We start from the raw sequence: 55,710 nt of genomic DNA on the forward strand, positions 1-55,710 counted from the left end.
AACTAGGTCAAAGCAGAAGGAAGAGGTGGATGCACACCGGGACCTAAGGGAGGTTCTGGAAAAGGATTGTATCATCGATGCCTGTGTTTGCCGCTGGCATCTTATATGAAAACTGGACCCGACCTTACATGTAAAAATTATGCAAGAACTAAGCAAGAAAATTTTAGGTAATATCTTAGTTATCTGGTTAAGGGAAGTGTCTTGCAAGAACCTGTACCCGCCACCAGAAACCCACACACCTGGAAGAAATGTAAAATCTGACCTGGATTTCCTATTCCCAGGGCCCCGCCCTTCAGAATTGCGCAGACTCAGTGGCTGCCCCTCTAAGTCTTCCTCCTCCCGCCTCCTGCAGCTGTCAAAATCCGGATTCCAGACTTCCTTAGGGCCCGGGACACAGGTCCACGCATGCTCAGTATCAACCCCGGGCGAACACAAACACGTGCTTCCAGCCTGTCGGCGCTTGCGCCGTAGCAACCCCAGTCGGTGCCCTTAGGACGCTTCTGGTGCTCTGACTCCGGCGGTCTGTGTGAGCCCATTTGTGATCCGCGTCCTGCGCATACACCTTGCGAGTGACAGAGCCATGGGTCTGACCTCCCAATCCAGCATACGAGGTGAAGTGGGGCCTGGGAGCGGGTGAGGCTGGCGGCCTGCGCACCGGTTGCGGCGCCCGCAGCTCTTGTGGTTTGTTATCGCTGTCCTACACGCCTGCAGGTCCTTTAACCTTGAGATGCAGAAGGACATGCGCTCCGCCCGGCTGCGGGCTCTGGACTGGACCAGCAAAAGGAGCGAGGTCAGGGTGTGGATGGATGGTCACTAGGCATAAGTAGCGCGGGGCCATGCAGTAGTCTACGCAGCTCTGATACTTGTTTCCCTCAACTAGTCAAACCCTAACACTTACTGATCTCGCTGCTGGCTTTTCTTGTTTTCCCCCAAATTGCTTTTGTGTCCTTAAGTCTCTGGGCCTAGAAAAAGGAAAGGTGAGCGGTAAAACAAACATGTTCTCCTTCTCACGTTGAAATCGACATGGAGCCAGAAAGTTAATTTCCTGCAGTCCTGAAGCCGTGCATGACTAATCACATCTTAATTTTGCAGATTTTTTTAAGGTGAAGAAACCAAATCCAAGGTCTTCTGTTTTCCCAGTTTTTTATTATGCCCCTTGCATCTGGCGTTCGGTGGCTGTAGTCCAAGAGAGAGGATTAAAAACCAAGTTCCTTGATCCTTCCTTCAGCTTCCACAGTCATCCTTCTCTGTACTAGTACCTAACGTTTGGAAACAATACTTTTGCAGAAAGTCCAATTAAAGTTAAGAGAATTATTTATAAAATTTGCCTAGTGTGAAGTTCACTTTATAACAATATTAATACTATATTTGTTAATATAACACCCTCCTCATGCTACATGATATATGTGATCTCTCTGTCCTGGTATAAAATGCAAAGTTTGGCTACCTGTAAATGTATCCAGTAAAGGTAAAGAGCTTGTCCAGAAGTAATTAAAATTGGTACAATTGATTCATTCAATAAATTCTGAGCATTTGTAGTACCAGGTTCTGTAATAAGCCCCTACTAACTTGAACCCTAATTTTGTATTAAAGAGAGATAGTCCATAAGTTGGAGAGTTCTACTTCTGTTGACAAAATTTACTTGGAAGATAGGGGAAAAAATCAGTAACATTTCTAAGTTAATAATAATAAAAAGGTGATTATTTGCAAAAATTATTTGAAAGGATCATCATCTGGAGGCATCTTGTACATTTAAAATATCGAGTTATATATGTGGTTTGTTTTTATAAAAACTTTTGTCAAGAATAAGACTTTGGATAAAATAAAATGCTCATGTGACTTATGCTGCCAATATTTTTAATTTTATAGAAAGACTGCACATGGGCCAAAAGATTCCAAAATGTGTTTTTGTTTAAAATATGGGATCATTTTGTGTAAATAGGCATTGAAATCTATTTAACTCTATTTCAGGGGCTTGTTTGTTGTGGTATTAGGGATTGAATCCAGGGCCTCATGCATGGTAGGCAAGTGATCTACATCCCAAGCCCTTTATCTGTTTTTATTTTGAGATAGGTCTCTCTAAATTGTCCAGGCTAGTCAAACTTTTCATCTTCCTGCCCACGCCTCCTGAATAACCATGACCACAATTGAACTTCATTTAGGTAGCATATTGTGGAATCCCTAGGACTTCTTATCACTATGTACAGGTTAATTTTTCCTGTAAGCAAGACAAGTGTTTTGTTTTTGTTTTTTAAGCCTTTACATAAGGGAGTTCAGGGATGAGTTTTCCATTAGTTTTTCATGGAGTAAAGGATACAAAATCACTTGGTGAAGCTGATTGTTAACTAAAACTTTAAGTACACAACTTCATTATGTGGAGTAACTACTTTTTATTTCACTGATAAGCATAAAGGTTGTTGTGGGGGCCATAGGGAGAGGCCCAGAGGCTTTGTAAATCTCTCTGCCAGTACCTTCCTTCTCAAATATAGTGGCTGGCAAAGTAAAAACAGAAAAGAATTTGGTTTGGAAGAATAAACATCCCTACACCCCATTAAAGTTTGTTTCTTTCTTTCTCTCTCTCTCTCTCTCTCTCTCTCTCTCTCTCTCTCTCTCTCTCTCCCTCTCCCTCTCTCCCTCTCTCCCTCTCTCCCCCTCCCTCCCCTCTCTCTCCCTCTCTCTCCTCTCTCCTCTCTCTCTTTCTCCTCTCTCCTCTCTCTTCTCTCTTTTTTTTTTCGAGGTACTAGGAATCAGAGCCTCAAGTATACCAGCCCTCTACTCAATTTTCAAAACAAACCTATTAGCTTCTATAGATTTGAAGATCAATTTGATCTTTTAATTTAGGGGAAGATGATCATACCTGTTCTCAATTAAGTGAATTCATAATTATAAAAGGCTTAGAACATAGTATGTGACAATGATAACTTATATGTTGAATAAAAAGTAAAAGTTTATGTATATACATTCTGAATTCTTTATATTCAGGGAAAAAGAAAAAGTAATGAGTGGGTTATAAATAAGAGTAAATGGGGATCAGGCCAGGACTGGAAGTAGGCAATGAGAATGAGTGATCGCAATTGAAGTCCTGTCAAAGATCTTTGCCCATGTGATGGGTCTTCTTGTCGATTTGGTTGATGAGACCATTAATTCATTATAGTTTTTAGCACTAAGTGGCATTTCCTGCCTGCTTCCCTAATCTCTTAGGATTCTTCCCTGTGCCTTCTAAATGGACCTTCCAGAACTGACCGGGCTATTTAATATCTCCAGGAGACATTGAATCTATTCTCATCCTTAACCCCTTTGCTTCTGTTGACAAGAAAAATATAATTCTTGAGGCCATTCTCTTCCCATATCCTCCAGATGCCTTAATTCTTGCCTCCTCACTGATACTTGTCGCTTTTAAATCTTTAGCCCCTCATAATGGTTTTCTTCTCTTCAGCCTAATTTGCCTTCATCTTTAGAAAGAAAAAACAAAAGCAAAAAACAATTGAACTAAGTATTTTAAAAGGGCTTCTTTAACCAGCCTTTCCTTTAAACCATTTATACTCACAAGTGGCTTTACCCCCAAGTTACAAAATAGAGATTTATCTGTTCACCTTCCCCTTCATTATCCATCCCAAACCCTAATCATTAGAATGCATATAACCCAAACCTTATGTAAATCTTGTCTGACTTTTGTATCCTTATATATTTTATTGAAACTAATTCATAATTTCCCACCTCATTTAACTTCACCAAATTGATTAAATTCATTGAAAGTAATGCTTTAAGGAATTCTTTTTTTCTGAGAAAGGATATGTAAATCATACTGAGGATAAAGGTGTAGCTCCGATGGGTTATAAACAACAAATAAATAATGAGAGGGTGGGATTTGGAGCTATGGGCAAAACAAGATTGGTCATCTGTTGATAATTATTGGAACTTGATGAGAGTAAATGAATTTTTCTTTATCCTGCATGGTCTCTATGTGTGTCTGAAATATTCCGTACTAAAGGGTTTCTTGTTTGTTGGGGTTTTTTTTTGTTTTTGTTTTTGTTTTTGAATTTTCAATATTTATTTTCTAGTTCTCGGCGGACACAACATTCTTGTTGGTATGTGGTGCTGAGGATCGAACCTGGGCCGCATGCATGCCAGGCGAGCGCGCTACCGCTTGAGCCACATCCCCAGCCCCTGTTGGGGGGTTTTTTTATTTTATTTTTTTGGTTTTTATCTGAAGAAGTAAATTCCACACTTTACTACAGTAGGTTAAGAGAAAGGCAAAGATAAGTCATTTGGTATAAGGGTAAGACATTTGGTATAGGAGTGATAAGACAGTTAAGGCCTGACAGATGAAATTGCAAATTCAAATTAGTCCTTTACTTCTACTCAACTCACATTGAACTCCACCAGTACACCAAGCCTTGAGAAGAAAACATTACCAGGCACCACCTCCAGTCTGTGCAAAATCTCAGGGAAGACTGGGTTTCAACAGAGCTCCCTTCCCCCTCTCCTGATAGAAAAGAATGTTCTGATTCTGTGGCAGTTGACAGTAGGTAGGAGAAGGCAGTTTGAGGCAGAAAAGGGGCTGAAAGAAAAGAAGAAGGGTGAGATTTCCAACTTAAAGAAAAAAATAATCCTCATGATAAAGAAAATCTGAGGAATGGGTTGTAAATAAGGGTGTGGGATTCGAATCTGAGGAATGGGTTGTAAATAAGGGTGTGGGATTCGGGGTCAAGTCCGTGTTTTCTCCATCTCTGAATAATTTTGAGAGAAGTCTAGAGATTATCTAATAGTCCAAGGGAAGAAAGGGGGAGTTTAGAAATGTTTATGTTCTTTAATGGAAGATAATTTATTAAACAGAATTGGGTAGAGTGGGTTCAATCTAACTATAGGAATAACTGCACCATGAGAAATATCTACAGAAAAAGCAAAATGAAGATAAGCCAGAAAAAGGGGGGAAAAATGAAATGCTGAAGATTTGGAGCTACCCAGTTCTAACCCAGAGTCTGAAAGATGCCAACTGACAAAATATTTTTAAGTATTGAGTCTTGGTAAAGTCCCTTTTTGCCTCTGAGGTTATTCTTCCCCCACCTCTGCTTATACTAGGACTTGAACCCAGGAACATTCTACCACAGAGCTACATTCCCAGTCCTTTGTATATTTTATTTTGAGGCAGGGTTTCTCTAAATGGCTCAGGCTGACCTTGAACTTGTGATCTTCCTGCTTCCACCTCTGGAGTTGCTGGGTATTATAGGCAGCATGACTTTTCTTAATAGGCATATACCTATCGAGTACTAAATGTCACTGGGTTTTGTTATTTGTTGACTCAAGTTTTCAGTTTTTTCTCTCCCCTAATTGTTGATTTTTAAATCTACCATCATTTTTGTTTATCTCTGTCTAGCTTTTTTTCCACTTCTTTTCCCTAGAGTAGTCAGTGAAATTCACTTTTTTGCCAGAAGAGACTGATTCAGGCCACAGTAATGAAATGATAAAATAGCAACTCTTTTGTTACTTCTGGGAACTCTTACTTTTGTCCCCAAATGAGATTAGAGAATTAGAATTTGGGAAGAGAAAAAAAGGAAATAGAATTTGGGGAGAGAAAAAGGGGAAATTCTTAAGATATTATGTAGCTCCGTGATTCTAAAATACTTATTTGGAGCAAATACAAAGCTATTTTTCTAACACATGGTACTGTGATAATTGTTTACAGCATAAGTGACCCATGATAGGGGTAGCATCAGAGAGTATTTTTTGATTTCCCCATGGAGCAGCCACTCAGCACTCATTTATTTAAATGATACTTGGCAGTATTGCCTCTTTTCTATGCCAGTTATTCTGTCATTTATTTTACCATCACAAAATCCAGGGGAGGTTAAAAAAAAGTTTTTTTTTAAGTCACTAAATGAATTCAGTTAGTAATATGAGAAAAGAATGTTCTAACAGCTAGGAGAGATTCTTTTGACCTGATGTGAGTTTGATGTTGAAGTTCCTATAGGATTTTTTTTTAGTATCATTAAGCTAATAACTAGCCAACTCAGGATTTTTTGCAATATGTAAGCACCATTAAAACAGATATGTCAGAAAGCACTTCCAAATTCATGTAAAACAGTAAAATATAAGATTCACTTTTAGTGAGTTATGTTATTTAGTCTTCTGGAATATTGACCTCAAATTTTAAGTTTGTACTAAAGACAACATTCAGCAAACATTACTGAGCATATCCTGTGCATAGCAATGTTTTAGTCCATTTTTAAATAGATACTTTAGCTATTCAGAGTGTCTTTCCATTAGCTAAGTAGACGTAGCTCCTAACAGAGAATATTTTTTCAAGAAAGTTCCATAGTAAATAATGCATCAAAAAGAAAGATCACAGATCAAGGTAGAAATCACAGCAAAGTTGCAGCCCTGCTTGGAAATACCACAGGATAATACCATGAAACAGCACTAAAATTTCAAGAGAAATCTACAGGAAGAGTGTACTTTAAAACAACTTCTGATGAGGCCAAAGGTTTAACACTGTCAAATGACTAGTTTTCTCAGTCATGCAGCACCTGGGAAGGACAAAGTGTCAGTTAATGTTTATCTTAGGGGGTTATAGCAATGAAAGAATGGAAGTGTTGTGGAAAAGAAAACAATCTAAATTTCTTTAGAAAGAATACTGGGCTAGGGATGTAGCTCAGTAGTAGAGCACTTGCCTAGCATACAAGAGGCTGAAGGTTCGATCCCCAGTATTACAAAAAACAAAAAAATACTGAAGTTGAAAATAAAATCCATAGAACATGGTAATTAGAAACATTGGTTAAAAACAAAATTATTAATTAGAAAAATTTGTTACAGACAAAATTATTAAGTAAACTGGAAGTCCAAGATAAAAGGAATTAAGTATGGGAATGATATATTTCCTTTCCAGTTTAGAGTTAAGATTGAGCTACAATTACACATGAGACAATGTTAGGTATGGTGACTGATCACATTAGTGAAATAGGAAATTTGACCACAGTAATGCAAATAAGCCATATGGTTACTAACTCCTTATGTGTTTTTATTTGGCCTTGGAATGTGTTTTTTGTACTTAATCTCCCTAGGGCTTTATTTGATAGTCTGGGAACTTATTTCAAACACTATGAAGATGTGACTCAGGAAGTGCTGGGAAGCAGTGCACTGTGTTTTTCCTGACCCCTGTTCAATATCATCCTGCAGCCCACTCCATGCTGAGAATAGACAACTCTCATCTGAGGCTGAGACTAACCAGATTATGCAGAACTTTCTTCTCTCCATCACTGCCTGGAGCTGGGGTAGTCATTAAGCATTTGGGTTTCTAAGAATTCCTTGAAGAGCTACGCAAAGAGAATAAGTAAATGGCCTGTTAGTCAAACACATTTATTACTATTATAATTAGAAAGGAGAATAATATCATTAAATTAAAAATGGAGTTTGTGGGGAATTCAGATAATCATCCACTTGTGGTTAATAGAAATTTGAATTTATTAAATGAGACTATAATTATATTAATCACATTTTATGTGAAATTTGTATGTTCTGATTTTTATTTTAATGAGAAAGCACTTTGAAACTTTGAAAAACAGACTTCTGAATGACTTTGAAACTTAGAATTCTGCAAGATATATTCCTTTGAATGTTTAGCTTTAGGAGTGGTTTTGTTTTGTGTTCTTTTCGTGTTTTTTTTATTTGAATACTGATTCTGTGTGTAATTAGAATTAAGTTTTGATAAAATCATTTTAAAATCACTAAGGAACTAGCTATTTAAATGAACACTAATGAGTCATTTTGCTAACATAATCTCCTCCTGTTTTTTTTTTTTTGTTGTTGTTGTTGTTGTTTGTTTGTGATCTAAAATTTTACTTTGCAGGTTTTTGTGTTTTCTTTTAAGCAGTGTATACCTGCAGGCCCAAATTATTTAAAAATCTGTTTATGAACACTTTGAGAAAGATTAAGCCTTGTTTTTGCTTCTCTGTCTTAAAGAAGGGAAAATAACCTTTGTTTCCCTCTTCTATCTTAATTTCACTTTCATCACTCAATAGAAAATATATAACTGCCTTAGACCTTTGTTGGGACTTTCCTCAGCCCTCACTATTACACCAGCATGTTCTGGTCATTTTGGTAACATTGAAAATCTTTGATTGTTGCACTCCTTAATATTCAAAAACTGAATTTCCTAAACATTTGTGAATGATTTTTAGTGTGTATTTTGGTTTGGGTAATTATTCCTCTTTTTCTTCCCTGCCCCAGTTGAATGGATTGCAGCAGTTACCATTGCTGCTGGGACGGCTGCAATTGGTTACTTAGCTTACAAGAGATTCTATGTCAAAGATCATAGCAATAAAGCAATGGTAAATCTTCACATCCAGAAAGACAATCCCAAGATAGTACATGCTTTTGACATGGAGGATTTGGGAGATAAAGCTGTGTTCTGCCGTTGCTGGAGGTCCAAAAAGGTAAGGATAATGGGTCATACAAAGCTGTTATTAATGTAACATTTCTTTTTAATCTACTCTGTCAAACTTGTATTACCAGACTGTGAAGACACCTTTTTTCTTTTTTTTTTTTTATTGCATCCTGTTCTTCTATTTTCCATATATTTACTACTAACATATATATAACTACCATTCAGTCAAATTATACCATACATTCAACTGAGTTCAGGTGAATGCAACCATATTCTTGACCAAATAAAAGAGAAAAATCTCTTTAATTTACTCTTAGGATTTCCTCTCCAAGTGGATCTTAGTTTCCTCTATCCCAGGAAATGGGAGTGTGCAGCTTGAGTACAACAAGAAACAAAAGAAATACTTTTTTTTTTCTTTTTTTTTTTTAAGATTAACAGCTCTGGATACTAGGACAAGTTTTCAGAAATTTCAAAAGAAACTTGAAAATTACCCTATCTTATTGGCATCCTAAACCTTCTATCAGCTGTTAACTCCTTTAATTAAAAATCTAACAATACAAGATTCTTTAAAATCTTATTTATTTTATGAGAATTGTATTTTAGATTTCTTGTGGAAATGTCACCTACGTAGGTACCTTTTCAGGTTTAGATATGATGGCAGCTAGTGAGCCAGACAATAGAATCCTCTCCTGGGTTCATCTTTTTCTTGAATGACTTCAGAATTTCTGAAATACAGTGAAAACATCATATGTGCTACCATTATTAGCATTCAAGTAAAATTTGTTTCACCAAAAATAATAGTAAAAGATTTAAAAAAAAAAAAAACTGATGTTTCTGGGGTGGGAGTATAGCTCAATATTAGAGTTCTTGCCTAGTATGCACAGAGCTATGGGTTTAACCAAGTTCTGAAAAAAAATTAAAATTAATGTACTTTCATTTTTGAAAGTACATTATGTTGGTGATCCTTCCCACAGTGAAGAACCATTTTAATGAATCATATTATCAAAAATGTGGAAGAGGACTGGAATTGTGGCCCAGTGCTAGAGTGCTTGCCTAGGATGTGTGAGGCACTAGGTTCAATTCTCAGCACTGCGTATAAATAAAGTCCATTGACAACTAAAAAAAATTTTTTTAAAATGTGGAAGAAACTGTGAGCTTGGTTCTAAAAAGTATCTTTCTCGAATCTATTTCTCCCAAACTGATCTATGTACAATCCAGTGATACAGAGCTAGATTTTGTTACTGTGTTCAGAAATTGATGAATATATGGAATATGAACCAAAAATTAACAGACCCATTACAACAAATTATACCTTAAGAATAACACTGTATATTTAGAATAGGCTTCCTAGTAAGTACTTGTGGGGTTGCTAGAAAATAATCTCTTAATAGTATTCAATAGACTAAACTTGGTTTGTTTTTAAACAAACCTTGTCTATAGTAGGTCCCATTCTCTTTTTGCTCATTAAAATATGAAAAGTAATGCATTTCAAAATTACAGAATTTCTGTTGGTGTTGCAATAGATCTTCAGTTAATGATCTTAAATATAAGTTCATTTACTGCTTACTATATATATGTACATATATATAGTAAAACAGTAGTTTTCTTGGAAGAGTATAATAAATGCAATACAAATGTTTTAAATAAGAGAAAAGAAAGAGCTTACACCATGGACTAAAATTTTCTGGGAATAATTTATGTTTGGGAATTAAATTGCCCCTGAAAAGATAACTGGTATATGAATATACTGCAAGTATTAGGAACCCATTTTCAAAATCTTCAATAAAAGGCTCATATGAGGAAAGGTGTATAGGGTGAAAACCCTAGTCTGGTCCTTGCACAAGCTCCTCTTTCCCCCAGGGAATAAACCTAAATTGAGGAGAATCCTGAGTGACAGTGTAAGGAATTTGTCCTTCCAGGCATGCAGAAGTGGTAGGGTACATAGTTTTCAGCAGGGATTTCAGACATAAAGTTATGATACGTACACCAGAGTGCTACCTGTGGGGGGAGAAACAAACAGTTAAACATTTTGAGGGAAATATCAGCCAAATTTAGTGACTTGTGTATGGATGATTGGGGGAGCAAAACTAAAGGAACCAAAGGTGGAGATTAGACAGATTGTCATTAGCAAAAATAAGGAATTCAGGAAAAAAAAAACAATTTTCCAGAACAGCAATAACAAGTTCAATTTCAAAGAGTGGATTTGAGGTGACAGTTGAATGGAAATGTACAGCAGATGATCTAAAATGTGGGAGTACAGCTGAGACATCAGGGTTGGAGATAGAAATCAGCAAAACTGATGAGTCAAGTGTAAGAATGTAACTGATCCTTGATACTGATAAAAATCAAAAGCTAAGTATGAAATCTTAGAGAATTTTTTGCATTTTGGAAGGAGGAACAAGAGTCAATTGAGGAGGTGAAATAGGCCAGAGGGATTACAATAAAACTAAAAATATTGTGGCTTTAAAGTGGAAATGGAAAATTCTCAAAGATTATTAGTGAACATCTGCCTATACAAAAACAAAAACAATCAGGTGAATAAACTATTGTAGTAGAACAGTTGGATTAAACAAGTAGGCATTTGACCTTTGGTGGCATTTCAACAGAATGATTAAACACTGTGTCCAAGTAGGTTAAAATGTGAGTTACTAATAAAGAAATGCTACAAGTCTATGTCAAAATTACAGTAAATATAAATAGTGAAGGAAAGAAAAATAAGGTAACTGCTTGAGGGAACTTTAATAAAGCATCGCTTTGAGATAAGGAGAGTTTTCCTTTGATTGGGTTGATTGGGTTTTCCCAGAGGTAAAAGTGTCCAATAAAGTAAATATGGATTTTCTTCAACTAGGATCTCAATTTTTATGACAAGAAGGATCACAAATGGACACAAGCTAGTGGTTTAAATGTTTATTAGACTTTATAATTCAACAAAACATTCCACTATTATTCTTTCATTTTATAGAGTTCCCAGAGGGTTAGAAGAGGGAGTCTATGGGCATTCAGTAATCCCCTTTGCATGTAGGATTTGCCAGTTATGAATTTTCACTTGAGTCTTGGGTACTTGTTATTCCTGCATGACTCAATTAAGGATTCACTTTGAATATATATTCAAGGTAATGAATGTTCTTACTCTTCAGACACCTTTGGAAACTCCCCACATACCTCAGGTTCCAAAGGTTATCACACAGCTGCCAAGTGACACATTTACTGGCTGACTAACATAAGACTTAAAATTAACACCTTTGTTGAAATGGTTGTATTGAATTATATTCATTTTTCCCTCATTCAAACCAGTTGTATTTATAAATAACAAAATCTAAGCTCCTTTTTACCAATCAAAAAATATCGTGTGATACAGATATTCTTAAGATGCAATCACCCATACCTAATTGAATCAGATCTCTTACTGATGCACAGTAATTGCGTTGTTTAACATACTCCATTCCTTCTCTCTTTCCAGACTTGATATGCTGTCTGCTGTTTCAGAAACTGGCCTATTTTGTAGTATTTTACAAAAGGGCTATCCATATTTTAAGTAAAAATGAAATGAGCCAGTACAGAAAAGGTTAAAGTAACTTTAGGGAAAGGTACTATTTGGGATAGTGGTGTCTTGAAAAGGGGCGAAAGGAAAAGAGAGTGAGAGGATACATGTGAAACTCTACCTTATAAAAGAAGAGATGGTCTCACTTTCAAAAAGAAAATGAAAGAGGTTTGTCATGAGAGGGAAGAGTGTGCACCATAGTCTTGCTATAAATTTCTGTCATCCCCCATCCCCCACCCCCCACATCAAGTGGTGTGTAGAATTATTTTCTGTCATTTATAACCTGGGGAGTTTGAGTCCTTAATTTTGTAGGTAGTGGTGATTGTGGTGACAGCAGGCTTCTGTTTTGGTGAAGGTGTATGTGTATGAATGAAAGAGAGAAAGCTTCCATCCTATTAATGGTTTAGTAATAGGTTGTATTATACTGAGTCCATTTTTTCACAGAAGCAATATTCCCAATGTTAGATCTCTTGAAAACCCAATTTTGGATTTATGGTCTTGTAAAATCTTAATTTCTCTGTATGTATTTTCATATTATATCCACTATCTTGTGTTTTATTACATTAAGGACATAAAATGAGTAAAAAAAAATGTCATATTGTTCTCTAAGGTAGTGTCAAAGATCTCATTACTTTTAACTTTTTTTCTCAACCAAAGTAATCATATTTCTCAGTTCAGGTAATGGTAATGAGCCAAAATGACCCCAAGTAACTTCCTGGGAGCATAGCATCAAAACTCCCATTAAAAGTACAAAGTTTAGGACTGGGGTATAGCTTAGTGGTAGAGTTCTTGTATAGTAGGTGCAAGGTCCTAGATTGAATCCCCAGCACCACACACAAAAAAATAATAATAATAAATAAAGTTTGGAAGAGGAAGATAATATGATAGTTTCTTTTTTTTTTTTTTTAAGTGTTTCAGAAGACACAGAGAAGAGCATTTATTTCTATTTTGAAACTTCTTGAAAAAGACACAAGACGTAGGGGTCATTAAAAAAACAAATCTTGCGCCTTGTGTTTTTTATGAAGACCCTGAGAGTGTTACTATCTTTCCAAGGAAAGAGCAAGGATCTTTGATATTTTTGTACTTATTCTTTCATTCTAACCTTTTCTCACACTCTTTTTCCCAGTTTTAAAGATTTATAGTTTTCATATTGGGTTAATAGTAGAGTGTTTATTTTATGTACACCCAGGAAATTGAGGCAATTTGATTAACAAACTTTCTCCGGTTTTGATAATAAAGAAATACTGGCATCTTACAAGAAATTTGGCAGTATGTCAACTGAATTAAAATACCCTTTGAGTTTTTTGTTTAAGTTAAACATAATTTAGAATTTTTAATTTCAGAAGTTTAAATTTTGAACAAATTTCAAAATTTGTTTTTATTCCATTGCTATTTAATACAAAAACTCTTTATGAAGATATGTTTGAAAGCATATATATATTCACTACACATTTTCTTTCTCTTGCATAGAAATATCAAGCAAGGCACTCCCTGAAATACATCAATATTTTTATATAATTTGCCTTTTGAATTTGAATGCCAAGTAACATTCATTCACTTATACTATATTAAGAATTCTGGATTAATTTAAATATATTTTATTACCATGTATATTGTATTAAGAAATTAATGATCCTATTTTGAAATTACCCATTTTAGTTCTCCATTGAAAAAAAGTTTTTAGCCTTTTCATCAACTTAAAATTAGAAATCTGCACTGAATGGGGCATGTTCTGATTTAGTACAGTAAATTTTGGAGTCAAGTGATAAAAGAAAGTACCATTAAAAGGCATCTATAGGGCTGGGGTTGTGGCTCAGTGGCAGGACATTTGCCTAACATGTGTGAGGCACTGGGTTCAATTCTCAGCACCACATAAAAATAAAGCCACAAACAACTAATAAAATATTTTTTAAAAGGCATCTGTAAGGATAACATAAAGAATCAATCAAATATAAATTAATAGAAGAACAAAAGTGAATCTAGTAGGGTAGATGAAGGAGAATGGGAGAGGAAAGGGAGGACAGGAGAGAAAATGGGAGATTATGAACTGAAATCGATTTTCATGCATTTTTGTAGCCAAGTGCAGTGGTGTACTGTGGATGTAGCTCAGTAGTAGAGCACTTGCCTGGCATGTGTGAGGCCCTGGGTTCCATCCCCAACACTGGAAAAAAAAAAAAAAGTGTTGCTGAACAAAATTAATTTTAATACCTAGTTTACATTTCTTTTGGTACTAAGGATTGAACCCAAAGGCACTTTACAACTGTGCTTCGTCCACAGTTTTTTGCTTTTTTGCTTTTTATTTTGAGTCAGGGTTTGCCAAGTTGCTCGGCCCAGCCTCAAACTTGCACTCCTCCTGTCTCATCCTCCTAAGTAGCTGGGATTACAGACATGAGCCACCACTGCCAGGCCCGAGTTTACATTTTAAAGATATAAAAGCATCATATACTATAAACCTATTAAAGTTTATTAACAAGTATCGAGGATTTATTACTCCTTCCCCCCCCCCACCCTTTGGCTAGGATGTTCGAACCCAGGGGTACTTCACCACTGGTACTATACCCCAGTCCTTTTTATTTTCATTTGACAAGGTGTCTCCCTAAATTGACAAGGCTGGCCTTGAACTTTCAATTCTCCTGCCTCAGCCTTCTGAGCTGCTGGGATCACAGGTGTGTGCTATTGCACCCAGCCCTTCTTGCCACTTTTTAAAGAAATGTTTATTTTTTGTTTGAACATGAAGAAACAGGCCAATTTCAGTTTTTAGGCAGAAATAGATTATTAGAAAAAAGAATATTCAAACTTTAAATGTTGACTTTCTTAATATTATAACTTTTTTTTTTGGAGCTGGTGATGCATCTCTGTGCCTAGCAAACATAAGGCCCTGTTTTTGATCTCGGTATCTCAAGAGAAAACAAGATTTTCTTTGTATATTTCTTTATAAATCACTCTTCCTATTCTTGATTCTTGTTTCTGGAGGAAGTAGTATGAGAAAAAAAGTTAGTTTTTGAAGAGATAAAAACAAAAATTAAGTGTGCCATTTCAATAAGTTAGTTGAGGCCTTTTATTTAGAAATGTTTCATTTTCAGAAATATATTTTATAATCCATGTAAATAAAACTGTACTAAAATGCTTTGTGTGTGCTATTTATAAAAATGAAGTCTTTTACAACGTAAACTTTTATTCTTACTATAAAAGTATCTGTTTGTTTATCAAACATGTCACTTTGAAATGCTGACCTCTGATATGGGATACATTTTAGTTTGCTCTTTATAGCCTCTTTCCTCATCTATTCCAAGAAAAAAACTGTTTTTGTTACAAGGACTTATTTTTATTATGAACATATGCTATATCCTAGTGATCTAAAAAAAGAAATATATAGTCTTTTCATACATTACATTTGCACTGCCATCTACACCAAGATAGACTTATGTCTAGAAATTTAAGATATGCTCATATCTTGAATTTTCCTATAATTTTTAATTAATTTATTGCCTGTTTTAATTATGTACCAATAGTTAAATTAAGATGGGATTTCTATAACATCAGTCAAATATTATTTTAATCTTAGAATTGAGGCTTTGGAGTATCATAGTTTGAGATTATGTGCCATCATAGTCAGGTTTCAAGTCTCAGAAATTATACTTTGTTCATTTAAGTAATGAAGTGATTGTTATTTGAAGGGCAAGGCACTGTTACATTACTCTTCTGAATAAACTTGAATGACACAGTATACCTTCTATTAAACCATGAAGCTCCCAGATTCTAGAGTATAGTTCAAAATATCAAGAAAAATAAATGCTAGCTCTCACGGTTTGATGTTAAATAGAAATGAAATGTACAAATATAAAAGGAAACAAAGAATTTACTGATAAGTGGACCTCCTAAGTATAAAATCCTGAGGAGTCACCAGAAATGTTATTGAATTCTTATTTTTATCTTTTAACAATAGAAAGGATATGGTTGCAAAAAACAAATGATATACAGCAAGAATATTCAGATATGAGAATATATCTAACTAGAACTATATTTGGAAATGATATGAAGACATATAAAATAACAACAGAAATAATCTTAGAAGAATGTGCATGGAAACTGAAAATGAAAACTACAAGAGAAATAAGGCAAAAAAATTCTCAAGCTTATCTAGAAGAATAAATAAAACATAATAAAGTTAGCAAAGAAGAATAATGAAGGAAAATTCACCCTATCAAATACTGGAACTTATTTTTATATGATTTTATTTTGATAAAATTATGAATAAAGATATAACAATTTGAAAAGTGACAGCCTCTAGTAATATTGAAGCAACAGGCTCCTAAACAGCATTTTGCAAAATATGCCCTACATAATTCTGTGATGATGGATATCAAAGTTAAAAATGCCCATAATCCAGGCAATTTTGGAAATTCTAGGTTAATAATAATGGTTTTTTACAAAACGACTTCTTCAAAATAAAAAAATATGCTATGGCTCAAGAGCTATATATGTGTTTTAAACAGAAGGAAACTAAATCAGAATAACTTGCAGGATTCAGCTTCTTTGGGATACTCTGGGAAGTACTATTAAAAATTTAGTTTTGGGACTGGGGTTGGCTCAGCGGCAGAGCACTCACCTAGCACATGCAAGGTGCTGGGTTCGATCCTCAGCATCACATAAAAATAAATAAAGGCATTGTGTTCAACTAAACTAAAAAATAAATATTTTTTTTAAAAGATTTCATTTTGTTCCTTTCCTCCCACTAGATACCAAAAAGACCAGTTACAACTAAAATGTAAAATCGTGGACAAAAAAATAGAAACTGGTAATTTATATATAGTCATCACAACTGTAGATGCCTCTATGAACAATGGGAAAAGGGAAATAGTAACATAGTGGTATGAAAGTAAAGAAATTAAAGATTGGGGGAAAGATTACTGCAAAGATGGTCAGTAGAGATAGCATACAAGCTAATTTTAAATAAATAAAATCTTACTAATAGTGCTAGGGGTGTAGCTCACTGGTTGCCTAGCATGCACAAGGCTCTAGGTTTGAACCCAGCACCAAGGATGAAGAAAAAGATTAATCCTTACAAATGGGCAATGAGGGCTGGGGATGTGGCTCAAGTGGTAGCGCGCTCGCCTGGCATGCGTGCTGCCAGGGTTCGATCCTCAGCACCACATACAAACAAAGATGTTGTGTCTGCCAAAAAATAAAAAAAAAACAAGTAGGCAATGAACATAGTTCACTGGAAACATAACTAGTATATAGACTGAAATAGGTTTGCAGCATCTATAATCAAATATTAGTGAAATTCAACTCCTGATGTGTCTTATCCCTAAGGGATTTCTTCCTCCTACTCAGTATGTGTATTTTGCATGTGCTTCTTAAAGTTTCAAAAAAAATCAATTTTAAGTTCTGATGTGTAAATTAAACATCACTCCAGTTCTGCCAAGCACTATATACTGTTTGGGGATTAGATGTTTCACATTCTCTCTTTCTCTTCTAGTTTCCATTCTGTGATGGTTCTCACACAAAACATAACGAAGAGACTGGAGACAACGTGGGACCTCTGATTGTCAAGAAAAAAGAAAGTTAAATGGACAGTTTTGATGCTGCAGACCAACTTGTCATGATGTTACCTGATTATTTAATTAGAATGACTACCACTTCTGTCTAATTTACCTCCCCTGGGTTCTAGATGTGTGGTATATTGCAAACCTCACCTTTCACATTCATGGCATTTGCCTTACTTGTTGAAACATCGTGGTGCACATTTGTTTAAACAAAAAAGGAAAACCAACCTTATGGCCTGTGGGTTATTTTGGTCTTGTAAGGATCCGTTTCTTTAAATTTAAAATAATGGTATTAGACTATAGTTGTATCTTGAGGTTGGTGTATTAAATTATTCTGAAAATCATGTATATGCAGATTGTACTTGGAAGTTTCAAAGAAAATTTTATCACCTTTTCATATTGCTTATTTGACCTAGAAAGTGAACAGGGTGTGATTAAGCTACATTAATTTTGTAGTATAGTCTTAAGAAAAACCTGTTATAACCTTGATTTTCTTCTTGACAGTGGTAATAACACTAAGAAAATACAGCTTCTGTATTTTCAGTCAAAATGAACTATGAATGTCACTCTACTTAATTATAAGTTGACCAGGTCAGTAATAAAGGGGCAGCAACTTCCTTTGTGTTTATCTTTATGGATATTTAATTGATCCATTAAAAGAACAAATAGTAGGAATTTAGATCACAGTGAAAATAGGTTAAAAGTAGTCATGAAGAATGTCTTAAAATGTAATGCTCCTTGGGCTGGGGATGTGGCTCAAGCAGTAGCGCGCTCGCCTGGCATGCGTGCGGCCTGGGTTCGATCCTCAGCACCACATACCAACAAAGATGTTGTGTCTGCCGAACACTAAGAAATAAAATGTTAAAAATTCTCTCTCTCTCTCTCTCTCTCTCTCTCTCTCTCTCTCTGTCTTTCTCTCTCTCTCTCTCTCTCTCTCTCTCTCTCTCTCTCTCTCTCTCTCTCTCTCTCTCTCCTCTCTCACTCTCTCTTAAAAAAAAAAAAAAAATGTAATGCTCCAGAATTCTAGGCCAAGGAGTGGCAAGCACTGGAACTAAAGACATGGAAGAAACTGAAGCACACATTTCAAGTCTCTTAATCACAAAGCCAAACATCTGTGACAGAAATAGTAGTCACAAGACTAGATCAAAGGTGTGGGAAAATTTTTTATTCCTCACTCTGGATAATCAAACACATGGTTTATATTAGTAAAGATACTACTTGGGAAAGAAAAAAGAAATTTATCCTCTTAAATTGTATGATCTTTATTCAAAGATTTGAAGACAAAGTGTTTATGTAATATTCTTCAAGACTCAGATAAGGGCTGGGATTGTAGGTCAGTGGTACAGAGCTTGCACGTGTGAGGCACTAGATTCAATCCTCAGCACCCCATAAAAATAAATAAATAAAAGGTATTGTGTCCATCTGCAACTTAAAAAAATTTTTTTAAAAAAAGACTCAGACCAAAAGTAGTATTTCATTCATTGCCAATTTCATTCACTGTGTATACACACACACACACACTAGAAGCAATGGAAGAATTAAGAAATAGCTTTTTATGTGTGTATTTTTTTTTCCCCTTGGCACTGGGGATTACACCCAGGGGCACCTTGCTGGTAATCACATCCCCAGCCCCTTTTTGTTTGAGATGGTCTCACTAAATTGCCTAGGCTGCCTTCAAATGTGAAATCCTCTTACCTTAGCCTCCCAAGTCACTGGGATTATAGACAGCACCACTACACTTGGACATATATAAAATCTAGGCTGTGTATGTGTGGCTTTGATTTGGGGATCTTATAGGTTAGAAGGGAAAGTCATGACACAATTTGGGGCACACAATTTGAAATGGTCAAACAATCATTTGTACATTTGAATTCGCAGTTAACTATCAATCACAAGTTTCTGTGTGCTAAAATTCAGGTACCTTAGAAGTCACAGGAATCAATGAAACCAGACAGCACTCCTAAGGGTTAGGTTTGGGGTAGGAGGTTGTTTTTGATGATGCTGGGGGTAGAACCCAAGGCTTTGTACATGCGAGGCATGCAAGCATTCTACCACTGAACTAAGTCCCCAGCCTCTGATTACTAACATTTTTAAAATGTATAATTTAACGTACTACAGTACATAAAGGTTGATGTCATAATTATGTGCATTTGCCTCTGTGACTGACCTGGACATGTCTTCAGGACATATCTCCCAAGCAAAATCTAAAATCTACCCTGATTCAGATTCTTTGGGTAAATTTTTTCCATGCTCCTTTTAAAAATAAGTATGAATGGATCAGCAAAAGAGATCATCATGCTTTTAAAAAGGTAATTGTTTTAAAGAAAATTCCATGACACTCAGTTTCTGATAAAGGGACATCCTTTTAATGGAATAAATATATTCTTCATTTTGAATTTAAAACTATTATGCTTTTTTATAGTTGGGGCTAGTAACAGTTTCAGAACTTTAAGTGTATATATGTATGTGATGAAATTGGAGATGACCTACCTTACTATGAAATACAAATATTGAACATTTTGATAATTCAAGATAATTAGGTAAATGAAGTTTCCAAGTCCTGTTAAAATTTTATCACAGGCTTTTGAACTAGTTCATTTAATCTTGTTTTGCAGTGATCTTGATGGACATCTATTCTTGCAACAGACATTTATTAGACTAAGGACCATATAATGGAGAATGAAGCATTTTAGAGAATTAGTAGCTCATAGTTTGGATTATGTAATTTATGACATAGATTATATAATTATAGCAATTCTTATTCAGGGTTATTTTTCTTGATAAATTATGACAAGTACCACTAAGTATACTAAACAGTTCTACTAAATAGGTGGAATTAGCTGATTTGATATTTTTTGGTCTGGGGATATAGCTCAGTTGGTAGAGTGCTTGCCTTACATGCACAAGACCCTGGGTTCAATCCCCAGCACCAAAAAAAAAAAAAAAAAAAAAAAAATTGTTATGAAGGTGTTTGGTGTGGTAAATATTGACTAACTTTATTAATTGACAATATATATAGTGATTGAATTTCAGGGATGGTGTATGCTACTAGTTGTTAGAAGCTATGATTTCTCCAATTAAAAAAAAAAATGACCTCAAGCTATGCCACTCACCCCTCAACCTTTTAAGCAAAATTGGTTAAAGTAAATGGTATTGATTTAGGCTCTTATCCCCAAATTCTAGGCCAAGATTAAAATTTCAGCTATCCATAGAAGGGAAAAACTGCTAAAAGAAAGTTGTCAACTCAAACTTTTAATATGAGATTATCCCCACTTTCATAGTACCTATGTTTCCTTTCTTTAATGAAATGATATTAATGTTACTTGCTTTAAATATCTTCTTGGTGGGGCTAGAGCTATAGCTCAGTTGGTAGAGTGCTTGCCTTGCACACAGGGCCTTGAGTTCAATCCCCAGCACCACCAATACAAAAAGTCTCCTTGGCAAAACGTTAGAAGCTCTGCCTGTATTGGTCCCTACTATTTTTTTTTAACAGCTCCACAAAATGTAAAAGTCTAAGCCAAGTTCTATCAAAGTTCTGAGATGTGTTATTTCATTATTAACAGTTTTGTTGGTTTTGATATGTAGCTTGTGTGAAATTTTTCATGTCTGATTTTTAACACAATGTCTTGAGGCTTCATGAAAAGTTACTGTGGAAAAAAAAAAAAGCAAAATTTATTTCCACTCACTTTATGCCAATTTATCCTGTCCCTTTCACAGCCTGTCTCTTTAAATGATTAAACCATACAACATGGAATTCACAAAGGATGAGTGTTAACTGTGGGAAGGCAGACACCCAACAATAAATCCACATTTTTTTTTTTGCAAATGTTCACAGCACCTTTATTCATAATTACCTCAAGAATGGAAGCAAGCAAGATGTTTTTTAATAAGAGGATAGATGAACAAACCATGATGAATATATCCAGTGGGATATTTATCAATATTAAGGTAAACAAAAAGTTCGCAACCAAGCCATGAACAAATGTAAATACACATATTTTTATGGGTTTAAGAAATCTGAGCTGGAGCCAGACATGGTAGCTCAGGCCTGTAATCCCAGAGACTTGGGAGGCTAAGGCAAAAGGATAGCAAGTTTGAAGCCAGTCTCAGCAATTTAGCAAGGACCTAAGCAACTTAGCAAGACCTTGTCTCAAAACAAAAAGGGTTGGAGATGTGACTCAGTGGTGAAGTGCCCCTTTTTCTACCTAAACAAGAAATCTGGGCTGGTGCAACTTGAAGAACTGAGGCAGGAGGATCACAAATTCAAAGCCAGCCTCAGCAACTTAGATCCTGACTCAAAAAAGGTGGGGTGGGGATGCAGCTCCCTAGTAAAGGGCCCCTAGGTGTAATCCCTAGTACTATAAAAAGTAAAAAAAGAAATCTGGGCTGGGGACATAGCTTAATGATAGAGTGCCTAGCATGTGCAAGGCCCTGGGTTTGATTCCCAGCACCACAAAAAAAAAAAAAAATGTTTCATAAATAAAGGAAATGCATATATTAGCTGAAGTTGCCAGGAAAGGGGAAAGACTAAGCCTCAAACATGGACCAGGAGAATGCCAAGCTTAGAATGTCAGCCAAGCATTTTGTGAGATACTCCTCACTTTTAGTAATACCTGCATCTGAGAATAAAATACTCCTTTCTAGTTCTTCCGAACTATCTCAGGATATCCGTAAGTCAATTTCTATCAAGACCTGAAGCTTAACGTGTGAGATTATGTAAATATTACAGGGTTGTACAGATTCCCAGCTTTGTTAGGTAATACTGCCTACAACATGTTCACTACTGGGTTAGACAGAGGCTCCTCTGTGTTTGACAGACAGGAGAGATGATGTCTCTTCTGGCTCTATCATCCATTAAGCTTAGTTGAATCTGTTAAATTCATTTCAAAACCTCCCAACCATGAAAAGTGAAGTTCACTTATATAATCTGTCCTTGTATAGTAATCCTTCTTCTTTATCCTAACATTTCTTAACACAGGGTTCTTCTCATTCTAGAGAAGGCTGTGTTTTCACCTTAATACTGTGGTTTTAGTTTTTAAATTTCTCAGCCTTCATCTTTCCAATGTAGTAGATTTCACTTTCCACTTCTCATCCCTTAAACAAAGAGTGTGATCATCACTTAATGCAACCTCATTCCTTCCTCCCTGCCCCCACCCTCACCTCCATCCTCTCCCATTTCTGTGGTACTGAGGGTGAAACCCAGGGGCACTCTACCACTGAGCTATATCCCCAGCCCTTTTTATTTTTATTTTGAGACAGGATCTCACTAAGTGCCCAGACTGGCCTTGAACTTGCAATCATCTTGCCTCAGCATCCTGAGTCAATGGGTCAAGGACTTGTGCCACTCCAGGCTTGTGCCACTGTGTCCAGATCCCTTTCTCTCAATATTATTTCTCAGAATCCAGAGGGAAACTGCTTCTAGCATGGAAGCCCATATAATGTTTAAATTGCTTTTTACTGCTTCAGTCGTGACCCGGGGCGCCACCTAGTGTGGAGTCTCTGATAATGAAAATATTAAACCATAAATTACATTTTATATTTTAAATTGTCAGCAGGATATGCACCTGACTTGAGTCTCTGGTCCTGAAGTAACATTGTACCCCTCAAAATTTGATCCCTTAATAACAGTTTACATTTCTATGATTTCCTGATAGTGTTGGCAGCTGGTTTGGGAAATCATTGGTAGTAATGTTCCAGGACTTACTGATGTTTAACTCGTGAGAAAGGAATAATAAGTCAAATTTTGAGCATTAAGGTATTCTCAGTACCTAGAACAGTTACAAGCACATAGAAGATGTTCAATAAAACTTGTTTCAATTAATAGATTTAAATGCAATTTTTAAAAGACACAAATATAACTGCCAAAAAGTATTTCTGTTTATTCTTCCCCAAACCCTGATACTTCTTTTCCATACCATAGAGAAAGTGGTTTCTTTGTATCTAGTATTCTAAAATTTCTAATTTTTTTCCTATTAGAAAAAAAATGTACTGAATAGTTATCATATCCTAACAAGATTGGCTATTATTCAGGTTACCTAATCAACATTCCTGTAGCTAACAAAAACTACTATCCAGGGCTGGGGCTGTAACTCAGTGGTAACACACCTGTCTGGCATGTATGAGGCCCTGGTTGATAGCCACCACCAAAAAAAAAAAAAATAGGAAAACTGCTCTCCAGGTCTCCAGGGTAGCTCATTTTAAGCCAGTATCACATGGTGCATTATATTTAGGGGACATACAGTCCATGGTTCTTTCAAACCCATGGACAGCACTGTAAGAAACAACTGCAAGGGGTCTTCCCTACACTGGGCAGCAACTTCCTTGCCACAGTCCCTCACCGGAGAAGGAACACCTGCTCCCAGGTCATCTCCACCCCCTACTTGGTTCTAAGCACCCTTCAGCTCTATGCAGCCAGGCTGAAATGAACAGACACTGACAGATGACAGCTTCAGAAACTTGGCAGTCTCCCATTCCCCTGACCTCACTTGTCCCTAGCCGCAGCTTTTAAAGCAGCACCTTTTCAAGGGACGTGGACACAGCCATCAGCAGCTGCCTCGCCATCAGCGGTGCCAGGAACCCTCCTCTGTGGCAGTGGCCTTTCTCCTGTGCCATTCTGGGTTGTCCCTCTCAGAGGTTGCTGGGCCCTTCACCTGATGGTGGCCTTTCTCATCTTCTTCAGCATGTGAAGATGTCCTCTCCACTTCCCGGTGTTCTTTCTCATGTCTAGCCTACATGTTCCTTTTCCCAGACCGTCACTGGGTAGTCTGGGGGAAATGGTTGACTAGGTTTTTAATAAAGGGGGGAAAAATACTGTAGTACAAAGAGAAGAAGAAGTGGGGGTCGGGGAGTCTGCTTGCTGCTTGGTAAAAGGCTAAACTTTTTGGAAGGCCTGCTGGGTACTTTTTTTCCCCTCCTTGGGGCAGGGTGGATGGGTGCAACAATCACAGGTTTTTAAATCGGATTTGATTCAAATCCCTGCTCTATTCTTCATGGGGTAAAATCTTGAAGAAGTTATCTTCTATGAGGGTTGATTTTATGTGTCACCACAGGGTGCCCAGATATTGGGGTCAAATATTCTTCTGAGAGTTTATGAGTGTTTGGGGAAGAGCTGAACATTTTAATTGTTAGATTGAATGAAGCAGATGGCTCTCCCTAGATTAGGTGGGCCTGGTGCAGTCCTCTGGAGACCTGAGTAGAACAAAAATCAGACTGTCCTCCAGGAAGAGAGAATTCTTCTTGCCTGATTGCCTGCCTTTGAACTGAATGGTCTCTCCCTGGGTCTCAAGCCTGCTGGCCTTCAGACAAACTATACCATCTGCTCTCCTGGGGCTCCCAGGCTTGCTGACTCACCCTGCAGATCTTGTCAGCCTCTGTAATCTGGTGAGCAGATTCCTCATGAAACATCTATTTTTGCCTCTCTCCCTCTCCCTCTCCCTCTCTCTCTCCCTCTCTCTCTCCCTCTCTGTCTCTCTCCCTCTCCGTCTCTCTCCATCCTATAGGTTCTGTTTCTCTTGAGGATCCTAACCAACATGACCTCTTTCTTTTCTCTCCTTTTTCTCTTTCTTTCAGCATGTGAAAGGGGAATTATACCTACCCTAGGAGGGTTACAGATACTGAATTTATCCATCCATCATGGAATCTCATAATACATACCAGTTTGGCTTCCTTACCCTAAAACATGTCACCTGCTAAAAGCAGCACAGAGACTCAGAGTGGTTTCTTACATAATACAGAGAAATGATTGACCATTGCTAATTTTATTTTGTTAACATTCCCAAGACAATTTTCTACAAATGTCCCCTATTTTCTGTATGAGAAAGAGATTTAAAAATAAAATCAGTTTTTTCAAGTTAGAAGATCTTTCCACAGTGATTTCTACAAATAATTATCAAACACCAACTGTTTGCCAGGTAACAAGACTAAAATTAATCCCTACCCTCAATGAGTTTATCAATTAGTCAACACACAATCCCCCACTCAACTCTTAGTGTGGGGAAAAGTTAGTGTAAAAGACAAGTAATCAGGCCTTAGTAAGATGATTAGAGACATGAAGTGGAAGAGATAAGAACAAAAGCAACAGACTCATCAAGTGAAAGCAGGAAAAAGGACTAAACTGAGGTAGAAGAGGTTGGTCTTCATTGTCTTGGCCAAAACTTGAAAGGACTTGTATTTAACCATTACCCCTTTCCTGGAGAGGATAAAAAAAAAATGAAATCAATGGTGAGTATGTATTGTTGTCTTTGCCTAATTAAGAAATACCTGATGCAGGTGGAAATGTCTGGTGATCTCAGTACAAATAGTGCTAAGGTGTTTAAATTTGTTAATTGATACATAGCGACATTAACTTTGTACACATTAATGGAATAACTTGTGATGTTTCAATACATGTATATATTGTGTGATGTTTAAATCAGGTTAAATATATCTATCTCCAAAACATTTATGATCTCTTATGGTGAGAACATTAAATTGAATAGCTTTTTGAGATATACAGTACATAATTGTTATCTATTGTCACCCTACTGTGCAATAGCACACCAGACCTTCCTAATCTTACCTAACTATAACTTAGAATCCACTGATAAACCTTTCCTCATCCTTCCTCCCTATTCTCCCCAGCCTCAGCTAACCACCATTCCACTCTCAACTTCTATAACTTTTTTAGATTACATATATGAGTGAGATCAAGCAGTACTCACCTTTCTGTGTTTGGCTTATTTTACTTAACATAGTGATCTCTAGTTTTATCCTGTCGTAAATGACAGGATTTCATTCTTTTTTACGGATGAATAGTATTCCATGCATACATGTACCACATTTTCTTTATCCATTCTTCAGTTGATAAACATTTAGATGGTTTTCACTTCTTAGCTAATATGAATAATGCTGCAATAAACATAGAAGTGCAGGTGCCTATTGTAAATGAAGCTATACCACAAAGTAATTATTTAGAAACTATGAAATACTTCATAAATGTCATGCAGGTGCAGGGGTCATGCTAATCTTTCTGTATCATTCCAATTTTAATATATGTGCTGCTGAAGAAGCACATACCACGATGTAATTCTGAAGAAAATTAGTTTATCCGTTTATGTCATAAACGTTCTCAGTATTCACGGCCCATTAATGAGTTCCCTGGGGGGAATCCCAACAAAAAACTGGGGGCTCTTGGTCAGGTAATTTAACTTCTGTAAGCTCTTATAACATAGGGATATGAGGACTATCCCACAGAGCTGTCATGAAAATTAAATGCAGAGGAAGCACTTGTCAAAAGGCAAAATCACAACAAATTAGTTATAGATCTAACTGGCTTTTATCAATGATTCATGAAATGAAGTCAGCCTCCATTCTACAAAGTAAAATGAGGACTCCCACTGGGCAAGAGCAGAAGAGTGGGGGCCTGGGAGTTACAAGGTGATAGTAAGGACACAGAACAGTAAAAATAAAAATAAGATAAAACTGATTGGTTAACATCAGGTATTATATGCCCCTTCCCCTGCTGATGATCAAACCCAGGGCCTCATGCATGCCAGGAAAGCACTCTACCACTCAACTACACTGCTAACTCTAAAGCAGGGGGCACTTTCCAATTATGCTGACTCAGCTAGACTGGAATCTCCTGTTATCAGAAAAACTGGTCCGTTTGGGGGATCTATGTACTTCCTTTAACTTTCCTTTTGATTAGGTGGCAGTTAGCAATGAGTGCTCCATTTTGGCCTCTTCAGTCTTTTGGGCCTAGTGCAGTGGCTCTGTCAAAAACAATGGCCTCCTACAATTTTTTGTTTTGCACACTTTACACAATACACTTTTGTTTTGCACACTTTACACGTTAGCCATTGAGATTCAGGTGTTCAGCAGCTTTCAGAACCATTACTCCTGCAGAGTCATGACTTTCAATTCACAGAAGCCATTTTTTTTTTTAAAGAGAGAGTTTTTTTTTTTTTTTTTTTAAAGAGAGAGAGAGAAGAGAATTTTACTTTTAATATTTATTTTTTAGTTCTCGGCGGACACAACATCTTTGTTGGTATGTGGTGCTGGGGATCGAACCCGGGCCGCACGCATGCCAGGTGAGCGCGCTACCAGTTGAGCCACATCCCCAGCCCTAAAGAGAGAGTTTTTTAATATTTACTTTTTAGTTATAAGCAGACATTACATCTTTGTTTGTATGTGGTGCTGAGGATCGAACCAGGTGAGCGCGCTACCACTTGAGCCACATCCCCAGCCCTGCACAGAGGCCATTTTCTTAATCGGAAACTCATGGTAACTACAGTCAGCCAACTCTAAGTGGTTTGGTAGGGAAGGTTGCCTTATTTGCAATGCCCATTAGTCAACACTGTCTAAAGACCCCAAAGAAGAAAGGGAGAAGTATAAAAGCAATCAACATACCACGCAAGGGACAAGACTGGAAATTTGAACTGAGAGAAGTATCCCAAACATTCCTTCATATTCTAGTGCCCTCCACTGCCCTCCAGCCTGCTGGTTAATATCTGCTCCTTAGGAGCAAAGCCCAGGGGGGAGTGCAAAGTTCTGGAAATCCCCAGGCCCAACAGGGGGAGTGCTGGCCGCAGCTTTCTATGCAAGGTAAGAATACAGTAGGTTCAAGACTTTATTTTGTAAGTTTCTCATTAATATATCATCAAGAGTAGAAGGACTGCAGTACCAGGGATTAACATAACTGTGCCATTTCATTGAAATAAACTGTTTCAACAAGCTAAGTTTTTAATCAATATCCTAAGAAAAGAAAAGAAGAATGCAGTAAACTCTATGGGCAGAATCAAATATTACAGTAAACAGATCAAACAAGTAGATCTTAAAAAAAAAAAAAGTTTTTTAATAAAAATGCAAGCAGATCTCAGACTTTTTTTTTTATCAGTGAGTACAGAAAAATGCACAGCTTGGATAAGAGCTTTAAGCAACTCCACATGTAACATCCAATAAAATTTCTAATCTTGCACTACCTTCAAATATATCTTAAATTGTAGGAAATATATAAAATAACACACTTCCTGTGTGGAACATACTTTTCTAACTTCTAATTTTTCTAACCTCTAATTTCCAAAGGGTAATGACTTTGGCTTTTCCTGCTTGATAAGATTCCATACATTCATAATTTTTGACTAGGGTAAAGCAAAGAGTCAACTTTCCAGATGTTTATCTCTTTCTCTGCATGTATGTACATATGGTATTTATGATGTCTTACAAGATAAATGTCACTTTAGAGGTACAAATCAATGCATGAAGTATTCAATCAGAAAAGAAGTAAAGAGGGCTAGGGACGTAGCTCTAAGGTCCTGGTTTTGATCCCCAACACCAAGAAAGGGAAGGAAAGGAAGAAAGGGAGGAAGGGAGAAAGAGAAGAAGGAAGGAAGGCAGATGTACATGCAAAAAGTCCAGAGAGATCCACAGGAGAGAGCTCTTTGAATTTCAATAGTTGGACAAGGGTACTTGGAGCAAGGTATAGTAGCACACACCTGTAATCCCAGCTCTTAAAGAGGCTGAGGCAGGAGGATCACAAGATTGAGACCAGCCTGGGCAACTTAGTGAGACCCTGTTTTGAAATAAAAAGGGCTATGACTGTACTCAGAGGTAAATCACTGCCTAGCATGTGCAAGACCCTGGAATCAGTCCCCAGTACCACACATACACGCACACACGCATGCATGCACAACCACATGGAGAAAATCAAACATGAGGTAGCTCTTGAAATACCAAGCCCACAGTAAGGAAAGAAGAACCTGTTACAGTTGCATGTTCAGTGAAGCTAGCCCAAATATCCTTACCCTCAATCATGTGTGAACACAGGCCACAGCAATGAAAGAAAAGTTCCATATGAAATGGAAATTTCATGACAGCTTCCTCTTATGCAAAGGCCGTTAAATTTTCTTTATTCTCAGTTATTTGGGCTTTCTGTTTAAATCAGATGATTCATAAGAACCTGACTATAAACACTATCATATTGGTACAGAGTTTTATGGATATCACAAAATAGTTTTCTATATTATATCAGTTGATTGTCACAGCAACCCTGTGAGGTAACAGGTAGTGTTTCTTGGTCTTCGAGTTATAGAGAGCCTGAAAACTTAGGTGCCTTGCCAAGATCACACAACGGGAGAGTGGAAGTCAAAATCAGCTACATGCTGACTTGAAGTCCTGTGTGCTCTCTGCAGCAATAGGTCACCTCTTTTATCATACACAAACATGTAAATATATCTGCAAGTTCTGAATCCACAGATGAAACCAACCACAGATTGAAATTTTTCTGGGAATACACAATGCCCTGGGTTTAATCACTGACATCCAAAAAAGCAGGGGTGGGGAAGTTACATTGGCACTGAACGTGTACGTGTACACTGTTTTCCTTCTCATATTTCCTTTTTAAAATTTATTTTTTATTTTATTTTTATTTATTTATTTATTTATTTATTTATTTTGCAGGACTGGGGATGGAACAGGAAGTGATCTAACACTGAGCCACATCCTCAGCCCCTTTAATTTTTTTTTTTTTGAAACAGAGTTTCTTTAAATTGATGAAACTGGTCTCAAATTTGCAATCTTCTTGCCTCAGCCTCCCTAGTCACTGGGATTATGACCCCTGAAGTCATTATCCCCTAAACAATTCAGTATAGTAACTATTTACCTAGCATTTACATTGAATCAGGCATTATAAGTAATTTAGATTTAAAGTATATGTTAGGATGTTCCCAAGTTATATGTTACTAATATGCTACTATATATAAGGAATTTGAAATTTGGGCATCTAATTTTCTTTCTCTTTCCTTCAATTATTTTTCTATTTTTCTGTCTTCCCCTACCCGCCTCCACCCTCCGGTCAAGGAAAGGAACTTTGAAATGACCACTTCATTTTTTTTTGTTCTTTGTTTCTCTGCTTTTTTCAGCATCTTTGCCTATAAAACTAGCTTCCTCTGCTCGACTCATCAGAACACTTATTATACTTTGTAGAATGAAATGTGGTTCTTCTATTCTAGAATTGAAAATAAAGCCAATTAAGATCTTTAAATTGCTGCAATTTTGTCCTTTGACAGATCCAAGCTGACACGCTCTCTGAACTTGCATTTCTGACACAGATCTCCGTGTCCACAACATCTGAAATAGTCTCTAATTGGATATAAGATTTCAGAGGGTTTATTTTAGGACTTACTTGTCCCAGTGCCACAAAACCTTCATATTCCCCTGTTGCATATGAAAACTGCCCTGGAATATATTATGCTGATTTACCACAGAATGTCTTCCACCTAATCATATTTTCTCTAACAGCAATTTCACTTCTGAAAAATAACATATGTGAGCAGTCTCTGGCTTGCTGCTTAATGCTATTTCCTGCAAAAACTGTTTTTAGATCTCATTACTCCTTCAGATATTTCTTCACACATAAACCACAAGCCTCACAACATACTCCTTCATCACTTTTAAGACATAAAAGTTTGCAAAATGGGATTTTTACATCAACCTTTCACCTCCATAATCCCTGAAAACCAACTGACTTAGAAACTAATCCTAGCAACAGATAATCCTGGCGAGATTTCTGATCAAGTATTTTTTTTCTTCTGAGACTTCCCATCTTCCTTTTTTATATTCCAGTAACATTAGAGGAATAAGCAGGTATCCCAACAATACTTGAGTTCTCTTTGGCCTTTTGTCCTCTTCAGATAACTGCAAAATTTCTCTCCCTGCTTTTTTTTTTTTTTCTGTTTCATCATTTATTTGTTGCAGAAAGAAGATACAGTGCATTTCTTTTGCTTCTTTTTTTCGACTTCTTATTTGAGTAACTATTGACAGACAAAGCTGTCCATCAATGTCGGCCCCACCTTTCTTATATCACCTGTGTGACCCTTTTCAAATTAGTTAACCCTCTGAATCTCCAACACTGTATGTGTAAAATAGGAAAGGTAATAGCTACTTCAAAGGGTTATTGCAAGGAACAAATCAGATAATACACTTAAAACACAAATGTCTGATACATAATCAGTACCAAGAAGTTTTGTTATTATTTTTTATTATAATTCTGGCTCCTCTCAATTTCAGTTCTTCCCAATGCTCACTTTGCTACACAATCTTTTTACTCTCCATCAGTTATTTTTTCAAGGACTCCATCTGTTCTCCCTCAGGAGAGACCACTATCTAGCCTTCTAACAAAGCATCAATCAATAATCAGAGTGCCAATAATGTTGATTAAATATTCACTATACTGTTACCTCTGTTAGACATGATGACCTCAGAGAAGCAAATTGGGTGCAGAGAGAGAGGCTCTAAGCAGGTAGAAGTCTAACGTTTTGAATTCTGGACACTCCACAATAAAATATCCAAAGTAAAATACATTTCCATTGTCCTTTGTTGTTGTTGTTGTTTTGTTTGTTTTAGTACGGTAAATTGAACCCAGGGCCTTGCATACTACCACTAACTACCTCCCCAGTCCCTTTTGTTTTGAGACAGGGTCTTGCTAAATTCCCCAGATTGGCCTTGAACTTGAATCTTACTGCCTCAGCCTCCTTAATAGTTATGATTACAAGTATGTACCACCATGCCTGGCTTCCCTATCTATTTTTTTTTCCCTTGTACTGGGGATTGAGCCCCAGAACACCTTACCACTGAGCCACATCCCAGCCCTTTATTACTATTACTATTATTATTATTATTATTATCATTATTTTTATTTTGAGACAGGTTCTCACTAAATTGCTTAGGGCCTTGCTAAATTGCTGAGGCTGGCTTTGAACTTGCCATCCTCCTTCCTCAGCCTCTAGAGTTGCTGGGATTACAGGCATGTGCCATCATACCTAATCTTTCCTGTCTTTTGATTAACCTATTTTTAAAAAATCTGAAACTCTAGTACATTTATCAACTATGTCCATGTTAATTAATGGACTTAATCTGATCTCCTCACCTGGATACCCAAGGTTCTTCATGCTATACCCCTAACTTAACATTATTGTCTTACCATATACTACCTCCTAATTTCTGCCTTATATTTAATCCCCGTTCATATGTTTTCCCCAGCATACGCATCCACATTTTGGCCTCTGTATCTTTGCTTATGCTATTTCATTTGCATGATACGCTCTCTCACTCTTTGTTTTATTTATTTCTTAAAACATTGGGAATTGAACCCAGGGCTTTGCACATGCTAGTAAACAGAGCTGATATTCCTAGAACAGGCTATTTTCTTTTGACTTGTATTTTCTTAGAATGTCTTTGTTAATCCTTTTGTTTTCAAGTTTTCTTAGTACTTTTAGTTTAGTGCTCTAAAGCTGAGCAACCTGGTGCATACCTTTAATCCCAATGACTCAGGAGATCTGAGGCAGGAGGATCAAGTTTGAGGCAAGACTGGGCAATTTAGCAATACCTGGGCTCAAAATAAAAAATAAAATGGTCCGGGATATATACCTCAGTGGTAGATCATCCTTGGATTTGATCCCCAATACTGGAAAAAAAATAGTGCTCTGTATGAAATGTATACAATGGGACACTCTACCACTGCTGCATTCCTAGCCCTCAGGGTCTTGCTATATTGTTGAAACTGTACTCTAACTTGGGCTCCTCCTGCTTCAGCCTCCCATATTGCTGGGGTTACAAGCATGTGCCACCACATGATTCTTTCTATAATAAGTAGACTTTAGCATATTTAGATTCTTGAATATATCAGATGAGTCATAGTTCAATAGCTTTTTAAATTTCCTGTTCTTAACTTCTTTTTGTTGCTATTATATTGGGAATTGAACCTGAACCCAGAGCCTGTGCATGCTAGGCAAGTACTCTACCACTAAGCTACATCCCCAGTTGTTGTTTTGTTTGTTTGTTTGTTTGGTTGGTTGGTTGGTTGGTTTTGTTTATTTGTTTTGTTTTGTTTGTTTGTTTGTTTTAATTTTGAGACAGGGTTTTGCCAAGTTGCCCTTGCCTCAAGCTTCTGATCCTCCTGTCTCAGCCTCCCAAGTACATGAAATTACAGGTATGATCCACTGTGTTTGGCTTTTAGCTTCATTTTTAAAATAATATTTCACTACATGTTCTATGCTTATTTTGTCTTGATATGTGTGTTTCTTCTATTTGAACAGTTCATATTTTTGTTTTAGTTGTTACTTTTATTATGAGGTAGATTTAATTTTCTGTGTGTCTGGATAAGACACATAATAAGACACATAATAAGAAATTATGACATGAGGGGTTGGCTGTGGGTAAAGCTCAGTGGCAGCAAGTGCTGAGTGTGTATAAGACCCTGGGTTCAATTCCAGCACACCCACCAAAAAAAGAAAGAAAGAAGAAAAGAAAAGAAAAAAGAAATTATGACATGAACCATTTACACTTTCTTCTCCGTCTTCCATCTCTGCCACCAACCTGAATGTATCTGAGGGAAGCAAGTTCCAAGTAGCAGGAATGGCCAGATTGTGCTTAGTGTGCTTATGTGTTTGAGGAAAATCAAGGAGGCTCCTGGGTCTGGAGCTGAGTGATGGAGGGAGTAGGAGAGGATGAGGTCAAAGAGGTCGTTAGGACTGTGTTGGCCAAGGTGAGAACTTCGCTTTTACTCTTGTGTAAGATGAAATGTTACACTGAAGACTGTTGAACAGGACATTGACCTCTGATTTACAAACAACCTAGGCTTCTCTACAGAGACTGAACTGGTAGTGGTGGCACTAAACACAGAAGCAAGGAAACCAATAGGGAAGCTACTATAATAATGCAGATGAGAGAAATGGTGGTGGCTTTGCTCAGGATAGAGTGGGAAAGAATTGGTCAGATTCAGGAAATATTTTGAAGGTAGAATGGAGCAGATTTGCTGAGAGACTGGATGTAGTTTATGTTGAAAGAAAAAGGATTACTGTGAGGCATTTGACCTGAGCATTTACTGGAATATTCTCCAGATCACTGTAGGAAGATAGCAAACCTATTATTAAACCCCAAATTAGCAAGCCAGATAGTTAAGCCTATTATTAAACTACAATAATCATTGAAATAGTGTGATAAATGGAGCATGTATTTTTAAAAACGATGAAAAAGAAACTTAGAAAGGATCTTAATTCAAATGAGAATTTAATGTAAAAATGGCATTTTATTTTGTTATTTTTTTTGTCTTTTTTTTATTAGAGCTTTATGGTTATACACAGTAGTGGGGATCATCCCAACAAATTCATACACACATAGAAGTTGATTTCTTTTCTTTTTTTTTTTTAAATATTTTTTTAGGTATACTTGGACACAATACCTTTATTTTATTTATTTTTATGTGAGCTGAGGATCAAACCCAGGGCCTCACACATGCTAGATGAGCGCTCTGCCGCTGAGCCACAACCCCAGCCCCGAAGTTGATTTCTTCATGATCGCCACTTTTCCCTCCTGTCTTCCCCTCCCCTTCTTAAAAATGACATTTTAAATCATAAAAAAATGATAAACAATTCAAGTATTATGCAGAAACTCTAGATAGACAAATGGGGGGAAATAATGTTAGGTATCTACCATTATCTGATAGCATACAGCAAAATAAATTCCAGATTCGACCCCCTCCCCGCAAAATAGAAAGACTATAAAGTTTGGAAGACAGGACAAAATTTTTTCATACTTTGGAAAATACTTGATAAATATAACAAAAAAAAAAAAAAGCAGAAGCCATAACTTTTGAAAACTTCATTTTAAAAAACAAGCAAATCTTCTGCATAACAAACATCAAATAGACAAGGTCAAAGATAACAAGATAATGGGAGAGGGGAATATATTTACAAGTATTATAATGCTATTTTTCAGTATTCTGTATTAATAACAATTTTATTTATTTATTTATTTTTGGTACCCTGGATTGAACTCACGGGCACTCAACCACTGAGCCACATCCCCAGCCCTTTTTGTATTTTACTTACAGACAGGGTCTCACTGAGTTGCTTAGTACCTGGCTTTTGCTGAGGCTGGCTTTGAACTGTGCTCCTCCTGCCTCAGCCTCCCAAGCCACTGGGATTACAGGCATGCACCACTGCGCCTGGCTAACAATTTTTATTTTTAAAAAATTTCAAAATAAGATTTAAAAAATAGAACCCTACGTATATTCAAGAATTGGTTATAACTTTAAACAGGAGGAAGAGGTAGGGCACTGAAATGAAAAGATGATTTAACATATGATCCTTTGTCAAATCTCTCACATAGGCAGGTGACACCACCCCACTTTACTCCTGAAATAGCACTTAAGGTTTACTGTGGGGAAGCCACAGTAAAGAGAGCTGTGAAGGAGAGCTGGATCCCAGGATCTTGACATGGCAACAGGCTGGATTAAAAATACCTACAGAAGCCAGGCACATACCTATAATTCCAGTGACTTGGGAGGCTGAGGCAGGAGGATCACAAATTGGAGACCAATCTGGGCAACTTAGTGAGACCCTGTCTCAAAATAAAAAACAAAAAAAAGCTGTGGATATAACTCCATGGTAGAACACCCCTGGGTTCAATTCCCAGTACCCACACCCACAAATAAACAAAAGGGCTAAATTAAAATCTGTATATTAAATGATGAGATCTCCAGCCCCGTTTCCTGAACTCCTTCCCATTATCCCATCCCCATGCCAACACAATGGAACAGCCAAGGAAAAAAGTACTAACATTTGTAGCACAAATGGATAACCCTAAAGTGATATCCATCAGTCACTCTTTAAATGTGAACTGAATAGCCAATAATCATAACATCTATAAGGTAAACTTCCAACATAAAAATCAGAAGCAGTTGGGTGCAGTGGTGCATGCCGGTAATCCCAGCAGATCAGGAGGCTGAGGCAGGAAGATCAAGAGTTCAAAGGTAGCCTTAGCAACTTAGCAAGGCCCTAAGCAACTTAGTGAGAACCTGTCTCTAAATAAAATATATAAAAGGGCTCCCTGGATTCAATCCCTAGTATGCCACCTCTAAAAATGAAAATCAGAAGCAAAGAAGCAATAGAGAAACTTATTTTGGAGTTATTAGATGCATTATAAATGCCAAGACGAGGGCTGGAAAGGAAGCCAGTAATAGAGCATCTGCTTAGCATGTCAAAGGCCTGGGTTCAATCCGTAGCACTATAAGAACAGAAAAAAGGCATGTTTGGCTCTTCTGTGAAACTATTTATCTGGTTATATTTATTAAACAAGCTATTTTTCTTCAGAATCTTGTAGTATTACTTGACTATTAAAACTATGTACAGACAGATCCCTAGAAGCTCTATTCAACATGTGGATGTGTGGTTGTAGAGGAATGAAATGAAGAAACCACAAAATTTTAAAAAGAGACAAAAGAATTGCAAAGGATGAATACAATTCCAGATGATCTATTTATCTGTAACTTCAGAATTTCCAGAGTTTTAACCATGACTTTAAAATTATTTTTAACTTTGGAATACACATGGTACCCAAAAGAATATTGGTATGAAAATGTTAGAACCCATTAGAACATGTAAGATAATGCAGGGTAACCAGGCATGGTGGTGCACATCTGTAATCCTGGCTGCTTGGGAGGCTGAGGCAGGAAAATCAAAAGTTCAAGGCTATCCTGGCAATTTCAAGAGAACTTGTCTCAAAAAAAAAAAAAAAAAAAAAAGTGAGGGCGTGAGCAGCTAGGGTTGGCAGCTAGGGATGTAGCTTCGCACTAGAGCACTTGCCAAGCATGTACAAGGCCTGGGTTCTATCCCCAGTATGGAAAAAAAAGTAATAATTAAAAAGAAAAATATCATGCAGGGCTGCCAAATACAAGTTTACGATACTATATCAGTTTTCAACCACTGTGACAAAATACCTAAGATGATGTACTTTGAAAAAGGAAAGGTTTATTTTGCCTTTCATGATTTCAAAGGTTTTAGTCCATGGTTGCTTGGCCCCATTGCTTTGGGCCTGTATCAACACAGTATATCATGGTGGGAATGCATGGTAGAGGAGAACTGTTTGCTTCATGGCTGCTGGGAAGCAAAGAGAAGAGGAAGGGGCCAGGATCTCAATAATATACTCCCAAAAGACTTAACTTCCTCCAACTAGGCCCTAAACTTTGAAGTTTCCCAAACCTCCTAGTAGTGCCACAGGCTGAGGACCAAGCCATCAAGATGTGAACCTTAGAGAGACATTTAATATTTAAACTGTAACAGATACTAAATCAATTAAATTCTTAAAATATAGCAACAAATAATTGCTAAAATAAATTTTTTTTTAAAGAGAGAGAGAGAGAATTTTTAATATTTATTTATTTTTTAGTTCTCGGCGGACACAACATCTTTGTTTGTATGTGGTTCTGAGGATCGAGCCCGGGCTGCACGCATGCCAGGCGAGCGCGCTACCACTTGAGCCACATCCCCAGCCCCTAAAAATAAATTAACTTAACAAAAAATATAAAGACTACATTCTACTGTCATGTATAACTAATTAAAATTCATTTAAATATTAATTTTAAAAATTACCTAAGAACAACAACCAAAAAAAGAAAATAAAGATTTTTTTTTTTTAATATTTATTTTTTAGTTCTCGGCGGACACAACATCTTTGTTGGTATGTGGTGCTGAGGATCGAACCCGGGCCTCACGCATGCCAGGCGAGCGCGCTAACGCTTGAGCCACATCCCCAGCCCGAAAATAAAGATCTTAATGGAGAAAAGTATACAATTTCAGCAAAGAACACATAAGACAACCTAAATAAATGGAAAATAGAGCATATACAAAAATCATAAGAATTGTCATTTTATCAATGACCATTTCTCCCAGATTGAGACAATCACAGTTGAAATCCCTAGAGGGTTGTTTTTTGGTGGTGCTAGGGATTGAACCTAGGGCCTTATGCATGTGAGGCAAGTATTCTACCAACTGAGCTATATCCCCAGCTCCTTACAAGATTTTTCATGGATTTTGACAGGCTGATCTTAAAATTCATACAAAAGAATAAAGAAAAGGCAAGGTAATTTTCAAATAAGAAAGGGCACTTGTTTCACAGGAAAGAAAATCTTGTTATAAAGCCAGAGTAATTGAATAGCATGGCTCATTTTGTCACCAAAACACTAGTAAAAGCAATAGAAGTCCCATAAAAGATTCACAGAGATATAAATACTAATCATATGGAAAAAGATAAATGAGATTCCTGCATCATTTTACACAAAAACAAATCCAGGCAAATTAAAGATCTAAATACGAAATATAAACTTGAAAATATTTAGAAAAATATCACAATATTTTAATGACATTGAGAAAAGGAGAGATTTCTTAAATAAGACCCAAAGCACAAACGCTGAAGGAAAAGATCTGATTATGTAGATCAGTAGACATTCAATTACATAAATAATTAAAACTTGTTTGACAAAATATAATCCATCTAGTATCCAGAATATGTAAATACAACAACCTTATAATGATGCAGAATATTTTAAAAATAGCAAAAGAAATGAAAGAGCAGTTCATATACAAGGATCCCAAATGATCAGTAATCAGGTATGTATGTACTCAACCTCTTGAGTAATAAGGAAAATGTAGATTTAAAATGAGCAGTAAAAGCCAGGTGAGTGGCTCATACCTATAATCCTAACCACTTGAAATGTTGAAGGCAGGACAATCACAAATTCAAAACTAGCTTGGACAATTTCACAAGACCCTTTCTCAAAATAAATAAATAATAAACAACAAATTTTTTTTTTGTAAAGGGCCAAGAATGTAGCTCAGTAGTAGAGTGCCACTGGCGTCAATCCCCAGTACTGCAAACATAAAATAAAATACTAATTGACATACATCTGATTATCAAAAAAAGTCTGATAATACTAAATGTTAAGAGAGAGAATGAGGAAATAGAAAACAGCACAAGCAACTTGAAGAGCAATTTGTCATTACTGAGGTTGACAATGCAAGTACTCTAAGACCTAGAACTTTCATATCTAGGATTCAGCCCAGAAAAACTTTTGCCAATTCTAAGATCTAAAAAGCAAAAGCAATTAGTGACACATTATTGATAGTAGTGAAATTTGAAACAACCTAAATGTCCACTCACAAGAACTAAATGGATAAACTTTGGCATATTCATATAAAATATACAACAATTAAAATTACTTGACAACTCTATATGCATCAAAATGAACAAAATGCAAAACAGTTTTTGTTAAGAAAGGAGGTAGTCCATTGATAAAGTGTGATATTATTAATGTATAATTTTTAAGACAGAAACCAATATTTTCTTTGGACACCCAGTAGTGGATTGCTGGATTATATGGCAGCTCTATCTTTAATGGTTTGAGGACCCTACAAGTAGTAGTTGTGGTGGTGGTGGTAGCACAGTAGTCTTCCATAAAGGCCTTACTAATTTTCATTCCCACCAACAGTGGGCAAGGCTTCCCTTTTCTTCACATCTTTGACAGCACTTGTTATCTTTTGTCATTGTGATGGTAGCTATTCTTATTGGAGTGAGGTGACATCTCATTTGGTTTTGATTTCCATTTCCCTGATGATTAGTGATGGTGGGCAATTTTTTTTTTCACATACCTATTGGCCCTTTTATGTCTTCTTTTGAGATATGTCTGTGTAGGTCTATTGCCCATTTTTCAACTGGGTTACTTACTTATTTATTTTTTGCTATTGAGTTTTTGGAATTCCTTATATATTATGGATATCAACCCCTTGTCAGATGTATAGTTTACAGATATTTTCTCCCCATTTTGTAATTTGTCTTTTCAATCTAATGATTTTTGCCTTTGATACTTAGCTTGATATACTTTCATTTCTCTATTTTTGCTTTTGTTTCCTGCACTTTGGGAGCCTTGTTCAAAAATTCCTTATCCATTCCAATGTCCTGAAGGGCTTCCCTGTTTTCTTTTAGTAATTTTATAGTTTCAGGTAAATTCAGATAATTTAAGTCTTCAATCCATTTTGAGTTGATTTTTGTAACAGGTAAGAGATGTACATCTGGTCTCATTATTCTGCATGTGGATACACAGTTTTCCCAACATCACTTATTTAAAAATCGTCCTTTTTTTCCAGTGTGGGCTTTTAGTACCTTTGTCAAAAATTAGTCTTCTAGAAGTCAGGCATGGTGGTGCACACTTGTAATCCCAGCAACTCGAAAGGCTCAAGCAGAAGATTACAAGTTTGAGGGCAGCCTCAGCACTTAGTAGGGCTCTAAGCAACTTTAGTGAGACCCTGTCTCAAAATAAAGTAGACAGCAATGGCGGGTAATGTGCCTGTGGGTCGGTCCCTAGTATTTAAAAAAAAAAAAAAAAAAAAAAATCAGTCATCTGTAGAGGCCTGGGTGTACTTCTAGGCTTTCTATTCTGATTCATTTGGTTTATGTGTCTGTTTTTATACCAATATCACGCTGCTTTTACTACTACAGCTTTGAAGTATGTTTTGAAGTCAGGTGGTATAATGCCTTCTGCTTAATTTTTTCTTGCTCAAGACTGCTTTGGCTATTCAGGTTTGGTTTTGTTTTGTTTGATTGTTTTCATACAAGTTTTAGGTTTGCTTTTTTTTTCTAGTTTTGTAAATAATGTCATTGCCTTGAATCTACAGTTCCCTTTGGATAGTATGGATATTTTAATAACACTGATTTTTTTTCACACTGTAAATATGAGATGTTTTTCCAATTTTTGTGTGTGTCCTCTTCAATTACTTTCATGGGTGTTTTATTTTTTTAATATTTATTTTTTTAGTGGTAGGTGAACATAATATCTTTATTTCATTTTTATGTGGTGCTGAGGTTTGAACCCTGGGCCTCACATGTGCTAGGCGTGCACTATCCCACTGAGCCACAAACCCAGCCCCAATATATTTTTAATTATGGAAATATTCATTTTTTTTGGTTAAAATTATCTCTCAGCAACTATTTTGTAGCTATTATAAATGGGATTGATTTCCTGATTTCTATTTCAGATATAATTTGCTATGGGTGGATCACAAAGCTGCTGATTTTTGTGTGTTGACTTTGAGTCCTGCAACTTTGCTGTATTTGTTTGTGAGTTCTAATAGTATGTTGGTGGAGTCTTTGGGTTTTCTATATATAAGACCATGACACACAATGCTTCTACTCATCTTCTTTGAACCAAGTCTTCACCCACACTGGGTCAGTACCTAAAGTGTGCTTGCAGAGAACTGGAGGCCAGGAGAGGAAAGGGGAAGGAAATGCAGAAAATATAAATTGTCAGTGTAGTTTCTTTAAAATTCTAGAAGATGCAGTAGTTCAAGGTGTAGAGGGGCAATTTTTTTTCCCTGTTCTTCTTTTTTGATTCCTGGTTGATTTGACTAAGGCTGTATAAACAGGAGCCTTAGTAATGCAATTCAAGGCCACGAAGTTAACAGGCCTCCTTTCAGGATATTAGAGCTATGCTGGTGGGAGGCTAATTTTAACAGTGTGAATGGTTAGCTTTCTTTTCGGCACTCCATCAGGAGTTAACACTAGCTGGCATGGCTAAAGAGAGCCATTAGCCACTGACCCTGCCACTGCTCAATTGAGAGCAGTTCTGTTTTACCCATTATTCTGCTAGTGAAGTTCAAAGAGGTTAAATAACTTGCCCAAATTCACATAGCTGTTAATTAGAGGGGTTAGGATTCAATCCCAGTTCTCCATGACTCCAAAAATCCAAGCTCTTGCACACAATTCCTTTTTTTTCCCTTAATTCTAGACAAAGATGAATGCCAGAGTTATTACTTGCTCTATCTCAAGAGGAAAGAAAATGTTCCAATGAAGGATGGCAGAAAAGTCCATTTCATTCCTCTCTAAAATAGAAGGCAGAGAAAGAAAAAAAAAAAAAAAGGAGATACTGAAAAGAAAAGGAGATTTTTTTAAAAAGAGGAAAAAAAAAAGGGAATAGATAGAGAAGTTTGAAGGTGAATTTATCAATCATTTATTGCTGCAAAACAGTAGGACCAGAAATTTGCCAGCTTTAATTAATATGCATTTAATATCTCACAATTTTTATGGGTCAGGAATACAGGCATGACTTTGATTCAGGATGATACAGGTATTGGTCAGGCTGCAGTTTTATTAAATAAATTAATATTGATTAGGGAAGGATCGATTTCAAACTCCAATATTTAGTAGCAGAACTCATATCCTTCTGGTATGTTGGACTAGAGCCTCATTTTCTTGCTGTAATTTTCATTTTCCAGCTAGTCATTGACCAAATGCCATCCTCAGTTTCTTGCAACATGGGCCTTGCCAACATGATCCTTTACTTCATTAATGCCAACAATATGGGCATTATGCCTTATGTAATATAACTGCAGAAGTGACATGCTTATCACCTTTGCAAATAAATGCCTGCCACATTATAGATTGTTCATAGGTATTCACTGGTGGATTACTGTACTAAATTTTTTTTCAAGATAAGGTATAATAAGTCCTAGAGAAATAATATAGTAAGTATTATAAGCATTCAGAAGAGTGATTTCATGTGATTCCAAATATCACAAGTGGACTAATGGACAAATTTACAAGGAAAGCAAATTTAGGCTAACTACAAGCAGGAGTGTTAATAATCTAACTAACTCAGGAGCTGATCTGTTCCTCACACTCACTAGAGATTCTTGCCATTACAGATGACTGATCTGGGGATTTCTATATTTCTTGAAGTATGAGATCACGTGACCCCTAACAGCTTTTCCTGAACTTCAGTCTATGATTTTATGAAGTTACTGGGCTTTGCTTTCATTAGGCATTTCATCTGTATTTTCTTCTCAAGTTTAAGAGGATTTTTCTCCACTCAGAGGATATGATAAAGGAATTAGAAATAAAAAGAGCTCCAAGCTCTTTTCAGGAAAGCAATCCTTAGCCTGCATTCAGATGACTGATTTACCCTTCGTTGTGTATCCTGTTGGGATGGAGAAGGGCTGCGGGGATAAGAATTCTGGTTGAGAACCATTTCAGCCACCAGGCAGGCTAAGGCAGAAGGGTTGAAAATTCAAGGCCAAGCTCAGCAACTCAGTGAGAACCTCTCTCGAAATAGGCTAGAGATGTAACTCAGTGGTAGAGAACCCCTGGGTTTAATCCCCAGTATTGCAACCAAACCAAACCAAACAAACAAACAAAACAACCCACCAAGTTTCTGGTTCATTAATGAGGTAACTCTCTGCCTGGGTTGGCACTAACCATTTGGTGCAGAGAAAAGAAGAAAGGAGGGAAAGACACCAGGTAACTTGGCCTGTGTCACATGGGAGAAGGACTAAAAGAACTTTTTCAGCGGGAGGAATGTGGAGACAACTTGAATCCAGTTGGTATAAACCAATTAAAGAGCTTCCAGTGACCAAAGGAGAGAGAGATAAGGAGGAGAAAGATAATGACAGCAAAGAGACAGCAGCGATCATTTTTCAACAAAACCTACCCCGGTTTCTTCTGTGTCCCCACCTCTAAGTTGCCTGTCTTCCCACAAACTTTTCTCTTTGCTCACTGAGAAATCCAAACCCCTCTTCGTTTCTGCTTCCTTCAGAGCTGTCTCTCTTGCTACCCCAGCACCCGAACTTTTTTTTGACTGATCACCTAGATCATGTTCATTTTCTTGGGACATTTGCCCTAAGTTTGACGTATGTTGACAGGACCAGGGTCTTGGCTGTCCCCTGCTTGTTTTAAAACTGGGACAGCCAAGACCCTGCTCCTGTCTGTTCCTGGATTCTCAGGACTTTAAGAGGGGCCTAGGAAAGAAGAAAAAGCATCTTTGTTCACAATTCCTCTGCACTCTGTCCTTAGCCCTTTCCACTTTCCTAGTGAAAGTGTAGCAGTTTTTTCTTTTCTAATGTTTGCAGTGTGTCTCTAGCTCTCCTCCACAGTCCATTTATTGGCTATCTCTGTAAGTCATGCTTTGCATGGAGCATAGACTCAAGCAACGCAGGATGAAAAGAATTGAAAGCCATATACTTTCATGGTAAATGCTTTAGTGGACCCAGTAGATAGTACAAAGCATTAATGGATTGGTCTTTTGTTTCTACAAGAAAGTAATTTAGTTCCAGATGAGTTTTTTTAAAAATAGGTGTCAATCTTTATTCAGGAAATTTCAGTACTATTTTTTAAAATTAAGGATTAACTCACCATATGACCCCAAACCTCTATTTCTAGAAACTTGTCCTATGGGTTAATTCACACATGAGTAAATGATATAAGCATGTGACATCCCATAATGGCATGATCTTTGTAATAACAGCAACAACAACAACAGAAAACCTGAAGGAATAGAGTTCAGATTAAATAAATAATAGCACATAGTTATAAGGCAATGAAATGCAGTCATTAAAAGACATGAGGCAGGGCTGGGGCTGTGGTTCAGTGATAGAGCACTTGCCTGGCACGAATAAGACACTGGGTTCCTTCCTCAGCACCACATAAAAATAAAATAAAGGTATTGTATCTATCTACAATTAAATATATATATATATATATATATATATATATATATATATATATATATATATATGATGTGAAGCAGATATTTCTATACTGATATGAAACTTTCTACAAATACATGTTTAAAAAAGAAAGTACAGTGTGGAAGTATATATATATATATATATATATATATATATATATATACACACACACACACATATACTTTATTAATAGCCACCATTTATGTGAAAATACACATATATGCACATATATTAATTTAAATATCATAAAGTTCCAAAAAATTAGTGCAAAGTTTTATTCAGAGATACCATGCAATAAATATTTGTTACACTGACTGCAGTGGCCTCAGCTTCTGAAATCCAAGACTAAATTTGATAGCTAGAAATAGTTGGGTCTCCATTAGCCAAGTATATCATGAACACAGCTGGCCAGCATCTGTGGGGTCAAGAAAAGTAGGATTTGGCTTTCTTTATATAGGTAGACCAAAGGACACAAACTCTCTGCTCTAACAGGTCTAAGTCAATCAGTACTTCCAGTCCCAATGGGCCATAAGTAGACCCAACTTTTCTTTATGTTATTCCTCTTCTTTTAAAATTCTGAATCTAAATATTCCTTTTCAGGTCCCTAAAACCCTTCTCCATAAAGCCTTTCAACAGTGAGGGCCCCTAGTGATGGCTTCCTTTCATGACCCAAGAGAGGATTTGGTTCAGGTGGTTACTGGACATTTGGCATATATCATTGTATCTTTTTATCTCTATGTGTGTATATTGAATTTCCTTTAGACTCTGAACACCTTCAGGGGAGCTGTCGCTCACTGGTCAACAGATCTACATTCAAATCTACTACTAGTTAGAAACTATATGTTTCTATGTAACCCTGCTTACTTTGTTAAACTTCTATAAGCCTCCTCTATAAAATGAAGACAATAAAACCTAATTCACGGGGTTGTTGTGTTTACTGAATCAACAACATGCCAGAAACTGCCTGTCCCAGAATATGATACCTGTGAGCATCAGATGTGAATAGTGTTGACCCCCAGGTTCTAACAGAGTAATTTGCAAAAAGGAAGTCATCATTATGTATTTATTTATGATAGTATAGTTTTAAAATTTGTTCTAATAGTTATACATGACAGTAGAATGCATTTTGACTCATTGTTCACAAATGGAGCACAACTTTTCATTTCTCTGGTTGTACATGATGCAGTCACAACATTCGTGCAATCATACACATACACAGGGTAATAATGTCTGTCTCATCCCACCATCTTTCCCACTCCCTTACCCTCTCCCCTCCCCTCACTCCCCTCTGCACAATCCAAATTTCCTCCATTCTTTCCTTGCCCCCCCATTATGAATCAGCATCCACATATCAGAGAAAACATTCGGCCTTTGGTTTAGGGGATTGGTTTATTTTGCTTAGCATGATATCCTCCAACTCCATCCATTTACCTGCGAATGCCATCATTTCATTCTTCTTTAAGGCTGAGTAATATTCCATTTTATATATATATATATATATATATATATATATATATATATATACACATACATACCACAGTTTCTTTATCCATTCATCTATTAAAGGGCATCTAGGTTGGTTCTACAGTTACCTATTGTGAATTGAGCTGCTATAAATATTGATGGTGTTTCGATGCTATAGTATGCTGATTTTAAGTCCTTTGGAAATAGACTAAGGAGTGGAATCACTGAATCAAATGGCGGTTCCATTCAAAGTTTTCTAAGGAATTGCCCTACTGCTTTCCAAAGTGGTTGCACCAATTTGGAGTACCACCAGCAATGGTGTAAGTGCCCCTTTCCCCCCACATCCTTGCCAACACTTACTGTTGCTTGTATTCTTGATAATTGCCATTCTGACTGGATGAGATTAAATCTTAGAGTAGTTTTGATTTGTATTTCTCTAATTGCTAGAGATGTTGAACATTTTTTTCGTATATTTGTTCATCAATTGTATATCTTTCTCTGTGAAGTGTCTTCTCAGTTTCTTAGCCCATTTATTGATTGTGTTATTTTTTTTAAATGAAACCAAATATAAAAGTAATTTTCAAGTGGAGCAAAGCTGTGCATACCTGTAAACCCAGCTACTTGGGAGGCTGAGGCAGGATGATCACAAGTTTAAGGTCAGTCTCAGCTACTTTGTGAAATTCAGTCTCTAAATAAATAAATAAGCCTGTGAATGTGGCTCAATGGTAGAGCACTCATCTAGCCTGTTTAAGGCCCTGGGTTTAAAACCCCCCATACACACACACACACACACACACACACACACAATATAATAATTTTCGAATTGAATAATGCAAGTCAGGCATGATGACCCATGCCTGTAATTCTACTGATGGTGGAGTCTGAGGCAGGAGGATCATGAGTTTGAGGTCAGCTTCAGCAACTCAGCAAGGCTCTCAGCAAGTTAGTGAGACCCTGATTCAAAATAAAAAATAAAAATGGCAGAGGATGTAGCTCAGTGGTAGAGAAACTCTGGGTTCAATCCCCAGTATTTCACACACACAAACACACACACACACACACACACACACACACACACACACCAATGCAATAGTAAAATGTCTTGAGAGCAAAATTTAAAGAAAATGTATTGGTACATTATAATACATATGATAATGGAATTCATTATTACATATTCATACATTCAAAAACATAATTTTGTTGATTTCATTCTCTGTTCATTCCCCCCATTTTCCTACCCTCCTCCCTCCCCCTGGTCCCCTTCCTCAATTTTACTGGACTCCCTTCTATTTTCATGAGATTTTCTCCAACTTCTTTTCCTTTTTTCTCTCTTGCTTCCACATGACAGAAAACAAGTGACCCTTGACTTTCTGAGTTTGGCTGATTTCCACTTAATATAATGTTCTCAAGTTCTCCATTTTCCTGAAAATGACATAATTGCATTCTTTTTTTATGGTTGAATAAAATTCCATTGAGTGTATATATACTATATTTTCTTTATCCATTCATCCATCAATAGAAACCTAAGCTGATTCCATAGTTTGGCTATTGTGAATTGTGCTGCTATAAACATGGGTATGCATGTATCACTGTATTATGAAGACTTCAGTTCTTCAGGGTAAATACTGTGGAGTGGTATATCTGGGTCATATGGTGGTTCCATGTATAATCTTTTGAGGAACCTCTATATTGATTTCCATAGTGGTTGTAATAATTTACAATCTCAACAACAGCAATGTAAATGTTTTCCTTTCTCCCCACATCCTCTCCAGAATTTATTATTGTTTGAACTCTTGATGCCTGCATTTTAACTGGAGTAAATTGAAATCTCAGTGAAAGGTTGATTTATATTTCCCTGATTGCTAAAGAAAGATGTTGGACATTTGTTCATATATTTGTTGGCCATCAGTTTCCTTCCTTCCTTCCTTCCTTCCTTCCTTCCTTCCTTCCTTCCTTCCTTCCTTTCTTTCTTTCTACCAGGGATTGAACCTAGGAGCACTTAATCACTGAAACAAATCCCCCAATTTTTATTTTTTTAATTTTGAGATAAGGTCTTCCTAAGTTGCTTAGGGCTTTGCTAAGTTGTTGAGGCTGGTTTTGAACTTGAAATCTTCCTGCCTCCCCTAGAACTGCTAGAATAACAGGTGTGTGCCACACTGTGGGTTTTTTTTGTTGTTGTTGTTGTGCCTGACGCTTCTTTTTTGTTGTTGTTGTTCTCTCTGAACCTTTATTTTATTTATGTGGTGCTGAGGATGGAACCCAGTGCCTCACACATGTAGGCAAGCACTCTACCACTGAGCCACAAACCCAGCCCTCTTGACACTTCTTTAGAGAAGTGTCTGTTTAGTTCATTTGCCCACTTATTGATTGGATTATTTGTATTTTTGTTGGTATTTTGAGATATTTATGTTCTGGATATTAATCCCTTGCTGGAAGAATACCTATGAAAGATTTTCTCCCATTCTGTATGTTTCCTCTTCATAAAGTGGAATTTTTTTTAAGAGTCCCCATTCTATATAACAAAATTATTTTCAGAAATAAAAAGAAATTCATAATAATAATCAGAAAAGAAATGCATATACTTTTTTATTTACAAGAAGTAAAATATATGTGTAACATATATGCATACACATACATACATGTTGATAAGAATTAGAATAAAAATAAGAATAAAAAGAAATATTTTAAGAAAAAAGTAAAGCATTGATACTTTTGAATTGTGTCGATATTTTTTTTTATTTTTACATTTTTACTTTTTTTTTTTTAGTTGTAAGTAAACACAATACCTTAATTTTATTTTTATATGGTGCTGGGGATCAAACCCATTGCCTCACACATGGTAGAGGAACACTCTACTATTGAGCCACAACTCCAGGCCCTTGATGTATTTTTTGACAGAAGGGAAATATCTATATATTGGTCTGTGGTAGTAATGAATAACATTAAATATTCTGTTTTTAAATATTAGTTTAGAAAAAATTGCCAATGATTTTATTAATTTTGACCTTCCTCACATCTTCATATTGGATAGTATTGCTAGATTTATCAATCCGTCTTCAGAATAAATAGCATGTTTTAATAATTTTTACTTGGAAAAGTTATTCATGAAGCAACAGATAAGCTAAGAGTTAGGGAAAGCCCTAAAGGTGAGGATAAATTTGGCAGAATCATAAAAATCTGATTTAACAAGAAATAGCAGAAATTGTAATACTTTTATGCTTGCCTTTAAGATTAATTCTAGCCAGGTTAATTCTACAAGTTTAATTCTACAGGTGTTGCACACCTGAAATCTAGTTACTTGGTAGGCTGAGGGAGGAGGATCATAAGTTCAAGGCCAGCCTTAGCAACCTAGAGAGAACTTCAGGAGCTGGTAAGACCCTGTCTCAAAATAGAAAGCAGAAAGAACTAAGGGTGTAAATGGTAGTAAAACAACATGGGTTTGATCCTGAGTACTGAAAAAAATCCATTGAGATGTTTTCCCCATCAGAAAACTTATCAGAAATTATTTTTTTGTAATTTAGTAAAAACTTCTCAATATTTTTCTTTTTTTATATATATATTTATTATATTTTAGTTGTTGGACACAAACCCTTTATTTCATTTATTTATTTATTTTTATGTGGTGCTGAGGATCGAACCCAGGACCTAGCGTGTGCTAGGCGAGTGCTCTACTGCTGAGCCACAATCCCAGCCCCCAATATTTTTCATCTGTTATATAAATCTGAGAGAATAACTAAATGGTAGTAAATAATGACTTTTTTGATCTATTGCTTTAAAATGGGTGTCCAGTGCTTGATATTCAAATGTTGACTTTTTATTTCTTCCACCAATGAAGAACCAGAAAAAAAACCCAACTCTTGTGTTTCTCTTGACATTATTGCTCTCTCTTTAATGTAAATGTCTGATTTCCTTACATTTTGTTGTTGTGCAGCCTATGCACAGATTCTCAATGTGCAATTTTTATTTATTTATTTTACTATTGTAGTATTGAGGATTGAACCCAGGGCCTCACACATGCTAGACAAATGTTCTACTACTGAGCTATATCCCCAGCCCTTAATTTTACTTTATTTTCATAGAGAAGCTTAATAAATTGGCCAGACTTACCTTAGTTTTACCATCTCCCTGCACCAGCTTCCCAAGTAGCTGGGATTACAGGCACATGTTGCTGTGCCAGGATTCAAGGCAAAATGTGTGTGTGTGTGTGTGTGTGTGTGTGTGTGTGTTGCTGAGAATTGAACTAAGGGACTTTATACCAATATACACCCCAAGCTCTTTTTATTTATTTTGGGACAAGGTCTTGGACTATTGGCCAAGCTGGTCTTAAATTTATGATCCTCCCGCCTCAGCCTCCTTAGTATCTGGGATTACAGGCATATGCTACCATGTGCCACTTCAAGGTACAATTTTAAAACTTCTCATTTTACTGTGTGTTAGCTAAGTAGACTAAATTTTGGCTGTTTGCAAATATTTATGTATTTGATTAATTTCATCTAAAAATTTTACCCCAGAGGCTAGGGATGCAGCTCTGTGGTAGAGCGCTTGCCTAGCATCACAAGGTCTTGGGTTCTATCCCCAGTGCCATCAATAATAATAATAATAATAATAATAATAATAATAACAATAAGAAGAAGAAGAAGAAGAAAGAAATGAATTAAAAATTTAATACCATAAAGTTTTATCTCAAAATTGTTTTGATCTTTTATTGTTTATTTTGAATATACTATTTATTTTTCGTTGGAGGAAAAACTTCCCAGAGACCTCAAATTATTCCATACCATTACGAATTTACTTTCAAAACAAATTCCTATAGCTAAATTCAGTAAGGTCAAGAGCCAATAGTAGAACTGGAAATTTGCCAATTTAAGTTCCACGTACTATGCAAAGCTATTAAAGAGTTAGCAATAAAAATGTACTAATTAGAAGCGTACCTATGTATTATGGAAATTCAACAGATGATGAATTGTTCTAAACTTGGATTGTGTTGGTGGCTGCACAACTTTGTAAATATACTTAAAACAACATTGAATATGGGGGCTGGGGCTGGAGCTCAGTGGTAGAATGCTTGTGTAGCATATGTGAGGCACTGAGTTCGATTCTCAGCATCACATAAAAACAAATAAATAAAATGAAGGCATTGTGAAAAAATTCTTTAAAAAAATTGAATATATATATGCTTAATTTATTAAGAGATTGAGGTGGTGGGGGCAGTGCTGGTGATCAAAGCCAGGGCAGGTTAAGCATGTGCTCTACCACCGAACTACATCTCCAGCCCCCTAAAAAGGCGATTTTAAATTATGTGAATTATATCTACATAAAGATATAAAAGAAAAGAAAACTAAAGAGAAAGATGCAATGATTGCTTAGGACACAATTTGTGATATATTTTAGGAGATACAAGTATCACATTACTGACACTGTTTAGAATTGCTGAAAGTTTTGTATTCTATTTCTTCTTTTATTCATTGATTGACTGATTGATTGATTTTTGGTACAAGGGATTGAACTGAGGTCTTGCACATGCTAGGCAAGCACTCTACCACTAAGTACATTCTAACCTTTTTATTTTGAGACAGGTTCCTGCAATAATGCCCAGGCTGGCCTTTTGTGTGGATCCTCCTGCCTCAGCCTCCCAAGTATCTGGCATTACAGCCATGCCCCACCATGCCTGGCTTCCTTGTCTTTTGATTACTGTATTAAAAAAAAATCTACTACATTTTTCAATCAGGTGCATATTAAATAGTGGATGTAATCTGAGCTCCTCACCTGGGCATCAAAGTTCTTCATGATACACCCCTAACTTAATTTTCTTATTTTACAATATACTACCCCCCATTCCTGCCTGTTCATATCTTGTCCCCAGCCTATGTCTCCACGTTCTAACTTGTGAATCTTTGCTCATGCTATTCCATTTGCATGATGTGCCCTGCCACTCTGTTTTGCTTGTTTTCAACATAGTAGGCAAACTGAGCCATATTCCCAGCCCAACCTCGTTTATTTTTATTTTTATTTTCTCACAATGTCTTTGTTCATCCTTTTATTTACAAGTTTTCTGAGATCTTTTGATTTGATGCTCTGTGTAGGAAGTTTACAATGTGAATGTTCTTTGCTTTATAATTCAGCCTTTTTTATTTTTTTCTTTCTACTGAGACACACACATCCCCAGTTCTTTTTATTTTTTATTTTGAGACAGGGTCTCTCTAAATCGCTGGGGCTGGCCTCAAATTTGCAATGTTCCTGCCTCAGCCGTCTAACTACAGGCATGGGCCACCATGCCAGGTCAGTCTTTTTTTTAATAGGTAGGCTTTGGGGATATAAAGGATGAGTTTTAGTTCTACCATTTTTTAGTGATTGCTTAGCTTTAGCTTCTTTTGTTGTTGTTGTTGTTGCTGTACTAGGGAAGGAGCCCAGAGTCTGTACATGGTAGGCAAGAACTCCACTACCAAGCTACATCCCCAGTCCTTTTTCTTTTATTTTAAGGTAGGGTCTTGCTAAGTTGCCCAGGTTGGACTCACAGACTTGTGCTACTACGCCTGGTTATATCATTCTTAAATCTCTACAGGGAGCCTTTTATCGTCTGGCCCCAGGATAACAGCACTCATATCCTTACCTTGCAACAGCACCATAGTCGTAACTCTGAATAATGTGGTTACCAAATTCTACTCCTTCAGGCTCCAAACTGAGGAGAGAGATCCAAACATACGTTTATGATGCATGCTATGACTGCCCAAATACAAAACCACAGTCATCCAGAGGATTGTGGAATCTAATATTAAATGACATATTCAACTAAGACTTTGTGGTTTCTTTGTCTCTCATATTGAATTTTCTATTCTACAGTTTTATCTTTACTGCTTTTCTCTCACACTCTCTCTCCCCCTCCACTTTTCCCCTCTCAAGAGTTTATTGTTAGAAATATATGAAAATTATTCCAAGAAGCTTAATGTTCTTAATAAACCTGTCAGTTGCCTGAGACTTTTTAACACCAGCAGAATAAGGTGATCTTTCCTTTCTAAGGTGTGACGACTTCAGCAGCTGTGGGGCTACAACACCTACATTCACACTAATTTCATCTCATTTTTCCTGAAAAAGCAAGAGAAACTGCAAGCTAGACGCTGAAAGTTTGCTTTGTTTTAAGGTAGGTGGGATGGTAATGTTAAGATGTGATTCAGTGGTTTCCCATCCTCCACCACAGTGATGGGCTAGGGAGAGTTCAGAAATTCACAACATAGCAATCACTTATGTAAGTGCACCTTTTATGGGATGTCAAAGCCTCAAAATCGTGGCTCTTCTTTCCATTTCTATTCAGTTGCCCTCTCCCCATTCTCCAACAGGCAAGCATCAAAACAACACAACTAATCAGACATGGTGATGCACATCTATAATCCCAACTACTGGGGAGACTGAGGCAGGAGGGTCATGAGTTCAAGGCCAGCATGGGCAACATAAGCAAGATCTTGTCTCCAAAAACAAATCAAACTATAAAACAAAACAAACAGCTGTCCCTTAGCAAACAAAGGCTTCTGCCCAAAGTCTGGAGCTTTTTTTTTTTTTTTTTTTTCCTGGTCAAATGTGCTTTCTCTTCACTGTTTCCCAGACAGGTTTACTCTTTTTTGCTTTGGAGTTTCACACAGTGGGTTCACAACCTCATTTTTAATCTCTTTTCATTTCTTCCATTTCCTGATAATGACAGAGTGTGTCCCTTTTCCTCAGGACAACAATAGATGGAACCCTGTGACAAATAAAAGCCAAATGAAACAAGCAAATGAAAAGGAACTGGCTCCAGGAGTTGAGGGACACTCCTCTGCTCCCCCTCCAGTGGAAAGGATTAGGTATGCTTCTTGTTCTGACATCTGGGGCCAACCAGGGTAGACTGAGTGAATCCAAAATCCCACCCTCTGAGAGACCAACTGTTCAAAAGAGTGCGGGTGGGGCATTTATGGAAGCAGAAGATACATTGTGGAAAGCCGTGTTCCAGGGTAGTAGAAGGCAGGCAATGCCCAGGCCACGTGCTTCGTCACTTAGAGGCAATGTGTCTCACAGAATTATTTTTTTCTCCTTGAAACTTCTGTTTCTGTATATATAAAATGGGGGTTCAAAACAGTATTTCTAGCGGGGCACAGTGGCACACACCTGTAATCCCAGTGGCTGGGGAGGCTGAGGCAGGAGGATTTCGAGTTCAAAGCCTCAGCAATGGTGAGGCCCTCAGCAACTCAGTGAGACCCTGTCTCTAAATAAAATACAAAATCTATCTGGGGATATGGCTCAGTGATCAAGTGCCCAAGGGTTCAATCCCTGATACCCCCCACGCTCCCCCCCCCAAAAAAAAAACAGTATTTCTTCATTGAAAAGCAGGCATTTTTGCTTTTTCAGTGTTTATAAAATTGGGGTAGTTTACAATTCATGCTGTTTTATATGTGTACTAGTGATAACTACCTTGTAGGGTTGTTGTGAAGTTTAAAGGTGGAAGTGGCTATAAGATGCACTTGACAGGCAGTCTCCAGTGATAGTTTTCTCTTCAAGAAGGTAGGGGAGGCATTAGACTCTGTGGGAACACGAGATGAGCGAACATAGGTTTATATATGTCTGCCTTCATTACACTCACAAATGTTCAACTTGGACAGTGCTCAGCTGGAATGGGATTGGAGGATCTGCCTCCAAGAAGGCTAACCTGCATGTTCTCAAAAATGTTCATTTTTTAATCTTTTTTTTTTTTTGAAGACCTGGGGTTTGAACCCAGGTCTTCTCACATGTTAGGCAAGCACTCTACCACTGATCAACATACCCAGCCCTTAAATTTTAATATTGTATTGAGGTGTAATTTACATACCATAAATTTACCAATTTAAAAAATATATTTTTAAAATATATTTTTACATTTTAAATACATTTTTACATACATGACTTTTTCACTAAATTTATCCATTATCATCGTGCAGTGATAGAACATTCCATCACCCCCCCAAAGTTGCTTTGTGTCCCTTTGCAGTTAATCTCCACTATTTTGGGGGGGGGGTAGTACTGGGAATTGAACTCTGGGACGCTCAACCGCACTGAGCCACATCCCCAGCCCTATTTTGTATTTTATTTAGAGGCAGGATCTCACTGAGTGGCTTAGCACCTCACCGTTACTGAGGCTGGCTTTGAACTCGAGAAACTCCTGCCTCAGCCTCCCTAGCCAGAGATTACAGGCCTGCTCCACTTTTTAAAATATTTTGAGGTTAGGTCTTGATAAATTGCCTAGGTTATCCTCAAGCATGTAATCCTCCTGCCTTAGCCCTCTGAGTCAGTGGGATTACATGACTGTGCCACCCCACTCAGCTAGCTGTGGTGAGCTGTTTAAGAAATGACACAGGGCTGGGGATGTGGCTCAAGCGGTATCGCGCTTGCCTGGCATGTGTGCGGCCCAGGTTCGATCCTCAGCACCACATACCAACAAGAATGTTG

General features: G+C 36.8%; 1 protein-coding gene and 1 pseudogene across 2 annotated transcripts; one reads left to right on the forward strand and one right to left on the reverse strand.

The window, feature by feature from the left end:
* Positions 1-426: 426 nt before the first annotated feature.
* Cisd1 (CDGSH iron sulfur domain 1) lies at positions 427-18,344 on the forward strand. Of its 2 annotated transcripts, XM_026409046.2 has the most exons (4): positions 427-611; positions 7,177-7,341; positions 8,227-8,432; positions 17,407-18,344. In XM_026409046.2, the coding sequence occupies exons 2-4, from the start codon at positions 7,335-7,337 to the stop codon at positions 17,494-17,496; spliced, it is 303 nt and encodes a 100-aa protein (XP_026264831.1). In that variant the 5' UTR covers positions 427-611; positions 7,177-7,334; the 3' UTR covers positions 17,497-18,344. The 2 variants fall into 2 exon arrangements, with proteins under 2 accessions (XP_026264831.1, XP_026264830.1); XM_026409045.2 differs by lacking the exon at positions 7,177-7,341 and having other exon boundaries at positions 432-611.
* Positions 18,345-26,424: 8,080 nt separating this feature from the next.
* LOC113196944 (U6 spliceosomal RNA) lies at positions 26,425-26,523 on the reverse strand (annotated as a pseudogene).
* Positions 26,524-55,710: the final 29,187 nt, after the last annotated feature.

This window comes from Urocitellus parryii, chromosome 5, assembly GCF_045843805.1.
Source record: "Urocitellus parryii isolate mUroPar1 chromosome 5, mUroPar1.hap1, whole genome shotgun sequence".
Taxonomy (NCBI): domain Eukaryota; kingdom Metazoa; phylum Chordata; class Mammalia; order Rodentia; family Sciuridae; genus Urocitellus; species Urocitellus parryii.

Bases quoted from the DNA above. Each gene is read 5' to 3' on its own strand.
- Cisd1 (XM_026409045.2), top strand. From the start codon at position 581: ATGGGTCTGACCTCCCAATCCAGCATACGAG. The intron at 612-8,226 runs GTGAAGTGGGGC...TCCCTGCCCCAG, and splicing joins CTCCCAATCCAGCATACGAG to TTGAATGGATTGCAGCAGTT. The intron at 8,433-17,406 runs GTAAGGATAATG...TTTCTCTTCTAG, and splicing joins GTTGCTGGAGGTCCAAAAAG to TTTCCATTCTGTGATGGTTC.